General features: G+C 41.0%; 3 protein-coding genes across 4 annotated transcripts; 2 read left to right on the plus strand and 1 right to left on the minus strand.

The window, feature by feature from the left end:
- Positions 1 to 26,086: 26,086 nt before the first annotated feature.
- LOC124169198 lies at positions 26,087 to 30,961 on the plus strand. Its single transcript, XM_046547715.1, has 6 exons — positions 26,087 to 27,870; positions 28,026 to 28,224; positions 28,342 to 28,569; positions 28,786 to 28,976; positions 29,063 to 29,227; positions 29,581 to 30,961. Exons 1-5 carry the CDS (start codon positions 27,820 to 27,822, stop codon positions 29,135 to 29,137), a joined length of 744 nt encoding a protein of 247 aa, XP_046403671.1. The 5' UTR covers positions 26,087 to 27,819; the 3' UTR covers positions 29,138 to 29,227; positions 29,581 to 30,961.
- A 14,854-nt stretch (positions 30,962 to 45,815) lies between these two features.
- LOC124169319 (protein ALP1-like) lies at positions 45,816 to 48,989 on the plus strand. 2 transcript variants are annotated; one of them, XM_046547903.1, is made up of 4 exons: positions 45,816 to 46,042; positions 46,448 to 46,591; positions 47,994 to 48,261; positions 48,359 to 48,989. In XM_046547903.1, exons 3-4 carry the CDS (start codon positions 48,250 to 48,252, stop codon positions 48,911 to 48,913), a joined length of 567 nt encoding a protein of 188 aa, XP_046403859.1. In that variant the 5' UTR covers positions 45,816 to 46,042; positions 46,448 to 46,591; positions 47,994 to 48,249; the 3' UTR covers positions 48,914 to 48,989. The 2 variants fall into 2 exon arrangements, with proteins under 2 accessions (XP_046403859.1, XP_046403860.1); XM_046547904.1 differs by lacking the exon at positions 45,816 to 46,042 and having other exon boundaries at positions 46,393 to 46,591.
- Positions 48,990 to 51,724: 2,735 nt separating this feature from the next.
- Positions 51,725 to 53,155, minus strand: LOC124169747. Its single transcript, XM_046548447.1, has 4 exons — positions 52,877 to 53,155; positions 52,433 to 52,689; positions 52,217 to 52,325; positions 51,725 to 51,942 (listed from the first exon to the last, which is right to left on the minus strand). Exons 2-4 carry the CDS (start codon positions 52,589 to 52,591, stop codon positions 51,779 to 51,781), a joined length of 432 nt encoding a protein of 143 aa, XP_046404403.1. The 5' UTR covers positions 52,592 to 52,689; positions 52,877 to 53,155; the 3' UTR covers positions 51,725 to 51,778.
- Positions 53,156 to 72,089: the final 18,934 nt, after the last annotated feature.

The raw sequence follows: 72,089 nt of genomic DNA on the forward strand, positions 1-72,089 counted from the left end.
TTTTTTTTTCAAAAATGATTTTCTCCCAAGGGATCCTTCACTTTCAATAATCTGAAAAAATTCGTGAACATATATTTTTATGCCGTAGAACATTCTTTTTAATTTTTTTTTGTTTCAAAATTGAATTTAGGAAAAATATTTGATTTTTTAAAAGAATTTTTAGGATATGTAGGTATTTTTTGGTAAACTTCTACATAAGTATTTTTTGTATTTTTTTAAATTCTTTTGAATGGCTGGGTTAGATTTGCCAATTTCACTGTAACATCCACAAAATCCGAAAAACCCCAATTTTGGGTGTTTTTCCCATGTTTTGGTTTTAAGGTTTCCGCTGCGATTAGATGCACTATTACAATCCATTTTCGGGTGTACGTCTGCGTGCTTAATATTTAAACTCGATGTTTTGTTCCTCCTGCTGAGAACGTCGTCAGGAGACTGAAGATGTAAATATATACAAAGGTACGAAGGAAAAATCATCAGTCATCTTCATCTCATCTCATCTTCATCAGTCATTTACATCTTCAGTCTCCTGACAACGTGCTTTGCCGGAGGAACAAAACGTCGAGTTAAAATATTAAGCATGCAGACGTACACCCAACAATGGATTGTAATAGTTTTCTCATGTTTTTCACAGATAACTCAACTGCATGTTAATACATAATGATTTTTGGTGTACTTTTTGTTATTTCTAATAGTGGGATCAGGTTTGCTGTTTTAAGACTAGAGTATGATTTAAACAAGGCAAACCCTCTTTTTCATTTTTTATCACATAATATCAAATTCATGTAAATGAACGGTTTTTCATCTTTTTTTATTTTGACCAGTGTGTGTGTGTGTGGAACTATGAAAATGAAATAAAAAAAATAGAGAAAAAATGTGCAAGGAATAGATATTTATGTAAATGGAAATAAAAATTAACGCTGCTTCTCCAGTTCATTCACCATCCACTCTCCGCTTTTTAAATCAGTAGGGTAGGGTGTCAGGGTGTCGTAGTCCAGGTCTCATTTCCTCCTCATGTAAACCACTATGAAGAGTTAAGTCTCCTCCCGAGTAGCAACTTCGTGCTTATTCATTTGGTGGAGTCTATGTTAATAGGTAAGTCTTCGCCATGGAGCGCCTTCAGGGACCATCGATGTCAGAGTATAATCAAAGCACACCGCTTCATCGCTGGAGGAGTTAGTAGCTACTCCTCGGACTTGGCACTATCTTTTCTCAAATTCTGGATTACATTTGGAGTGGACGACGTATGCATAATTCTTAGGACCGCCAGACACATGTTCCGAAATATAGCACCCCTCTCCTAGGGGCGAGAGTTCATCAGTCATGTCATCGAGATAGTCTCCCACGGACGGCTCCCACTCTCCAGGGCGCTGTGTGATCAATGCTTAGTTTGTGTGGTGTTACAATGTCCGACGTTCTTATTTTCCTAAATATTGATATAACTCAAGTCTTGCATGGGCTATGGTGTAGCAGGTTAGAACTACGTTGCTACTCGGAGCTGGGGTGACGACTTCCGCGACCTCTTCTCAATGAGCGTTGTGGACTACATCACTAATTTCGATCAATCGAAGCGCCTCGGCGTTGGGACTGGATAACAGTGAGTGGAGATCGTCAAGTTTTCCAATTACTGTCGATCTCATCCGCCGAACACGGAGCAGCTGTACTCTACAGGTTGTGTGTTCTCTAGCGACAGTCTTCTGCGCGCGACTTGCCAGTGCATTTTTCTATCGTGCTTCGTCGCATAACACGTCAACTGACAAGGATCCCGACAGCAACAGTGCGCCATTGGGCGCCATGGAGTTCTACTCTCCCCATTCCCCGGGCCTGGAGGCTGTATGGGAATGCGACAACATCGACCGCCGGCAGAGCCGCCAGCCAACCGTCAGCCCCGTTCCTAAAGAACCGCCATCACCAGCCCCCAACCAGCGTCAGTCGGCCTTCCCCGTTCGTGACCTGGTTATTCATCGCACAGCCCCTTCCCCCACTCCTTCCTATAGTGAACGCAATGACTGTGAGCCCGGCTACGTCAACTTTTCCGTATCGAAGGACAAACTTAACCACTAAAACTTGGTGCACTTCTGGGCCTTCCGCAATTGCCGTCTTCAACCACGCCATTTAGTGACGGCGTCTTTAGTGCAGTGCGCAAACGGCCTCGTATGACGTTGCCGCCGCCCGAAGAAGTCTCCAAAAGATTCGCCGTTTTAGACAACTTAGTCTCTTAATGGTAATACAGTAAGCTTTGAAATTCAAGATTCCCCCATCCAGCTCCGGACAACCTGGCCAATGAAATCCGAGCGCAATTTCTGAGAACGCCCTCTCGCGGAGAACCCAGGCACAGTTTTACCTCCTTTACCGTCACGTCTACTCCTGCTGTTTCAGCTGAAACTCACTTCATCAGCTGATGGGGGAAAATATAAGAAACTAACTATTCTCTGCGGCCTTATCGCACAAATGAACCATTCCGGCCATCACCAGGATAGTGCATTAAATGCCGACGCTTTGGCCACACTTATTAATCTTTTGGACTGAATGTCAGATGCGTTCGAGGCGGGAGCCGGCATTCTCACACGGAATGCCAAGTTTTTCGCCCGGATACAGCAAAATGCGCTAACTGTCAAGGACCTCATCCGGTAAATTAAAAGAAATGCCCACATTATAAATCATTTGCTGGGAAACTGCGAGCTGGACGAGCCACCGCTAACACCGCTCCTGCAATCAACAACGAACAATTTCCTTCGCTGCCGCAACAACCAGCAAATTCCACTGTAGATTCCGCACATCAATAACCCATTCCTGCATATTGCGATCTTCAGTACATACTTTCAACCTTTTTCGCCCAAGCCCTCAAACAAATATTACCTCCTGGCTTTCCAGCCTTGTTTAACAGCTCCTTTCCCCTTCCACCTCTCCTAAATCAAATCATTTTCAATGCCGTAATCTATGGAGCCCTAAGCCTACTTACTGATGGCTAATCACCAAGCTGCGCAATTACGGTTTCTGTGGCGGAATATATGCGGGCTGACAAACAAACAAGAGGAACTTCGTCACCTCCTCAGCGAACAACATACCGACATCGCTCTAATTCAGGAAACCATGATGAAACCGCAGTGAAACATAATCATCCCGAGCTATCACTGCTTCCGGCAGAATCGTGAAGAAATTGGCGGCGGAGTATTGCTCCTCGTCAAGAATCCATTGCAGCCTCCAGGCTTCCGTCCAACCAGTCTTCTGCTGTTGAAGCCGTCGGAGTGTCAATTCGAACAAGAATCGGCAACTTCAACGAGTGTTCGGTCTACCGACCGTCTAATAGCAATGCAAAAATAGAAGAATTCCTCGCAATAGCATCACTGTTGCAAGGGATGACAGTTACAGGCGGAGATTTTAACGCCAAAAATGCCAACTGGGGATGTAATGTCACCAACCGACCTGGCACCATTCTCCATCGACTGCAGCAGAAGGACATCTTAAATATCCGTGCTCCATCATGTCCTACCCAGTTTTCAACCCGCGGTTCCAGCGACATTCTTGATGTCGCTATGACCTTTAAAGTTCCTCTGCAAAACCAGCCCATTACCGTGGACTCGTCCGCATCCGATCACGTACCAATCCTTTTTACTATCCCCTGCTCACCTGCCCATCGCATAAATCAATCCAAACAGAGAATCTACTACAATAAATTCACCAGAATTGTCAGCGATAACTCCCACTGGCTAAAAGGAATCCTCTGCACAACAGATCTGACGTTGACTATTTCACGAAACAACTATCTCGACTTATCACTGAATCTGTAACTCAGGCTTCGTATATTCCTCCTCCGGCATCGCATCCTGATACCATTCATGCGGAGATCTTTGTCTTCATCCGACATAGGACTGCGGCAAGAAAAGCATGGCAACTATCTCGCCTACGAGAAGACCGCACAAAATTAAATGCACTCGGGAATCGCGTACAGCGACTCCTCGAAAACCATTAAAAGCTATCCTGACACAAGAAAATCCAGAATCTGCAGGGACCGGACGGCACCATCTGCGCGGTTTCAAAGCTCTGCGATGTGAATTCCCTCAATGAAAACTTATAGCGGCCTAGGAACTGCAGACTAAGAAAAAGCCGAACTATTCGGCGAGATGCTTGCAAAGCGCTTCACAAACGACTTGCCATTAGAGCTAGAGGATTTCAGCATCAGCTCCTGGCTCTGTCTAAATTAGCTCCCAATTTCCGAACCCTTAGCAATCACCCCTCCTGAAATATAATCAACCATCCGAACCCTCAAATCCATTTCTGCGCCTGGCCGCGTTTCCGTTACCAACGGTTTCCTCAAGAATCTGCCCTTACCAACGATATACCTCCTTTCCAAATTTTACAGTTTCCTTCTTTCCACTTCATACTTCCCAACAACCTGGAAACAAGCCAAAGTAATCATGATCCCAAAACCGAAGAAACCTATGATTTCCTCTTCCTGCCGTCCAATCTATCTCCTCTACACTCTTGGCAAGGTATTCGAAGTGCTCATCAATCTTTGGCTGAAAGAATTCATCAGAAACGAAGAAATGTTACGACCGGAGCCAGCAGGCTTCCGGCCAAAGATATCACTACGCATCAAATCCTGCGTCTGATTGAATCAATCACGTCGGGTTTCGACCAGAAATGGTTCAGCCACTGCGTCTTCCCGGACCTGGAGGCGGCCTTTGACCGGGTGTGGATCCTGGGCCTAATCCACAAACTGTCAGCCGTAGAAACCCCTTTCTACCTTCTAAAAATAATTCAATAATTCGTTACCGACCGCTCCTTCGTCCAAGTTAATTTCGCAAAATCCTTCTTGCATTCCATTTTATCCGGCGTTCCTCAAGAAGCTATTCTTTCCCCTACCCCTATCAACATTTATGTCAACAATACCCCACCCCAACCCAACTCCTGCTCTCCGCTGATGATGCCCCGATTATGGCCCATGGCTCCTACCCGGAAACTACGACTGACCGACTTCAGGAACACCAGGACGAATATGAAGATTGATCCGACGACTGTAAGCTAACCATTAGTCCCGCTAAATGTGTTCACATAGCCTTTCCAATACTCCCGATAGCCGAAGAAGGGCCTCGCCTTTTCTTCAGAAATAAATCCATCTCATAGCAAGATTTAACTAAATATCTAGGAATCCACTTCGACGAACGATTAGCATGGTTTTTGCAAATCACATCCGCCATCGATAAAGCTAAGGGAGTCGCCGCTGCCCTCCAATCCCAGCTCAGACCTTCAGTACCACAACCATTGAAAACCAAAATTTTACTTGATAATATTACTATCAAACCGCTGCTGAGCTACGCCTCCCCAGACTGGATCCACGCAGCTCCCAGCCGCCTCAAAAAACTACAGACCGCCAAAAACGTAATTCTAAGAAGTCATCGGAGCCCCATGGTTCCCAAGTTACAAACAATTCTGAAGAGATAAAGCAAACTCCACTTCTCCAAGAACTTAAAACCAGCGTACATAAATTCGCCAAATCCTTCGGTAAAACTGAAAATAGTGTGGGGCTCTGATATTGTACCTTCCCTGGAACACAAACCCCCAAAACTACGAGCTGAGCTTGCATCAAAAGCAGTTAGGACACATCTTGGCTAGTGATCGCTTCCCAGCGTTATATTCACTAATGTTTCGGTCCAGGGTGACTCCTTCTTTCGTGAGGAATAGGTTAAGATTATTCCTCGCGCGATCTATTACTCATCCTTCTTTTCATCGCTGGTAATAAACGTAGGCCAGCCACTCGCTTCCTGTTAAACACGTATAAATTTTTCAATGTAATTGGAGAATACTCCACCCTCGCCCGTTTCTCTGGAATGTTGGGTGACAGCATATTGCCACACCTCGTATTTTCCAAACTTTACAGCCCATCATGACAGCCTTCTTAACTTGTGTGACTCAGGTGCCCTTTAAGCTTTTCACATCGTCTTGGCACCCACACTTTATAGCCATCTTTTTCATGCACATATCCTACGAAATGACCAAAAATTCCTTTGTCGTCGACCTTCGAGCGAGACTTCTTTGGTACAGTCACGTAACACCAAAATTGCGCAAAAAATCTAGATTGTCAAATACATGATCAGACCATAGTTGATACGGCGTTTTACCGGGAACGATTGATTTCCAGTAGGGTTGATTAAACGAGTGGCCGTATCACACGCGTGAGCCCAAAATATCTTAGGCAGCTTGGAAACAAAGCATCGAAGGAGCTAACTCAACTACGTGCCGATTGGATTGTTCCGTGACACAGTTTCGCTCGAGTTTATCCGGTCATGTTGGGCGGCGCTCAATGCCATGATCTCTGAGCACCGTCAATAGTTCTGTACAGTCGAACTCACCGCCATCGTTGGAGGGAAAGCCTTTACTTTATGGCCATCAGTGTCGTACTCAGAAATATTTTCAAGCTTGCAGCCACTTCGCACGGCGCTAAAGGAAGGATATACTAACGGATCGCGAGTAGTCATCTGGAAAAACTACATAAAAACGGGAACCGCGTAACGATTCAACGGACATAGGCCCGCTTGCGTCAGTATTAATAAGTTCACCCATAGCTTGGGGCCGATCTTAACGTAAACGAAACTGTTTTCGATGCTATTTTCCTTAAGCACAGACATCACAGAATGAGGCGGTCTGTACCAAAATTCCAAATACTTATATATACCAGGGCACTAATGCAGGAATAAAATTCAATCTATAAGGCATGAATCACTTTATTTTTAATCCAAAAAATACAAACCAACAGTCTCATCATTCGGAGTGCAGGATTGCCTTCCTTCATTTCCTAAAAAAACAATGGATAATGAAAATAAACATTGCTAGCACAAACTGATCAGACCTTAATTTATTTAAATACAAATAGGAGTCATGAGAGTCCCAACCACATCCTCTAATGCCATAGCCTACAGTTGTGGGTCAAATGAAGAGCAAGAAAATTCATGAATCTGATGAAAGAGAGATGGGACTGTTCCACGAATTCATTGTACAGTGCCATCTCTCTTTTTAATCAGGATGTCGTTCCGCTACACCTTGCCTGACTCAGTTACTTTAATTCATGAATCCATTTTCTCATCACTAGCAGTAGTGCATAATAACAAAATCATACGATACCGTCGTGTGCTACGGTGCTTTGCTTGCTGCAACCAGAGGCTGATGCTATCTTTTATAATATCATCAGTGCTGTCCTTGAAGCCTTTTTTTAATGCTACTATAAAAGAAAAATGAGAAATTACACACACTGATTCATATAAATATCTCATACATGCTGACTAAGATAACAATAAATAAACACTTACAGTGAACCATATTGCATAAAGGACTTGATTTAAATGTCCTTTTCTTGACGCGTTCATTCTCCTTTGATAACAACCTGCCACTGTAGGAAAACTGCGATGCCAAGTCATCATCCGTCACCCTTCTCATAACATTGTTCACTGCACTACGTGCATCCTTCCCTCCAACTGAAACAAGGACCTTTAGCTAAAAGAAAAAAAATAATACTTTCATTTAGCATAAAATCTAATAGACAATAATCATGTATTAAAATTGCACAATTGTATTACATTTAGTATACCATAATGACAAAATTGAAAATATCAATGCAATTTATCTCATTAATAATAAATGTGACATCATCACTTTTAAAAATTTTATTGGTGCTTACCGTATTTCCCGGCCTATATGACGCACCTGGATTTTTCAGGTTAGAATTTACGAAAAAAACTAAAATACTTGGATAATACAAAAAAGAATTTTAATGATAAAATTTTACCTAAAAACGGAACTTTAATATTAAAAAATTTTAAAATTATTAATGAGCAAATATATCAGAGTTTATTCATCATAGAACCCCAGAAATTCCTCATCACTGCTGCTAAAATCATTCGCGTACATATTTTCTCGGAAGTCGTCACTTTCCTCATACAAAATGTCATCTTCACTTCCATCCAGCGCATTGCTGATTCCACACTTTTTGAAAGACTTTATGATAGTCTCAGTTTTTACTTTCTGCCAGGACTTTTTCACCCACTCACAAACGGTAGAAATTGACGGCCGTTTCATTCTTCCGGTCGGTGTGAAATCGTGAGTTAGTGCCTCAATCCACTTTATCCATTCTTCACGCATAAATCCCTTGAATGGTTTATTGATTGAAACATCCAAAGGCTGCAGTTGAGAAGTCAATCCACCAGGAATCACAGCAAGATGCGTCTTCAGTTCTGTAGCAAGGACTTTTGCGGACTCCGTTATATGGTGAACTTAAACTGGTGGCCTTAAACTGATCGCACACTAACAAAGACGATTTCTTCAGAAGTCCACCTGGACGCCGGGACCACACCCTCTGCAACCACAGTTTCGTACCCTCTCCATCCATCCATCCCTTAGGATGAACATGAATATAAATTCCATGTGGAATTGTACACTTAGGCAGCGTTTTTCGTTTAAAGATCAACAAAGGAGGGAGTTTTGAACCATCAGCACAACACGCAAGGACAACAGTATAGCGTGTTTTTTCGTTGCCGGAAGTCTTTATCGTAACTGTCTTTGCACCTTTAACGTCCACAGTTCTATTTTATGGCACATCAAATGTCAAGGGAACTTCATCCATATTTCCTATCTGTCCTATTTCAAAACACTTCATTTTTCTCAGGTTAAGTACGTATTTATGGAACTCGATAATTTTTCTTTCGTATTCGGGTGGCAGTTTTTGTGCTATTGTAGTTTTAGTACGCATGCACAGACCATTTCTCTTCATAAATCTTTCACACCACGACGTTGTCCCAGAAAAATCGGCAATAGACATATCTATCGCCAACTTTCTCGCTTCCATTAAAATCATTTTTGTTGAAACAGTGATCCCGTTCTTCCTGTGATTTATTATCCAGGTCTTAACGTGCTCCTCAAGCTTTGGCCATTCCGGAGAACATGAACGTAAAGTTTTCTTACTCTTATTTGCATTCATTAAATCTACCTTCTGCTTCCGCCATTCTCGTATCATCTTCTCGGTTGGAGGTGGGCCGAAACGCCTTGCAGCTGCCCGGTTGCCGTGTTCCGAAGCAGATTTCACGACTTCAAGTTTAAACGCAATACTGTACGACAATCTTCTCTCTTTAGATCCCATTATGTTATTCCAATTTTGACTTTTTATACAGAAATTACCAAGTTTCTGTGCTAAGAAGCACATGTGCAGACTAAATAGAAAGATACGTATTACGCCTGAACTGACTGAACACCGAGCTCATACTTTGTTACCTAAGGTTGAGTGCCGGTGGTGCCGGTAGACTCGTGAGTTTATCGTGAGAGATACAATGTATTAGCATATAGATGACATCTCCTTTAGCTCAATGTATGTAAGTTTTGCAGCAGCACCCATTGCAAGATTAAACTAAACATGCTACATTGTATGCATTTCTGATTTATCCGGGAATTTTTTTAAAGGAGTTAGACATCGACGTATTAAATCTTTATTTCTAACAACCTGCTCAAAAGAGTGCTATTATCAAAATTTTTAATGAATTGAACTATTTTCAATGCCTGATACACTAAAAAATACTTAATGGTAATTATTTATCCTGTCAAAACGGTTGCTTATTATAGGACGAAGTTATACCCGTGATATCCGTATACCATCGGCGCATAAGACGCAGGCAAATTTTACAGCACATTTAGGAGAAAAAAAAGTGCGTCTTATCGGCCGGGAAATAACGGTATTTTTTATAATATGCTTCTGTTGTCTATTCACTCACAAATTTCCTGGAAAAGTTCTCATCAATAAGTTTTTCCTCCAGAGAATCATACCCCTCCATTGATTTCATTGGCAGCGTGCCAATGAGTGTTAGATCACAGGTATTCTGCTCCTGATGGCATGCCTGGTTTGCCAGAACCTGTGATATTTTTTTGCTAATTGAGGACAGCTCCTCCACCACACTGGCCAAGGTGGCCTGAAGTTGCCCAATAATCATCCTGTCACTGGCTACAGAAAGTTTTAACCGTTAGAAAAGTTGAGGAATCACCCATTTCATAATATGATAAAATGTTTTGTCACTGATAACATCAAAATGATCAAAATTAAACCTAACATGTTAACATACCCGAAAAAGATGAATGTGAGCTGGTAGATGTTGACTGTTCTTGCATTGCCTCCCAACCAGTAACCCTCAACTTTTTTCTCCCCTCAGAGTATGAAAAATCTGCTACTGAAATACTCTACTCTGAGGGTTCCGTCCTCTGAAGAGAGAAGGTCTCAATTGATGGATACGCCGGGATAAAATTTTCCTTCCTCACGTGTCTTTTCTGTTTCGGTGCTCCGTGGGCGTTTTCTTCGTCACTTTCTTCACCAGGTAGTGTAAGCACTCTCTCTCTTCGTTTTCTTCCCTGACTAACTTCCTCATCAATCGATAAGTTAGATGCGTCCTCTGCTAGACGTAGTTTACTCCTAGCCTCAGTATAGTTTCCTGCAAGAATGAATGTACAGGCCATTTTATCACGGTGACATAAGGAAACGGAAAATTAGATAATTCATAAATAAGAAAAGTATACCACTCTTACCAAATTCTCGGAGTATTCTTATTGGGTAGGAATTCCAATTGTACCCTGGTTCTGCCCTCATTTTTATCAACTTATCTCCCTTCTCGTCTGTCGATACATTTGGATAAAAGCAGTTCTGCCTATCTTTTTTTATCCAATTCAATGGGACTCTTACCAACGCATCGTCTTCTTCTGTAAATTTAACAATTGCAAATTCCATTTAAAGTTGATTTTCCTGGAAAAAGTAGAACAAAATGTATCCTTGTGTGAGGTAGCTTCATTTATTAACAGAGGTAGCAAGGATTATTACAGCACTCGAGTGATACTCCCTTAACAAAACTCGCACCGTCTCTCTACACACATTCCGCGCGACTGACTCTCTACACACATTCCGCGCGACTGACTCTTTACACACATTCCGCGCGACTGACTGCGCGTCCGTCTCTCTACACACATTCCGCGCGACTGCCTGCGCGTCACCCTCTTTACTGGCTCTACCGTCCGAGTTCCTCGGCGTCCCCCAGAGGGGCAGCACCTGCCGGACCATTTCGAACAGCCCGTTGATGACAGTCGGCCTTTCCTGATTTCAGGGCCGTCCTCGGCCCGCTCTTGCGGTTGGCTGACCTCTTCTTCTACAGCATCGGATTCCTCTTGAATCGGCTCGTTGGCTCCCTGGTCTCCGAGGCTGCATGGGGGTGGGTTGTCATCTTCTTCTACAGCATCGGATTCCTCTTGAATCGGCTCGTTGGCTCCCTGGTCTCCGAAGCTGCATGGGGGTGGGTTGTCATCTTCTTCTACAGCATCGGGGTCCTCTTGGATCTGCTCGTGGGCTCCCTGGTCTCCGGGGCTGCATGGGGGTGGGTTGTCATCTTCTTCTACAGCATCGGGGTCGTAGTCTGGTGGGGGTTGGCACCATGGTTTCATTCGATCTGCACAAAAGACCGAATGAAACCTCCTCTGGGTTCTGGCTGCTCCTGGGATGTCTGTCAGCAAATATCTATCCCTGGGGAATACCTTCTCTACCCTGTATGGTCCCTTAAATTTGGGTGCTAGCTTTCGAGACGTTCCCGTCGCCTGGGCTTCTCGCTCGACTAACACTAACTCTCCCCGCACGTATTTTCTTGGCTCCTTGTGAGCTTCGTCAAACCTTTTCTTCTGCCTCTCCTGACATGTTACCATCCTGCCTAAAGCTTCCTTCCTAACCTCCTCTATCACTTCTTTGCTCACTTCATGTTCATCTTCCTGCAATGTCACTACAACTCGGTTCCTTAACGCATTCCGCGGGCGGTACGCGAACAACAGTTCATGTGGACTGGCTCCCACCGTCTTGTTCTTCATTGAGTTCATGGCAAATTGAATGTCTTTCAAGCGCCCATCCCAATCACTTCCATCCTCCGTTGAATTCATCGTAGTGATAGCTCGAGTAATTATGGCGTTTGATCACTCTACTTGTCCATTTGCCCTAGGCGTTGCAGTGGCGTTCTTGATGTGTTTTATCTGATGCCCCTCGCAAAATTCCTCAAATTCTCTCGACGTATATGCCGTTCCTCTATACGAGATGATACGGTCCGGACAACCAAACAAGCTAACTATCTCACTCAAGGCCTCACAGACTGGTTTTGACCTCGTGTTTTTCACAGCTCGTAGTACTATGAACTTCGTAAAATTGTCTTGGTACGCGAGGACGTATTCACTGCCTCTTTTGCTACGAGGGAACGGTCCTAGGTGATCTATGTTAACGGTATGAAAAGGCGTACCCTCGCGCTTAGATGGGTACAGTATTCCTTCCCTTTTCCCGCCTGGTCTCTTGTGGTACGCGCATTCGATACAGGCTGCGATATATCTCTTTATCCTTTGTCTCATCCTCGGGAACCAGAAATATCTTCTCAGGTGTTCCAGAGTCTTTTCTTCTCCGTAATGTCCCATGTCATCATGGCTCCCCTTTATGATTCTCCAAATCGCATCTCTTGGGACCACCCAACGACTTCCCCCCTCCACTCTTCGACATATTCGATGGTCTCTTACTACATAATCAGTGTGCACTTGCTTATCCTCGTTTGTCTGTGCTGGCTTTTTCAATGTCGCATGTATTTCCTGGAGACTCGGATCTTGCAGCTGCATGGTCAACAGCCAATCCTCCTGCTGAATTCTGGTGGTGAATATTTTTGAGTCCACCATCTCAGGTTCTACCGCCTTTCCCACCGGGTTTCTGCTGAGGGCGTCTACGTGGCTCATGCTCCTGCCTGGTCGGTATTCGATTTCGAAGTCGTACTCCTGTAGTCTCAACCACCACCTGGCGATTCTTGGCAACAGCTCCCTCTTAGTCATCGCCGTCTTTAATGCATTACAGTCCGTTACTACCTTGAACATTCGATCCAACAAGTACATCCTGAATTTGTCAACTGACTCTACTACCGCTAAGGCTTCGAGTTCGTAGCTGTGATAGGATTTCTCTGCATCCGTTGTTTGTCGGCTGTAGTACGCCACAGGTCTCAATGGTCCCTTATTTTGCGATTGCATAAGAATGCCTGCTAATCCATGTTTGCTGGCGTCTGTGTGAACCTCATGCTTTGCACTCACATCAAAAAGCGTCAGCATAGGTCTTTCGACCAGTCTTGCCTTAAGTTCTTGGAATGCCACCTCTTGTTCCTCATTCTACTTGAACTCCACTCCATTCTTCGTCAATTTTGTCAACGGTTGGCTAATCGCAGCAAATCTTGGCACAAACCTTCTAAAGAACCCGGCCAATCCAATGAATTGCCTGATTTCGTGGACATTTTCCGGTCGCTTGAACTCTCTCACGGCTCGAATCTTTCGTTCGCCTGGTTTTATTCCATCTGTGTTTATCTCGAACCCCAAATAGTCTACGCGCTCCTTGAAGAATTCGCATTTCGCCAACTTCAATGTTAGTCCTGTCTCTTTGAGTGCTTCTAGAAATCTTTCAAGCTTCTCAAGTCCTTCCTTCACGGTTCTGCTCGGTATCAGAACATCATCCATATATATCAACACATCCCCTGGTTTTGTGTTCCTGATAACTTGTCTCATCGCCCGATTAAACACGGCTGGTGCGTTTACCAGACCAAAGGGCATACTGTTGAACTCGAACAACCCTCCCGGCGTCACAAACGCTGTAAGATGCCTTGACTGAGGCGCCACTGGTATCTGATGGTAACCCGACGCGAAGTCTAAAGTGGAAAAATAACGGTTTCCCGCGAGGCTATCCAACTGCTCATCAATCGCCGGCATGGGAAACTTCTCCTTCCGGGTCTTCTGGTTCAGCCCTCTGTAGTCGATGCATAATCTGTCCTCTCCATTTGCCTTTTTCACCAACAGAGCCGGGCTAGCATATTCTGATGTAGAAGCTTGGACTATTCCAATCCTCATCAGCTCCTCCACCGCTTTTTGCATGCTCTCTCTTTTTGCGTAAGGCAGACGATACGGACGTGACGTCACGGGTTTGTCGTCATTCAAGTCAATGCTGATGCTGATGAAGTTCGCCTTGCCTAACTCGCTTAAGTTTTTAGCAAAACATCCCCTGAATTTATTTACGAGGTCGCATAGTGCCCCTTCGTCTTGCGTCGTCAGGTTCTCGTTCATGTGTATCTCGTCTTTCTGGATCCGTGACTCCTCTTCCACCTTCCGCACTTGAGAATTCTTTCTTTCACTAAGGTCGGCGTTTTCTCTGGAAATGGTGAGTCTCCCAAACTCCTTTTCGACCCGAATTCCTGGTTGGTCTAAGGCACTCCGCCCTACAATGATAGCATCCTCCTGAGAATTTTCTGGGACAATTAAAACCTCTACTTCCACATTCACATCGTCTACTTTCAAGATCATTCGTTTCGTGCCAATAGCTTCACAACACCCTGATCCAAACCCAACTAAACGCTTCTGGCTCGCCTCATATTCGACTCCTAGTTCTTGTGCAACGTCTCTTCTCAGGGTGACAACATCGCTTCCTAAATCAACGAAGCCAACCACCCTGTCGTCGTTTATCTCTATCCACTTGTGGTACTCGTCCTTTATGATGCAATTGGGTCTAGTGATTTTCCTAACGTTCCACTTTTTCTCATTCTGGGTCGTTCTCGGTGTTGCCTGCAAACAATCTTTCTGCATATGTCCCGTCTGCTTGCACCGGTAACAAATTCTCTCACGGGCAGCTACTCGGCACTCCCTAGCGAGGTGCCCCTCTTTTCCACAATTGAAACAAACGCCCTGGGTAGGCGTCCTTTCGCCCCTCACTTCCTTGACTTCAGCCCTTTTGTCAATGGTCACAGGAGGTCGATTGTGAAAGTTTGCCCTATCTCCCAATTTGGCCCTATCAGTGACACTCTCGTATCGTCTTATCTTGCGTAATAGTCCTTCTACATCTTCAAAGTCACACATAGTCAGCAGCTTCACTAGTTCCTTATCCCACATGCCATTTAGAATGTACTTGATAAGGGAGGCTTCATTTACTTCACCACGCCTAGCGATAGTCTTCATCGCGTAAACATATGACTCATGCGTCTCGCCACGCTGCATTCTTCTCTTTGTAAGACTCAAGTGCACGTCGGCTTGGTCCTCCACTGATGGGAAACAATATAATAGTCCTTTTTTGAACGCCTCCCAAGAGTGTACTTCCTCGGCTACGCTATTCAGCCATAGTTTCGCCGCTCCGCGTAACTTACTAACGGATTGGGCTAACAACATCGACTCGTCCCATCCGTAGGCTGATGCAATGCTCTCTACTCGCCTGACCCACTGTACCGCCGTGAACCCCAGGGTTAGCGAAGGTTCAAACTCCGGCAATAATTGCTCTGCTATTTCTCGATAACCCGCCATACTTTTATCAAGAACTAACGATTTCCCATTTAAAAGCTCTCGTTCACGTTCTAGAAGTTTCCTTTCTCTCTCTAGCAATTCTCTCTCGTGTTGCAAGAGCGCTTGTTCCCTCTCCGCTGCGCTTCTAAGGGCGCTACTCTCTCCGACAGGATACCGCCAATTTCCCAACGACGGTTCTCTGCCCTTAGTAGGCCACACGACAGTAGCCTCGCGCGGTTGCTCACCGGGTCCTCTTGCCTGTATATCCTCCTTAGCCTTGTCTCTCGCGGCAAACGGCGTCGACGCAGGCAGAACCCACTTAGCGGTAGCCTCTCGGTGCATCTCACTATGCTCCCTGGCCACGCCGGCCTCGCTCTCCTGCTCTCGACATGTTCCCGCCAATTCAGTCGCGTCCCTTCCTTCCGCAGAATGGACCCCGTTGAAGCTACCTACGCGACACTCGCCATCCCACGACGCATTCGTCGGACTGGTCATTGCTACAACTAGAACCACACTCTCTCACCTTACTCAGTCCGCACTGGGGTTTTTGATGTTCTACCTATTGATGGCTGGATGTGCACGAACAACTCCACCGCAGCTCGCTGGTCAATCCCACTTCTGAACTGTGAGGTAGCTTCATTTATTAACAGAGGTAGCAAGGATTATTACAGCACTCGAGTGATACTCCCTTAACAAAACTCGCACCGTCTCTCTACACACATTCCGCGCGACTGACTCTCTACACACATTCCGCGCGACTGACTCTTTACACACATTCCGCGCGACTGCCTGCGCGTCACCCTCTTTACTGGCTCTACCGTCCGAGTTCCTCGGCGTCCCCCAGAGGGGCAGCACCTGCCGGACCATTTCGAACAGCCCGTTGATGACACTTGTTAATAATCACATTTCAAAATATCAAAATGCATTTACAAAACTAGACAACACGTAAAAATACCTTGAGAAGCACTAGAGGCAGGGCAACATGACCAGAGCCATTCTTTAATGGCAATAATACAAACTTCTCTAATATTTCAGTAACTGGTACCATTTGGACATCTGATAGGGCACAGACCTTATATATATCCAATGAGGAGCTTGGGCAAAAAGGACGAGTATAAAAATCAGTCAGAGTCTTAAATTGCTTGCATATAATTGCCATTGAACTCAAAATTGAGGAATAGACAATATTCAAAATGAGAACTATTCCCCCATTTTTTTTAACTGCAACAATTATTGGGGGACGAAGTTGTTAACTTGAATGTTCTGAACTGCATGCCTTTATACTGTCTTGATTTGTCACAACCTTGACTCAAAGGGCCTGAGGTATGGGGAAACATAAAAACTGGGAAGTTGTCTTCAATATTTGAGTCTGGACAGTTGTTAAACCACACATTCGACCTTTGCATTTCCAATATTCTCTTAATTACTTGCTGAAAAGGCCTGTCGCTCTTTCTCACCAGTCTCTTCTTAGTGTGAAGAAAATTTTCAAATTGAATAGCACTACAATTGTCCAAGGGGCCAAATGTAGACACATCACCACAGACAGATGTAATAACCCATGGAAGTTGTGCGTGATGAACTCCTGGCCATATATATTTTTAAAAGTCTTGACAAAATGTTCAAGTAGTTCTCTTGCATAGTTCTGATGCTGGAAACAATGCTTATGGCTCAACAGTATGGTGAGAGTTATATTCAGACTAATAAAATTATTACACAGATCCTCAAAATCGGGTAGTAATACATCCCGCAGAACAATTGGCCCTGTATACAGCAAAAATTGTCTAAACTCAGTTCCTTTCCACCTTTTCACTTCATTAAGTCCTCGTGGTCGTCTGGCAAACTCACTTGGAATGAAAGACTTCATTTCAAGGAAATATTTGAATTTGAAATATCATTAATGAGCCTCTGCTGCAATTTCAAAGGTACTGGGGCAAACATCCATATAAACACAATTGTTCTTGTTACCCCTACTCAATACTCGACAACAAGTGACACAACTGTGTTCCCACCCCCCTAATTACCCGCTTGATGAATTCAAGCGCCAATATACTCGTTCTGTTTTTATACAGAACTCATTCCTGAGTACATCTGGTGCATGAACTGTGCCCTGTATGTCCTTTAATTCCTAAAATGAAGGACTTGGCAGGAGCATCACAGCAAAACACTTTCAGAACTACTGATACCTTTTTGCCATTGAGAATAATTCCGTCTTGAAGTAGCAGTGAAACATCTTTGCTAAAATCTTGTAGATAATCATGGCAGTCAATAGGTTTTTTTTTTGCCATAATAAACTCCCCGCACGGGGGGTAGAGAGTAATCTCTTCCTTTGGGGAGACGCGCCCCCACGGACCCGAGCCCACCGGGGAGACAACCTCGTCAAAAACCCTTCGTACGCTAGGATAGCGTCCAGACAGCATGTGACTCTGCTGTGCTGAGTAGCCGAAACATCTGGCGTCCTGATCACCCGCGTGTTTTCCGTGCGTGGAGACCCGTACGTGGGGGAGAAGGGGATCCTGGTGGGTGAGTTCTTCGGCACCCAGCTGGGCGTCGGATACCCAGTATGGGCCGGAGTTCAATACCCCACTTCGGACCTGGATTCCCCGAAAACGGGAGGCCGAGAAGGGCCCAACTCGGTCAATCGGCTCCTGGCGACTGGGGAGCTTGGCGGCTCCTTCCGAGCGTACGCCAGGACGGGTTAGTGCTGGCGATATGGGGTCTCCGTAGGGCGGCCGAAGGTGCGTGGGTTCGGAGGGCCCCCGCGCTGAAGGTTCTAACCCGAAAGAGATCTTCTGTCAAAGGGTCCTATATATCCCTTGGGTAGCCCTGGCGACCACACCGGATCACGGTGTGGCTCCGTGGTGGGTGGGAAGCCCAGGGGATGAAAAAGTTACGATTTTTGGAAACCATTAATCTTCCTCCAACGAAAAGATCCCGTCCTAACCAGTCCGGGGGAGAAAAGCTTTTCTGCGCGTCTAAGCGCCACCTTATTATGAAGAGATACCGAAATATTCACTAAGGTGTCTCCGTTTGTCATTAAGCGCTTTTTCTCGTGCTATCTCAAGGGCGACTTGAAATCAGCCAAAAAATTAAGGAATGGTACATTGCTGATAGAAACAGCTGATGACCTACAGAGCGAGAAGCTCTTAGGCATCAAGACTTTCAATGAGTTTCCGGTGACAGTGGAGCCACACCGTACCCTAAACAGTTCAAAGGGGGTCGTATCTCATTTCGAATTCCTGCACTTGGACGCCGATACAATTTCTGAAGAGATGGCGTCGCAGGGCGTTACAGGATGCCGAAAAATCACAAGCCGTCGGAACGGTGAGATAAAAAGCACCACCTCGGTGATCCTCACGTTTGATATGGAAACCCTCCCCAGCAGGGTATTTATTGGGTACGAATCGGTTCCCGTGAGACCATTCATCCCCAGCCCCATGCGTTGTTTCCAGTGCCAGCGCTTCGGCCACATCGCTGCGCGATGTGAGGGCAAGGCCACCTACCCGCGCTGCGGCAAGGACAAACACGATGGGGACAAGTGCGCTGAAGAAGCCTGCTGCGTGAATTGCGAGGGTACCCATGCGGCTTACTCTCGCGATTGCCCGAAAATGATAGAGGAACGGAAGATTATGGAAATTAAAACTCTGGAAAACGTGTCTTACCTAGAGGCAAGGAAAAAGTTTAAAGCCTTAGTGCCCCCACTTTCTCGCGTTCCTTTGCCACAATCGCCTCCGCTCCAGTTAAAAAGTGCACCGTCTCCACACAGACAGAATCTGAAAAGCAGAAAGAAGTACTTAAAAAAGCAAATGCGAATAATAGTAGCTTTACTAAAAAACCACCTCTAATACTAACGTAATGTCTCCCAAAAAAGTCACCAAGAAAACCAATGAAAAACCTGTTCAGCGGGAGAAAACTCCCTCTCCTGGTCCCTCCGGCAAAGATTTGGAACCGATGCAGGAGGACATGGACGAATATCTCTGTATTTCGGACACAGAGATCGAAAAAGTCAGGAATAAGGGAAGGAAAAGTCGCTTAAAGCGATGATTCCACAGATTTCCGGGCTAATGCTGCTCCAAGTTTCAATATTTACATCATTTTTTTCTGTTTTTATATTTTACCCTTTTTAAACCTTTTTATGACTTTTATATTACAAATTGTAATGGATTTTACCGGCATAAGGAGGAGCTGGCTGTTTTAATAAATGATTTTAACCCTATATGTATATGTCTACAAGAAACTCATTTTAAATCAACAGACAAGGGAATTTTAAAGGGATATAGTATGACTAGGTTGGATGACTTGAGTGGGCGAAGAGCCCAAGGTGGTGTAGCAATAGCGGTCCGGGATACCCTACACACCTCCAGTGTGCGGCTAACCACCCCATTCCAGGCTGTGGCCGTCACCGTCCATGCACCCATGGAGGTGACGCTGTGCAACGTTTACCTCCCGGAAGATGCTCCGGTAAATGACAATAACCTTCAAGCCCTCATCCGTCAATTGCCGAGACCCTATGTTTTATTGGGTGACTGTAACGCTCATGATCCTCTGTGGGGAGGCCCTTCTGCCCAACGCAACAGAAGGGGACGAAGTTTAAGCAGCTTTTTCCGAGATTTTAACCTACTTTTATTGAACAATGGCGAGAGGGCCCGCTTTAACTCTTTTAACGGAGTATATTCCTCCATTGATTTGTGCCTATGCACGAGCAGCATTTTTACAAGACTGAAACTGTCTGTCCATACGGATCTCTGTGGTAGTGACCACTTCCCGATTTTAATCAAATCTGACCAGATTAACAATACGGATTTTATCCGCGAGGGCAACTGGATTATCCACAAAGCCGACTGGTCTGTTTTCAAAAACTCTTTTAATTTCACGTACGGTGCTCTTCGGGGCGGAACAAACAACGTTGAGGAGCTAACCGCTAGCATAGTGGACGCAGCGAAACTTAGTGTCCCCTTATCTAAGGGCGCAATCCGTCGACCAGCGCTACCATGGTGGAATGAGGAATGCGCCGAAGCTATTAAGAAACGGAAACGTGCCCTCCGTATTTTTAATAAGTTTCCAACTGCCTCTAATCTTACCTCATTTCGACGACTCAGAGCAAAAGCTCGACTAATTATAAAGGAGTCAAAGAAGGCCTCCTGGATAAATTATGTATCCTCCATCAACAACAGGACTCCACTAACTCAGGTCTGGAACAAGGTGAGGGCTATATCGGGAGCACGGCATGTTCACGGCGTTTCGTGCCTTGTATTTCAAGGTGTGAATATTCACACACCGGAGGAGATATGCGACGTTCTCGGGGAAGCGTTTGCCAAGACCAGCAGCGACGAGAACTACTCAGCAGCCTTCCTGTCTATTAGGGAACGCTCCCCACACTTGAACTTCACCGAATCGCACGCAGCAGCTGGATACAATGATCTTTTTTCCTTATGGGAAAAGTCTGCCATAAACGATTCTAAAGACACCGCGCCAGGAGTGGACGGTGTCCAAAACATATTTCTTCGGAATATTCCGGAGAACGCGTTGATGGATATTCTCCATACCCTCAATCAAATTTGGGTTGAAGGAAGCTTCCCTACAGCGTGGCGGGAATCCGTAGTTGTCCCTATCCCCAAACAAGGAAAGGATAAAACAGACCCAAATAATTATAGGTCAATATCCTTGACTAGTTGTCTATGCAAGACCATGGAAAGAATAGTGCACCGTCGGCTCGTTTGGTGGTTGTAGCGCCGGAACCTTCTTTCCAATATCCAGTGCGGTTTCAGGCGAGGTAGATCCACCACAGACCTCCTCGTGAGAACCGAAAATTTTATCCAGGAGGCTTTCCTTCTGGGCCAGAATGCCATAGCCGTGTTCATCCATCTGGACAAGTCGTATGACCGAGTCTGGCGCCAGAAGATTCTGAATACGTTACACGAGTGGGGCCTTAGAGGAAATCTTCCAATTTTTATCAAACATTTTTTAGCAGGCCGTGTTTTTAAAGTAAGACTAGGTAATCATTTATCCGGACCTTTTACACAACATAATGGGGTACCACAAGGCTCTGTACTCAGCGTCACACTCTTCGCCATTGCGATAAATGACGTTACAGAATGCGTCAGAACACCAGTGATGGGCTCCTTATTCGTGGACGACTTGGCCATTTTCTGTCGATCGTCCTCAATTGCCAGTGCCGCACGGGTCATCCAGCTGACCCTTACCAGACTTGGGAAATGGTCGAATCGAAGTGGATTTCGTTTTTCCGTTGAAAAAACGAAATGTGTCCACTTCCATCGTAAGCGGGCACATGTTCCTCCACCAGAACTTCGCCTGAGCGGCCGAATTCTACCTTATACGGATTCAGCCCGCTTTCTGGGTTTGATTTTTGACCGCCGCCTTAATTGGCGTGAGCACATTGAGTTTTTAAAAAACAAATGTTTGAAAGTTTTAAATATCCTGCGATATCTATGTAATTACTCGTGGGGTGCCGATCGCTCCACGATGCTTTTATTGTATAGAGAATTGGTGCGCTCGAAATTAGACTATGGATGTTTTGTCTACTCCTCTGCCCGTGAAAGCTATTTGAGACCTTTGAACACGGTTCTCAATGCGGGGCTTCGATTGGCAACTGGAGCTTTCAGGACTTCTCCGGTCTTGAGTTTTTACTCAGATTCTGTGGAGCCCCCGTTGACTGCGCGCCGAAACATCCTTATGTGCAACTATGTTGCTAAAATTCTAACAATGAGAGGGCACCCTAGTTTTAATATTATTTTTAACCCACGCTTTATTAATATTTTTTAAAGGCGGCCTAGGGCAACTAGACCCCTAAGTATTACTTTTAATAATTTTATCCTGGACAGTGAGTTTATACTCCCAGAAGTGTACCCCATTAGGAATTCGGAAAATGCACCTTGGCAGGTACCTTTTCCACAAGTCAGCTTTGTCCTCCACAAAAATCAAACATCTTTGACAACTGCCGCGGAATACCAGCATAGCTTCAAGCAAGTAATGCACCGCCACCCCGACTTCATTCCTGTTTACACGGACGGATCGAAGTCGGAGCGTGCGTGCGGGTGTGCAGTAATATCGTCTCACCATGGAACCCTCAAGGCCAAGGTCAGTCCGCTGTGTAGTGAAATGTAAGTAGATGAGTTCATTAATATTCGAAATTACGATTAGTACTGTTACTGTATGTTATCGTAAAAGTTCTCATGTAATTGCTGCTAATGAACTGGTCGTGCATATCATATAAATTTTGAGTAAATCCTGCCCATTATAAATGCCTGGATGCATGGTGCATGAAACCAAATTAGTGTTTACATGTTAAATAAAAAATCCGGAGCCTGTTCGAATTTCGGTTCTGGGGGTCTGGATACACGTCATATAAACACGTTCAAGGTAATATCTGTTTGCGGATTACTTTTTTGCGCCGGAAATAAAACTTACAAGAATATAAGAAACTAATTAGAATAGGTTCTGCTTTTTGAATGCATTTCTTGTGCGAATGCATGAACGAATAATGGAGCCTGATCCAATTTGGTTCATGCGTTCGAATGTGTTCCGTTCAACAAAAAAATATTCACGCAAACAGACATAAACTCGTACGAGTTAATGTGTTGTTTAAACAGGCTTTTACAACAGGTTCTATTTTCTCTTCACGCGTTCGTGCATCTAAATTTTGGGGTGGCCATAAGGTGAAAGAAGGCTATCCGGGCTTCCAGCCGGGTGGTCTCTCTCCATTCTGCCATCACTCAATTTCACACGAATCTAGTACCTAAACGTCGGCAAAATGCAGAGACCACCCGGCTGGAAGCCCGGATAGCCTTCTTTGACTATATTCGCCGGGAAAGCATAAGGTCTTACTTCACGGTTGCACGGTGAATTTTCCCGTTAATTCTCGCGTTGATGCACATATATGTGTTTCCTTTTACGTGTATATACAACGTGGAACCCCCATCTATCGTTCCCGCATTCATCGTTTTCCCGCATTCATCGTTCGCCGCTCTTGATCCCAAATTAAGCTCGATAAAGACAATGTAATTTTTCCCGCATCTATCGTTCCCCGAGGTATTCCCGCATTTATCGTTTGAAGATCGCGGTCCCGTCGTCGTTTTCCCGCAGCCATCGTTTGACAAAAATGAGACGAAGTGTTTACAACGTGTTATTTATGGCTAATAAAGGCAGGCATAGTTTGAATCTTCCCCAGGAGATTGAAATACGATAGGGAGAAGCTGAGTGCCGTGGGACAGTTACATTTCCCAAGCGCGTTACGCGTTACATAGCGCATTTCCTATAAGATCCGGTATCCATTTCCATTCCGCACTCGCCTCCCACCCTTCTGAAGCTTTCCTCTTCTCCGAAATAAAAAACGGTCCTAGCTCGCGCTGTGATCGTATTACGAAGACCTTAGCTCCGAAAGAAAATTTCAAGTTAATCGAGAACAAAAGAAACCTTTTTCACGCCTCCCCCTTTCTCGACCGCTGACTTTTTTTAGACGACTCGCTTCAAAGATTTGGAGGTGAATTGCTGCATGAATCACCAGTTTGGCCAAAAGGTGTCTAAAAATGAATTTCGGCAATTGGATTTATACTTTTAATAGATTGAGATATTTGTGATGTGCACGTAATTCAAAACAGAATGATACCAAACACGATGTATTTCTAACGTTATTTAAGCATTTTAAGCAAGGAAATAGTTGGAATAATACTATGCATATGGTGATTTCTGGCGAATATCGATATCCTCGCAGCTGATGGGGAGCTTCAAGGCAGTTGATGCGGATTTTTTTTCGAAAACTGGGCATCTATAGTTACAATTTACGAGTTATGCTACATTAAGTCTCACTTGTCTGAGTTGCTGCCGAAGCGATGTCTTCTCAGGACATTTTGTTTCTCCCTACTAGCAATCTGAATTCATCTGCTCATCTAGGGCTACCCTACTTATTGTTAGAAATGAGTGGGTAAGTTGCTTTCTCTATAGGATAAGAAATTTCATTGCGCAGTCAAATGGTTATGCTTCACCCTCTGCAGTAAGCTCTGCTTAAGCCGTACGTGATAGCATTTGTGCCGAACTTCACCTCGTACGAATGGTTCCGTTATACTTTCCAGGGTGGGTTGACTTAAAACCAGCGAGTGTTTTCCGTGTGGGTTCAATAGAGCCCGGTTTTATTTTTATTAGTTTTTTCTTATTCGTCTTCCGACCATGGCCCTTCCGAAGACACAAGTGAGAATATCAAAAGATGGACTGAAAATAATCCGGGCTAGAAATGCGTGAATATTGCAGAACGCCTCGGTATGTCCGCTAGCACGTGACGGCAGCGCCGGTGGGGGTAGAGCGAGATCCCTGGAGAAAACGAGAAATGGGATGAAGCCGAGGATCAGGTGGGCGTGCCGCTGACGATTAACGCCACATTGCCTCAATCATATTAAAAATTTAATTGCTAGAAAGGAACATTTCAAATAATAAACTATTTTTGGTCTTTTTGATCCATCTCATAACTAATCACTGCGCCAGCGAAAGCATGGTTGTTTGAGACTTAACACGCACATTTCTCTAGCAAAAGTCAAATCAACAATATGACCCAGGTGTTTCGATAAAGTAATAATATTCCCGTAATCAGCTAAAATCTTGTTTGAATCCATTAATGAATATCACAATTTACTAAAATCCAGCGTTTCCTGGGGACATAGGCAACCCGACAAACATTCCCGCATTCATTGTTCTTTTTTCATTCATCCCCCTGAAAAACGACAGATCGAGGTTCCACTGTAATGTGCTGCTGTGTAAACAGGTCTTTAGACATAAAATTGCACATCTTAAAATATCGTGTAACCAGGCCTCGAATTCATTCAATAAGCTTGTAACCGTTATTACTAAAATTGAAATAAGGCCATAGAAATATGATAACCACGTTTCTTTTTTCAATTCTAATCCATACATTGCTCTTTCACTCTCACGGTAACAATTTACGGCGTAATGTATGAATTATTTTGTGAATAATTATCGCAATGAAATGCCAACAGTAGATATGAGTAGTCACGTTTGGAATCATGGTAAAAGAGTTGCGTTACTCTCAGATGTGGGAACGAGGCAGAGGAGCCGTAGGTTATGCATTGAGATGGCTCGAAAGGTGTGCATGGCTCGTACCATCGTTAGTTCTTCCACAAACCTAGTTGCCACTGAAGATAATTTGCCACAATCTGTAATGGAGTGTGATCATTCATCCCAATTGCTCAATAATTCAAGTTGTATTGAGCCTCGAGGACAACTTCAAGGCGTCTCCAGCAAACATGAGGAATTGATGTTTAATTCTCTCCTCAATATGCCATCAATACCCACTCCAGATTGTGATGTCCCTTTGTCGTCTAGCGATGATGAATTAGAGGCCAGAACGACTGAACATATTTTGGATCAGTTAGCTGTTTGGGGTGCATCAGGAGTCAGTCATGAAAAAATTAACTCTCTGTTAGCAATTCTAAAATCCCATCCTTGCTTTAGTACCTTTCCAAAAGACGCACGGACTTTGTTGAAATCCCCCCGTGAAGTGCCTGTTATTGACATGGGAAGTGGAGAGTATGTGCACATGGGTTTAAACATGGCAATTGAGAGAGCACTGACAAATTATCCGGCATTAAGGGGACAAAAAAAACTCCAGTCGATTTGCAACATAGATGGAGTTCCCATGGCACGTGGCTCAAGTAGTCAGATCTGGCCTATTTTGGTTGGTTTTCATGGTTTCAAAGACATGTACCCAATGCCTATTGGTATCTATCATGGACCGGAGAAACCACATTCTGCCAATCACTACCTTGAGCAATTTCTGGTGGAGTACAAGGCACTGCATGACCGTGGAATTATATTTAGCGATAAATTGTACCATATTGAATTACACAGTTTTGTGTGTGATGCACCTGCACGTTCTTTTATTTTGAGAACCAAGGGCCATAATGCACATTATGGGTGTGGGAAATGTAAAATCAAAGGCTCATATGTACAGAATAGGGTTGTTTTTTGGGAACAGATGCTGAATTAAGGACCGATGCAGACTTCACCTGGCAATGTGATGAAAATCACCACATTGAAGTATCTCCACTAGTTCAAATTCCTGGGTTAAAACTAGTTACCCAGTTTCCCTTTGAGCCAATGCATCTTGCTTATTTGGAGGTCATGCGCAAGATGATAATTGCACTGATAAAAGGAAATAGATTTCAAGTAAGGATTAGTGTGAAAACACAAGAATCTCTCTCCGAAATTTTGCTAACCTCAAGGAACTACATTCCTCATAACTTTGAGAGAAAACCAAGGGCACTTAAGGATGTTATGTATTGGAAGGCTACTGAATTTAGACTATTTTTATTGTACATTGGACCTTTTGTTCTGAGAAACATGGGAAATTCTCAGGTATACCACCATTTTCTCGCATTCCACATTGCAATGCGGATTTTTAGCTGTGAAGAGTACCTTAAAGTTAATTCTCTCTTCAGTTATGCAAGGAAATTAATTTTGTACTTTGTGAAGAACTTCAGTGTATTGTATGGTAAAGAATCTGTATCATATAATGTTCATGGCCTCCTCCATCTGGCAGATGATGTCTCCTCTTTTGGAGTACTGGAAAATTTTAGTGCGTTCACCTTTGAGAATTGTTTGCAGCGCATTAAAAATCTCTCGAAATGCTCAAATAAACCCTTACAGCAAATTTTCAAAATATGCGAGGAAATCAATAGCTGTGGGTTGATGTGGCAGAGAACTGCTATCATTCAGAGTAAAGAAGTATGTGTGGAAGAAGGAATTCAAGACTCGGTGATAGGAAAGCCCTTCTACTAGTATGTGGCATCCAGACATGGAAAAATTTCATGCAGTCGGCCAGACAATTGTATGTTGCTGACTGATGGCGAGATTTTTACTATCACCATGACAGGCACTGTGGAATCAGAGGTTTATATTAGGGGCCAGTCATTCCTAAATGTGAAGCCTGCATATACAGTGCCTTCAAACAGTATGCAAGTTGGCTTATTTGTTGTGAGTAATTATTCACATTATAAAAGCATCAAGATTTGCGACGTGAAATGCAAGATGCTCAAAATACCAGAGCCTACAGTTGAAGGATCCTTTTTTGTGGCATCCTTGCTACATTAATAGCCTTTCATGAGAAATGCTGCCGTGGAAACAAATGTTAAGTTAACATGGTTGGTATACCTTACTCTTTGAAATTTGCTTGGAGAGAGTGTGGTGTGATTATAAGCACATAAATTAGTATCAGCATGAGAAGTATTTGAAGATGTTGAGGTATTGGAGGAAAAGTTATTGTATTTCTCTTGTTTATGTTTTACAGTGAGAGGACATGGGTAGTTGTTGAATTCACAAATGTCAACCAGGAAGGAGATGCTGATGTAGCAGCTGTGCCTTCCTCTTGGATAGTAAATGATGAAGGAAGGCAGCTTTGTTACTTCCCTCAAGAGGAGACCAGTCGATTCAAAAAATGTTCTATAATGAATTGTATTTCCCCTAATGTCTCTTGGCCAAGGCATGAATGTAGAATATTGCCAGGCACGAAAGCAGGTATGTTTTCATTTCATAACTTTCTTCCCTTAAAGTAAGGCAGGGAAAATGCTGCAAATAGTTTATTCTATAAAAAAATGATATGGGATACAAGTGTTGAGTATCTGAACCAAAAAGGTTAATTGCATAGACTAATTAATTATTATTTCTTCCAGATACATATGGTGAAGTCTGCCAGTTTGAAAATACTGCCATCGAAAGAAATGACTCTGACATCCACAAACCCCGTGGTCGTGGCCTCCGGAAAAAGGAAGCCTAGCAAGCGGGTAAGAGATCAAATTCCAGAGGAAACGTCAGATTCAGAAACGGAGGAGAGAGCGAATGGGAGAGGTATTTCACCTCCTCCAATATATGGTAAGACCTGAATGAGTTTTGTGATTAAATGATGACTTCAATTCAGGTTTATCCAAAGTTCTAAAATTGTTTTCTAGGCCTGTGAGTATTGAATACCTTAATTTTGTTTATTTGCAGTTAACATCACTCATTCACATGAGCCAGCTACGCAGCCTGAATCCATTGACGTGCAAGACTCGTATCCAATCATGGTTTTGCCAGGAATCAGTAATGAAAATAATGAAATTGAGATGGTGATTGACCACCGAGAGGACTTCACCATGGTGCAGCAGCCGTCAAGAAATGGAGCAGAACGCTGCACATGCAGCCATGGAAATGTGGACGATAAATTAAATGCCATTCTCAGTAAGAGCAATTAATATGACATTTTACTTGTGAGGTTGTTATGAGTAATGATGAGTAGAGAAACATCTTGTAGTTTTTCAATTGACTGTATGATTGTTTTTTCATGTTAATCAGCAATGTAGTGACACTTCACTGAAATGTTAGGATTTTGTAATATGTACTACCCAGAAAAATGCCTGAAACGTACCATGAAAAATAGCCTGTTACCTCTTTTAGGCAAACTGGTGAAAATGGAGCAGCAAATGAGAGAGCAGGCTAGCATGCTAGCGATGCTGACTAAGGAGGGTGGTAACTCAGTAACCCAGGCAAACCGCTCAATGGAGAAGACTTTCCCATTGAAAACTCTGAAGGAGTTCGAAGAACTGGAATGTTCCCTGGAAAGTGATCCAGAGCTTTTTGAACAAGTGGTAGGTTTTTCTTTTTTTTATTTTATGCTTGTTGAATGAACTAGTGTCCACCTTGAAAGTCAGCTTCTTGAAATCCAAAATTTCAGGTACAAACTCTATTCAAATACAAGGGGGCAACAGTGTGGGGAAGGCAGTGTACAACATGCTGTACTTCTGCATGACAGATGATGTGGGGTCCACCTTCCCTTTCAAGGGACTGAAGAAAGAGAAAAAGGGGTTTTGTTCGACCCAATTATGCTCAGCAGTGTTCAGTAAGTATCCAAGTATGGAATATATATATATTTTATTGTCATTTGGAATCACAATATCTCTATCATGATGATTTACTATTACAAATAAATCAGAACTCTAGATATTTAATACCAACATATGTGCACATAATAAAATGATTTTTGGCTCAAAATGTTTTCACTTATGATGCAAAACATCCCCTGCTATTGCTCCTTATCTAATTTTGACACCTGCAAATTTTACATTTTGCAAGTAAATGGTCATAAACAATTCATGAAAGAGGAGAATCATCGCCATTTACCGATTAAATAAGTACTATAGTTTATTTTCCATTGAGTGGATAATGTTGTTTTCTGTAAATTTTCACCTACAGAGGCTCTGCGGTGTCGTGCCATGTTTGCCAGTGTTGATAGGTGTGTCTTTCAAGACTTTGCTGGGGAGTGGCTGAGGCAGGCATCATGCCGCCTGAGGAAAGTCAAGGGAAATAAGGAACAGGGAAAGGCTTAATCCACCATCCGTCGTTGGAATGATGACAATTTTAAGCCCTTAAACCCACTTATGCCGATTGTGAATTTGAAGTAGGTACAGCACTTCCCGTGAATTTTGTCTACCGTGAAAAACCAGGAAAAAACGTAAATTTCATTATTGAGATAGTGGGAACCCTGTTAGTGAACCTCTAAACATCGTAAACCTTCATACTTCATACCACCCCTACAGTCCCGTCAGATTTACATGTAAATTTAAAGGCAACCCTCTTTTTAGTGAACCTCTTTATCTTGTAAAACCTCTACTTATACCATGGACCATCATGACGTGGATCAAGTTTAAGATTGAGTTAATTCAGTCATGTCTCAAATAAATTGTATTAGGAACAATGTGATTCATATAAACCCTTAATGATAAGGTATTGTTGTGAGATATTACTGTATATATAATGCATAGGCTCTCACAAATCACAGAGTTTTGAATAAAAGTTTGAAGAAGAATAAAGTGCAACTTGTGCACGTTACGTCCGACACCAAAGAAATTATTTTTTTCCACTGATAATTAAACATATTTTTGCAATGGATTATATGTCAAAATGGTCCTAGAAAAGTGGTCTTTCAAGTGATATAACTCATAACTAATTTTAACACTTTAAAGTAAATGATATTTTACAAAACAATGAGAATATTTGTACAAATTCTACGTCCGACACCATGGAACTGCCCTACTGCATTGTTATTAACAATATTAACAAAAATAAAGCCCTCTTGCATGATCAAATCATTCCTACAGTTAGTTATCAATCGAAGGATATTATCATGTTTAATAATAACATAAACTATCCCTAACTTAACTATACCAAATAAACTGGTAAATACCGAAGCTTGATAAAAAATTACAAACCAAAAGTTCCACATCATTAAACATACAATAAGACTTTACGTATACTAAACAGGTAATAAGGTAAGGCAACGCATTCGTTCTAAACTTTTCATTTATTGTCACAGACAAAGGTTCCTCGATATAAAATAAGCTGTCAGGAATAACATCCATACGTCTACGACCGACCCCACATTGTCTGAGGCACTCACTCCCTCCCTCCCTCACTTCCATGTTTTCTGTAGACCCCACATTGCCTGAGGCATTTATGAAATCGTTTGTCCCCTCATCCACACCGGTATTTCTGTCAATTTCATCGTTGGGCTCTCCCCCCGTCACTACGGCTTCTTCCGTGTCCGTCTCAGAGGAAGAAGAAGACCCTTCCTCATCATTTTGTTCGCCTTTGGAACTTTTTTTCTGTGTTCTATTTCTCCTTTTCGACTTCTTTTTTATCCCCCCTTCTGATGTACTCACATGACTCACGTAGTTATTTTGCAAGACTTTGTCCCCACTTTCATCTGGTTTTGGTGTCTCCTCCGCCAATTTGACTCCGTCTTCCGCCGGGATATCCATCCCCTCCTCATCTTCTTCCACCCTCCCAGAATTTTTTAGAGCACTAGCGTATGATGGCCCCGACCTAGTTTCTGGGCACTGCAGCCTTAAGTGCTCCTCGCTTCCACACCTTGAGCACGTCAGCTTTTGCCCATCATAGTGGATAACTGCGCGTTCACCGCCAACACTTATTACACTACATATATTTTCCGTAAGTGACATCTTGACGGTTCTAGTGCCCGTCATCGTGCCCTGGTGTATACCATCACCGCTCCACTTATTCTCTGAATATCCACAGACTTTGCCGTACTTGCTCAGCGCTGCTTCGACTTCCTCACGTGTTGCCTCGAAAGGTAACTGACACACTTTAACAAAAGTATATCTTTCGGATATTGATTCACACCACCATGAGAACTTTTTGTTGCCTTTGGCCGGGAACTGAAAATTTGCTTCTACTTTCACCATAATTCTTTCAAAGTTAGATTCCTGCTTGACTTTCACAAGGAATGACTTCCTTTCTGGATCCAGCTGGATGCCATAAATTTCCTCAGTTTTCAGCCCGAGGTCTCCATCAACTAGTTGGTGGACCTCCAGGACCGAAGGCGTTTCACTAACACTCTCGATGTTTACACGCAGAGTATTCTTCCTTTCCACCGGCATTTTGCGTCGACTCGCACTGCGTTCACTGACACGAAAACGCTAACAGACCGCTCACCCCTGGTACAGGGGTGCGCACACAAAAAGTACACTTTTTGCCTTCACTGGAAAAGTAAGTCACTTCACCGGGAACGCAGCACTACGCTCCCGGCGATCAAGCGCTCGATCGCCGCGGCAAGAAAACCCGCAGTCGCTGACTCACAACAGAGCTCCGATAAGATGTCCGCTCGCTAGTCGGCTTTCCGGGCCACTGCGCAGACCACTACGCTATCATGGTTCTTTAATTCTCATGGCAGTTATACCGAGGCTCATGGTACTAGTCTATTCTCGCAGTGGCCCGGAAAGCCAAATGTCCGTGGTTCGATTCCCGGTCCAGGGGAATTATTTCTCATGGCAATTCTTGTATATTTAGCAGCGTGTTTCACATTTATGTACGTTGGGATTTTGAGACCATTTTTTTTAGCACTACGATAATAATGAGTAATTATTCTCAACGAGAATACCTTATTATGAAACTTGATTTTCAATTTTAATAATATTTTTTTAAATATTATATATTATTGTTTATTGTTTATAAATACATTATAATGCATTAAAAATACATAGCTCAAATATTACAATACATATAATACATTAAAAACATTCCCTTTACAAATTCTTAACACGCTTTTCACTTTATAACCAACACATATTTTGAATTATTGGGCAATAAAAGATAAAAGAGAAAAACACTGATATTACAATATTTTAGAATAAAAAATATTTTTACAACTAGGAGACCATCTGAGCCAAAACAGGCTCATCAGCAGGTTCTCCATAATTCATTTGCAAGTAATTAAAACATCAAAAGAAACAGTAAAAAACTTATATTGCCTTAAAATTAAAAATTAAATTCCTCAAGTAGATAATTTAAAAGTTTACTTTTGACAGCCGAATATGTGGTTAAACCATGCATTTCTTTTGGTAATTTGTTAAACAATTTAGGAACGGTAACCACCATTTTTTTTCACCATATTGATTGAAGCATTTGGGGATTTTATGTTGGTATCGATTCCTCTTTTCCATTTTATGAAAATTGTCTTTCAATGTTTTATATATTGGAAAAATAATTATCTATTACTAAAATATAGGTTAGAAGTTTTTAAAGTGGCAATATTCTTAGCGTTTTATAGAAATTATTTGTATCCTGAGAGTCTGAGTTCGCTGACAATTTATTATCATTTTTTTTGTTGTAAGCAATCGCTTTGATGATCCGGTTTTGTGTACTGTATAGTTTTATTTTATGTATCCTACTGGTTTTACCCCAAATAGTAACACCATATCTTAATATTGATTCAGCTGTTGCGAAATACAACATCTTTTTAACTTTAATATGCAATAAATCTCTAATATGATACATTTGATAACTAACCTTTTGTAATTTACTACATATCTTCGCACAGTGTTCCCTAAATTTGAATGTCTGATCTATTATGATACCGAGATACGTATATTGTGTTACTTGTTCTATATTGTTGCATTTACACATAGACTTGTTTATTTCAGTATGCAGGCATTTATAATCATGTATTGTTATGTGAATCTGTTGAACGTTAGCTGCGTTATTGGCTATGGACATAACTTTGGTCTTCTTCATGTTGATTGAGAGGTCATGGTCATGTGACCATTTTGTTAAATTATTGACATCATGTTGCATGTAGCAATGGCAGTATTTAAATCTCTATGAGCAGATATCATTACAACATCATCAGCATAAAGTAAAATATTACAATTTAAAATACATTTAAATATACTATTAATATACACAGCAAACAAGATTGGTCCTAGAATAGAACCTTGAGGTACACCATATTCTACATTTCCTTGGTTTCAAATACAGTTTTTAAATTTCACTCTGATACTCCTCTGCAGGAGATAGCTTCTAAACCATTTCAGTACATACCCTCTAATTCCAATATCCTGCAGTATATGCAGCAGTGTGGGCAAATTGACAGAGTCAAAAGCTTTTTTATTATCCACATATGTGACTACTACTTTATTATTCTTATCAAGGTTGGTATTTATTATGTCGGCAAAATTTTCAAGGGCATCTTTAGCTCCTCTACCTTCCACAAATCCATATTGGTAGTCTGAGATTATTTTATGTTTTTTCAAGAAATTTGTTATATACTGTGCCACGTATTTCTCCATAATCTTATTGATAGTTGGTAGCAGGGAGATAGGTCTGTAATTTGCAAAATCTTCGTAGGATCCACCTTTATATATAGGCCTAACCAATGCAATTTTTAGCCCCTCAGGCACTATTCCTTGGGTAATGCTTCTTTTTACAAGAGTAGTTATAACAGGAAGAAGTATAGGCGATATTTCTTGCTCATTAAAACGTTAACTAAGTGGCTAAATATTGTATCATCATTACATCTGCTAATATTCCTACCTGTCACTCTATTAATTTCATTCCAAAGTGTCCTATTATCTTGTATATTTGATACCTGGGTATTAAAGTGATCATTTGCTTTCCTGATATGTTTCACAGTTTTATTTCTTATGGTTTTATAATTCTCTTTGATAAAATTATTTCTTGGGCTATTTTTCCATTTTTTAAAGGCCTTATCTCTTTCTAATATTAATTTGTAGATAGTTTCATTCATCCATTTATTTTCTTTCCTTCGCCCTATAGAGTTGAAGGTTACCTTTGATTTTTCATAAATGTCATTGAATATCAGACTAAGTTCTGCAAACATAATATTAGGGTTGTTCTCCTCCACGACAGTGCTCCATTTATAATCATTTATCTGTAGGTCTACCTTAATATTGTCAATATATTCTATTTCCCTATGTCTATAATTTTTACAATCAGCTGACTGACCCGGACATGTTTTTTTTCTGTTGGTCTATGAAGGACACACCGTTTAGTAATGATCTGAAAGTCGATATCTTATCATAAAACTGTTAACTAAGTTAGAATGTCCATTAAAATGTATATGATGTATACATGATTGAACCAGATGACCGTCTTTGATCTCTTCCTTCGTATGTGCATTAATTAATGACAGGTACCCATGTGATAAAAGAAGTTCTTTATATTTTACAGTATTTGCTCAGTGCTTATTTTTAAGATTTATGTTTATGTCACCTATGATGATGGACTTCTTGTTTTTGGACATCTTGACAATGTTTTCTAGCTCCTGTAGGAAATGCAAAACATTTTGATCAGGAAGCTTATATATAGCCATTATTTTTATAGTTTTACCTTTTATATTTAGGGTCCCTATAATTGATTCCGAATTTATCATCTTAAAGTTTTCATCAGTGAACTTAAAATCTTGTTTTATGTACAGTAGAATACCTCCACCTCTTCTACCTCAAGGGAAGCCTTAGTGAGGAGTAGACATTAAAACCATTTATTTTGTGTAAGAAAGTTTCATCAGTTGTGATGTTCACTTCTGTTAAAATGACCCCAGCAACTTCTTTTTTTACATAGGTTTTCAAGTAAAACGAGGAAAGAATTCCAATTTTTTTAATCGACCTTATGTTCAAATGAAATATGGTGAATTCCTCATCAGTAGATTTCTTACATGGGATATTCAATACATTTTCATGCACTTCAAATTCAATACAAGGACTCTTAATGTAGGAATAATCCATTACGGCTTTTGAATTTGTAATTACCCTAGGTTTTGCAGTCCTGGAAGTCCACCAGTTCTCAAACAAAAACTTAAACTCTAGTAAATATTGTTAATGTCTTTTTCTGATTTAATTCTTATTGCAGAAGCATTAGGATCCTTTTTAACAAGTATTTTCCCATGGTTTATCCATGCGTATTGAAAACCCTTTCCTTTACATCTCCCCTTAGTTTTTCCAAACAGATTACTGTAATAGCTAGTCAGTGATTCATTAATATAAAAGGTTTTTCCTTTATTAAAATTAGATGCAATATTTTTAAGGTGTTTCCTTTTTTTTAACCATTGGGATCTCAAAAGAGTTTATTTAAATTTTAAAACAATTTTTTCACTTCCGCCGTCCTTTTTAGGAACAATAAAACAATCATCAATGTCATTATCAGTAAATTCCTCAATACCAATGTTCTTGGCTATATCACAAATTATATTTGAACAACTACGATTTTCCGGTAAGGAAACTCCAACAATATCCAGAGATTAACTCAATTTTGATTGCTCAAGATCAATAATTTTATCCTTCAAATTCTCAAGTTCTTTTATTAAGTTCAATTGTTCATGTAGATCATCATACTTTGAGCACAGAAAGGATAAACTATTCTTGATTTCACTTACATCTTCTTCCATTCTCAGCATCCTATTTGTGCTCTCACCTTTTCTCACGGGTTCGTCGCCGGAAGCTGCATCGTTGTCCGAAGCAGAAGGTTCAATTCCAGGTGAAGAGGCCGGTCCATTTGTCCTTATGTCAGAAGGTGCCGTGGTAGTTCTTCGGAAGGTTACACATTTCCTGGAATCTTTGGTTTTCTTTGACATAGACCGATATGTAGACTCCGTAATGCCAGAGCATTCGTAGTGAATGTTGCCATCACACCATCGACATCTCACAAATTCTGCATCTCCTGGAAGTTCTTCATGACATCTAGAGCACTTCATTACCACTTATATAAAGGATAATAAGCATTAATGGTGCATCACAATACACAATAGAGAATGTGCACATTTTTGGGAAGTGATCTTAAAAAAGAATTTACACCTCAATTAGGCTAATTTCCGAGTCTGAGAATAGAGGTACTTTTTAAGCGAGATATTAATTATTAAAATTTGCAAAATTAATGATGCGCTGAAACACCAGTTGGCCATATTCTCAAGGCTGTGACGTCATTTTGTTCGACGTGTTCTCAGGCATTCCTTGTTCTTTAGGGTGAGCCCCTCTACAGCGTATACTGAGTTTGGAAAGAAGCCATGGAATGCCTTATGAACTAGATTTAAAGTGTGTACATGCCATCACCTACATCTTTTAATTCATTTGTTTCTCGGTTACGGTACATGTGTTCTCGGTGGACTATCAACTTTTCTACCTCGAACTACCTAATCGTATTTCTCACTCCTCGGTTCTCGCATTTGCGTTCGTTTGCAGATTTATAGTGACATTAAAATTATGAGACACTTAAACAGTGATGATCCTTGAAAATAGTACGACTTAATTCGTGAAAACTAAGTCACTAATTAGTAACTAACTTAGTAACTGTACCCGTACTACTAACTAAAACACGGAAACTTAATTTTCGATAAAAAGTAATATTTTGTATATTCAAAATGTTTGTAATTTAATTCCAAACACAGTGATGCTAATATTTTCCAAATCGGATGTGAAATAAGCTCATTATTACGTATCACAAGTCGGGACTACTTTTTGGAAATGCACCGCGCGCAGGAATTCATCGCTTAATGGATATTATAGTCATAACCGGTCATAACAAGACACTTGTTCCATGTAAAACGGAATGAGCAAAGAAATTCTCCGGCAGCTGGTTTTATTCTCTGTAGTTGCTCCGCATGTACGCTCTCGGCCAGGCAGTAGGTGTCCGACTCGAGAGCGGACGATGTAGAAGAATGTAAAAAAAAAAATACGCAATGCCTCAGTGGCGCTTATCCCTAAAGGCATGTAGCGCCAACAACGTAGAACTACATAATACACTCAATGCGGACAAATTCAAATACTCAAACATTCCGCCCGCCTTTGTTCTTCGAACAAAAAAACAATCTCTTTTAAGCAAACAAAAAAAACTAGTAAATTACAATACAATTCAAGTGAATTACAGAAATATGAATGAAACAATACAATAGAAACAACAATATCATCGTGTATTTAGCAAAATCAATTTGACGATGGGCCTCTTGAAGGTGCTGGTCGCTGTGCGGACAGTTGCCACTCGCGCCAATCCATCTGACCCAGGATGAAGGTCAGTAATCACCGCCAGAGGCCACTTGGCTGGAGAGGTCACCTCATTTTTGATGAGTACTACATCTCCCACGGTCAAGGCGGGATATTCATGGGTCCATTTGCTTCGGCATTGTATGCTTTTTAAATATTCTGCCGACCACCGGTCCCAGAAATGTTGACTCATTTTGGACAGCAACAACCAGCGCTTCAGAGGCAATTTCTCATCCGTTACCTTAGGTTCTGGAATCGGTAAAGAAGCAGAGCCAATTAAAAAATGTGCTGGAGTGAGTGGTTGCAAATCGGTAACATCATCCGTTATAGGGACTAACGGTCGAGAATTGAGACATGCTTCAATTTGACATAAAACAGTTGAAAATTCTTCATATGTTAACTTATGCAATCCAATAACTCGTTTTAAATGATACTTTGTGGATTTAACTGCGGCTTCCCATATTCCCCCGAAATGTGGAGCCGCGGGCGGATTAAATTTCCAACTAGTTCCATCTTTCGCTAATGTTTCAATTATTTTGTTACATTGTTTAGAGGCCTTTTGGAAGAGACTTCGGAGTTCAGCATCAGCACCAATAAAATTAGTCCCTTGGTCACTAAGCAAAGTAGCGCAGTGACCCCTTCGAGCAACAAACCTTTTAAAGGCAGCAATGAAGGCTGCAGAGTCATAGCTTGACACAACCTCCAGATGCACGGCTTTGGTGCTCAAACAAATGAAAAGAGCCACATATCCTTTATAGTGTTTGTGACCCCGCCCAGGAGAACACTTGATGAGAAATGGACCACAGTAATCGACCCCTGAATTTAAAAATGGTCTGTTTAGTCTTACCCTGAGAGGAGGTAAGTCGCCCATTCTCTGATACGTAGGAGAAGCAGAATACCGACGGCATGTCGTGCAATTGTGGGTAACACTTTTCACAGCTTGCCTTCCTTTTATTATCCAGTATTTTCTCCTAATATGTGAGAGAGTTAGTTGAGTTCCTCCATGAAGAGTAATTTTGTGGAAATTTTCTATTATAAGAGTAGTTAGGCGAGAAGAATGCGGTAAAATTAGAGGATGCTTCTCGTCTTCACTCACGATAGAATGTTTTAAACGCCCACCAACACGAAGACAATTACTTGTAAGAATGGGGTTAAGTTTATGTAGAGAACTTTGATGAGAAATTTGAAGTCCTGATTTGATTAAAGAGATCTCTTTGAAAAAGGAAGTTCTTTGGACTTCATGGACCCATAGCAAACATGCGAAATCAGTTTCCTCGACGCTAGGATGCGAGGAATAAGATAATGGAAAGTTTTTTAAAGATTCAAGAATTTTTCCCGACACCACCCAAGTTGCAAATTTAATTGTTAAGAATCTCAAGCAGAGTGCCGTAATTCCTAGAAGCCACAAATATTGCATTAATATTTTAGCAGTAATAATAACCGGTGATAACCTAGTGGATCAAACAATTTAGAAATATTGGAAAGAACATTGCGTTTGGTTATCGGTTTAGTCAAAACTGGATCGATACTTATCCGGAAGAAAATGTTATCTTCTTGGGGGACCCAGGATAGGCCCAGGACAGCCATCCTAGATTCCGGCTGTGGAAGATCACCAGGATCAGCAGCAACTACCTCCAGTGGCAACCATTCCAGCAGCTCTTGGTCGTTTGCAGCCCATTTGCGCAGAGGAAAGCCGCCCACCATCAGCATGTTGATGAGCTCCTCCTGCTTGCGGCGCGCTTTCTCCAGGGTGTGCTCTCCTGTCAGCACGTCGTCCATGTAGATCTCATCAAGTAGCACAGGGGCAGCAAGCGGGTAATGGGCACCTTCACTCCGGCCTAGTTCTCTAACACATCGATTTGCTAGATAAGGTGAACATGCCAAGCCATAAGTCACAGTTTTTAATTTGTATGAAAGCACAGGTTCATTTGCGTCAAATCTCCACAGTATTTTCTGTAAATGTTGGTCACGCTCATCAACTAAGACTTGGCAAAACATCTTCTCAATGTCCGCGGTAAAAGCAAAGCGATAAGTTCGCCAACGTAATACCACATCAGCTAAATCAGGTAATAAGTTAGGACCAATATGAAACTTATCGTTGAGAGATATCCCATTATCAGTTTTTTGCGAACCATTAAACACAAGTCTTAACTTAGCTGTCGCACTGGACTCTTTCCAAACAGCATGGTGAGGAAGATAAAAACCATGAAGCTCTGTTTCAGGAATTGCGACTTTCATGTGTTTCAGGTTAATGTACTCACGCATGAAGGCCTTATATTTCTCTTGCAAGTGGTCATCTTTGACGAATCTCCTCTCCATCCGATCGAGCATCCACTTGGCAGTAGAGTAAGAATTACCAATTTGTAGGTTTTCGGCCGTCTCATCATCCTTCAATGGCAGTCGAACGATGAAGTGACCTGAAAAAATCTCTATTGTAATTAGAAATGAAAAAGTCTTCACACTCTTGCTCCTCCGGAGTGAGTATTTTTCGTTAAGGTTGAAAATCCTCTTGTTCCCAGAATTTCCTTAGAAGGCCAGTAAGGTCCTCAGTCTCCAGGCAATGAAGAACCGTTGAAGGCTCTGACGGTTCAACCTGCTGGATTTGGACGTCTCCCGACATCATCCATCCCAAAGCGGTGCACGTAGCTATGGGCTCACCTGAACCTCCTTTCTTCACCTGGTCCTTCACAATCTTGGCATGGATGGCAGCGCTCAGTAGGAGTTCAATCCCCCTTTCTTCATATTGCTGTTGATCGGCAAGCGTCAACCCTTGAATATGTTTCCAGTTAGAGAAAACAATCTTATTCTCTGGAATATATGAGGATACTTTGGAGACAACAAAAGCGTCTACGTCACAAGCAAATGAGGAATGGAAATGCGGCTTGATTTTAAATGTCACCGATTTTTTGCAACTCGCTTGTTTATTTCCCGCTAGTCCCAGTATCTCCACATTAGTGTTCCTTCCCTTCCGCCGTAGCCGTTGGCACAATGACTCAGAGATGAAAGATAACTGAGCACACTGATCCACAAGTCCTCGAGCAAGTACTGAGTGACCATGTGGTCCAATTACTTTAACGAGCACCGAAGCAAGCAGCACAGAACACGTTTTGGGGGCGGGGGTTATGTGCATTAATGTGGATTTATCTGAATCGTCTTCAGGTGAAACACTATTATGTGCGTGAGAAGATTCTGGTGACGGGATAGATTGCTTTGCGGGCTCTTCTGTCTCGTGAACCATCGAATGATGCTTTCCCTGGCAGAATCTGCACCTTTTGTTGGACTTACAACACTTTATTGAATGACGCGAGAGACAATTCAAACAAAGGCGCTTTGATTTCACTATCTCTTGTCGTTGCTGTGGTGTCTTTTCTCTAAATTGGTCGCAAAACATTATGAAATGTGATCGATTACACAAAGCACATTTGTCTTCGGTCTTTTTGGAATCTTAGCCCACGTGAAATACTCTCGAATATTTAGAGTCAGAATAATTTTTGTTTTTTGCACTGTTCGGACTGTATTTAGTAGATTTACAAGTCCCATGAATCCCGCTCAAATGCTTCGGAGCTGATTATCGCACTTTCTAAAAATTTGACAAGAGTATCTAAAGTTGCAGGCTCTCTTGGCGTGGTTGAATCCCCCAGATGGCTCTCCCACTCCTCAGGTACGTTTTCATAGACGCGTCAGAGGCGCACGCGCGCGACGATACGCGTCACGTATTCGCGTGAACCGTTCACATGCAAGCGAAAGCGAACCTGCGCGTAGGATGTGCATGCGCGACTTCTACGGCAAAGAAGAAATTATAAAAAAAAAGAAACGACACGACCGTGTGTGAATGTTGCAAACTAACTTTCAGATATATGAGTTGGAGTGTATTTCTGCGAACATATTTGAAGGGAAGAAATGGATGCAGTACTGCCATTGAATCCTGTACAAATGGAATGGAGGTTTAATGCCTTATTGGGCCTTTTTTTACTAAGAAGACGGCGATATGCAAGAAAAAGGTGGTGGTTCGCCCAATATTTGAGGAACGCAGAAGGCAGGGAGACTACCATCATCTCCTCCAAGAGATGAGGCTTAACGACCGCGAGTCATTTTTTAACTACTTAAGAATGTCCCCAGAAATGGTTTAGTTAGAACTATCGAATTCTGATGAAATTTATCAAAATTTTCGGTCGTCATATGGCTCATTGAAAAATTTAGTAACAATTACCAAACCAATTTGATAAATTATATCAAACTGGTAATTGATACCGAAATGGCCACAGCAGTTCGATAAAAACTATCAAAATCAAAAGATAATAAAACATACGTAGCGTGCACATGTGAAATATTTTCAATCCATAAAACTCTCTTATGATTTAAAATCATAAAATTAATAGTTAAACGTAAGTTTATGCCAAAAATATACATAAAAAAGTAAAAAAAAATACTCCTGCTAGCAGCATCGAACATGGGCCCTCCGCATGGTAGCGTTGGGCGCTAACCACTGGGCTACACCGGTTGCCATAACAAATGCCAACACAAACACAGTAATATTTTATTAATGTTCATAATTAACCTTTGCGTTGAAATGTGAATAAGATGTGATTAAACTTTCCCTTTGTAAGCTTAAGAGTAATACTTGATGCACACAATTGCACTAAGTAGTTACTCCATATCCATATCTAGTGCATATGCGCAAGAAAACTTTGTTTGTACGCTTTTTACATCGATCTAGAGGTGATTTTAACGTGCTGGGTGATATCCTTAGCATGGATTGCGTCTAGTATGACGACTTTAATCACGTCATTCAACATGATCGCGAATGATTATGCCTCAAGAATACCTCCAATTAAGGTTTTTATGTGTCGAAATACACAAACATCTCCCAACAGCTTTAATATCCATGATAATACGCTGTTCAATCATTGTCTTTGATGCACCGGCTTACGGATAACATTGCAATGTAAAGCAGAAATAAACAGAAAAATGAACGTAAATAAAACTAAAACTTTATCGCCATCACAAATAATAAAAACAAAATCATTTCTACCAAATTACCCGGATTTCCGAAATGATAACTTCATCAACAAAATCTCGCTGGTCGGCCATGTTTGAGATTCTACGCGTCCCACGCGTCGAAAGTTGAACATATTTCATCTCGGGAGACGCGAAGCTAGGCGAACGTACGCGATATCACACGAAGAAATCCGGGCTTCTGATTGGCTGAAAATTTCGCTTTCGCGTCGGTTCGCCTGAAACGCGTTCATGAAAACGTACCTTAAGAGTTGGTGGATACAACTTGCTAACGGTAAGGTAGACTAACAGGTCGTCCCTTTGCTCAGCTGCTAGTCGTAAATTATTCAATGGTCGCACACAGTTTAGAGTTGATGTCAAAATTCGTCTCAACTCTGCGGAATTTTCACTTTTAGCAGCCGTCACAGAAAACAAACTGTCGATGTGCGCATTGACTTGACGACGCTTGTTCTCGTACGCGTTCATAAGGGTTTCCCAGGCTAAGTGAAAATTGTTCCCAGTTACTGGAATTGAAGAAATATAATTTGCAGCATCCCCGATTACACAGCTTCGTAGATAGTGCATTTTAGCTACATCAGCGATGGCCTTTTCTCCCACTACCAAGGAATCAAAAATTTCCTTAAACGGCAGCCAATCGCAGAACACACCAGAAAACTTTGGCAAGTTCAATCGAGGTAAGTTAGTTAGCTGAGCATTAGAATTACTTTCCCGGGGATCACATTTGAAGCACTCTCTCTTGTATTCGAAAATTCGTCCCTCGTCAAGCAGTTTAAGTACTCCTTAAATTCTCCCCTCTGAGAGACATAACTTTCTTCAGCCACTTCAAAGAATTCGTCTTTAAAATAAATATCCTCGAAGTCAACTTCTTTTGACCTAATCATTGAACTGTGGTCACGCGTTAGTTGACTCCACCAGCCGTCTAATTGTTCTAAGCGTACTTCACACGCACCCCGAGTCATTTTGGCTCTTCCATCCTTCTTAAAGTTCGTGAAAGAATTCGTAATTTTACGAAGAAGTTTTTCCTGCTGGAATTTAAAGGACTCCATCGTGTCTTTAGCGGCCCTTGATTTCGTAAGCAGTTTTGCGCACACGATAAAGAATGACGAATTAAGTCATTATAAGCAAATATAGAAAGCATGAAGCGATATTAGAGCAAGCAAAGAGAACATAAGCACGTTCTTAAGAGAATTCGCCATGCGAAGCAACACATTCAATCTTACGCCGAGTAGCATGAGGGGCGACAGTTAAGTGGGGTATAAGCAGGAGCGTTTGACTGTCGCGTTTCGAAGCACACGTGGTCCGTGTTCTAGTGAAGTAGCCCGTGATTTGGTCAGAAAGTGATTGAAATCACAAGCTTTATAGCACATGCGTTCCTCAGTAGAGAAATTAGCACGAAAAGTCAGCAATCAGACACCAAGCAAGAATTCACAGAAAAAAGAAAAAGTAACTTATCGTTCATTCAGCAAAAGGTCGACGAATTTCAGTCCAGTTCGTCTGTCAGCAATTCCAGCTTATCCGGCCCGAAGGACCAAAAATGTTCCATGTAAAACGGAATGAGCAAAGAAATTCTCCGGCAGCTGGTTTTATTCTCTGTAGTTGCTCCGCATGTACGCTCTCGGCCAGGCAGTAGGTGTCTGACTCGAGAGCGGACGATGTAGAAGAATGTACAAAAAAAATACGCAATGCCTCAGTGGCGCTGATCCCTAAAGGCATGTAGCGCCAACAACTTAGAACTACATAATACACTCAATGCGGACATATTCAAATACTCAAACAACACTTGTACCTTGAAAACCAATAAACTTATGCTGTGAAGAAATATAAAATGAACCAATTATTAAATTGTGCTAACAAATGCTTCGAGAAGCATATTGAAACCGAATGAATGAAAAGTAATCGTCTGATCTAACTATCAAAAAATTTGATTTCCAGCCCGAGAGATTTCCGTCATTCATCCGGACCAAGTTTTCAATAACCAATTTTTAGATATACCTCACAAATGCTATTCATAAACCTCAACCAAGCAAATGTACATCTGACTGACATATCTATGTTAGCGAACTGAAAATAACTTGTAGAAACATTGAGATAATCAGAACTCTGCTTTTGAATACATTAATTCTACGAAAGAACAAATACGTCGACTAAAAGTGCGTTTTTTTTAATTAATATCAGATTACTGCTTAAACTGGACCAAAATGTAACTTCAGTTATTTGTGCTTACGTTTAAAACCTTAAATAGCCCAGAAGAAGAAGAACCCAGCTCAGTAACGGCAATTTAATAATTAACTATGGATATTCATCCAGTCACAATATGAAAAATTATTTTTCGCGAGTCAGTAGGTTAAATAATAATAGAATAGAAAATAGTTAAATAGATAAATTAAATCATGATCGGTATTTGAAATGACAATAATACAAATATCGATAGTCTACCTACCGGCACTTTTACTTCCGTAAACCACCATCCAACTCCACCAACTTTTTCCAGTGCACACGTAGTTTATTGAATCATAAACACTATCACAACACGATAAACACCTTGCACGCTGATGAGATAGACCAGAATGACGTCACATACCGAGGAGCCAATAGATGAGCGTTTTCGTCTGCCTAATATCGTTGCGAAAACAATGCATATTAAATAGTAATTATTAAACAAACTAAGCAACAATTAATGCTGTTAATCGAAAGTAATGATATTTACGATACACTTTATCGAATAAACTGCATTTCAATCGTATTCCTCCCGAGTGCACATACTCTATTCTCGCTCTAGAGCACTCATTTAGCATTTATAAAAGAGCATTTATAAAATTTATTTTTAATTTTAAACAATTAATGACAACACTTGACAACGTACACTAAACTTTCTAGCCGTTGAGTCATCTATCTTGTTTTACGAATGCAAAACAAATCACATGTGTCGTGCGGTGGCAGAATATTGTACTAAGGGCGTAGTCCAGTACACGCTCCCAATGCTCCCAAGTGCTCCCGCTTCAGACGCTACAGATTCGTGGTCCACTTCCGCTCCCTGCGCTACCGTACTGGATCACGCCCGGAGCGTGCTGTTAGTCGTTTGCTTTCTGACCGCGCCATCATTAACCTGTCCTGTTTACCACGAGGAAACTTAAGATGAACCACGAGGAGTTGATGGCTTTCATTGTTGCAGGAGGAGAAATACTGCAGCCTCCCGAATACTTTGAGGGTTATAGTGAAGACGATTAAGACGTAGGGGAGCATGTGGTCAGGGAAGAGGAAAGAAGGGAGCGAAATATCATTCCGAGAATCGAGGGATACGCTGAAGATGTGGTTCCGCGATTCTCGGACAATGAATTTCAGAATCACTTCAGGTTAGTAGAATTTTATATCCTCATAAAATCCAGGTTAGTAAAATCAAATTGTTGGTCTTCCTGGAATTGCATGGATTATTATCAGTTCTTAATTTCGTTTGAAAAATCATGTGCAATGAATGTGTGAGAATGCGTTCCCGTCCTTAATGTTTAGGAATTAAGCACTCGGTATCAGGGATCCCAGTTAACGTGTTAGTCCATACGTTGGCCTTGCTAGTCAGAGGTCCGTGGTTCGATTTCCGGTCCAGGAAACCTTTGGCAGTTTTCAACGAACTTACATGCATGCTTTTCTTAAAATGAAGTGCCGTGTATAAGCTTAGACAATGTGGGCGGATTTCGTGGAATTGGAGTACAGGAAGAAAAGTTGGATTTTTCTTATTTTTGTGCATACACCTTTATTTGCAGGGTCCTTCCCGCCACTTTCCGATTCATCTTGGCGGAGATAGGGGAGACGCTCCAGAAGAGCACCCATAGCGGGAACCCCATGTTAGCAGCGGATAAGCAGTTGCTAATGGCTCTGTGGCGCCTAGCGACGCCCGATTGCTACAGGTAAGGCATAGTTACTTTGTGTCCAGTATTCATGTTCCACTCCTCATGTAAAGGACCAGTGGAATTAATATTTTTTCTATGGAATGCACACTGTGTTATGGTATATTTAGTGTTGTAAATGAGCATGATTATTCTGACATGCTAACATGAATCTATGGTTGTGCAGAAGTCATAGTTTTCAATTCTATTCTTGGCAATCAAGTTATGTTTTCTATTTTCTGTGGGTAATAGGTGAACTCATAAGTTTATTCAGTGTGTCATTCCTATCCTTCCTTTGATGCCTGTTCACAGTCTTCTGTTATGCCAGATATGCTTAAGCTTCATAAGTTTTTTAGCACTTTAAGACTTTAGCACAGTAAACTTACAATATTCAATTTAAATATAGCAATATTTCATGGCATTTCTTTTTGAATGTACTTGCATTTTTAGATTTTTTTTAATGGCATGACAATCGATTCCATATTTTGCAAGAGGTGGCATCAAAGGAAGTAGCGTAAATCGATGTTCGATAGTGTGGTATGTAAAGTTCCTCCATGTGGCATGTTGGACGTTCATTTGTTCTAGCTTTATATTATACATTTTGGTGTAATTATGTGTAATTTTATTCCCCTTATTAATGGCTTCACATAAGTGGGGTAACAGTCAATGTAGATCTGAAGATCATCGGCGTACATGTGGTATTTGCATCTTAAGATAACTTAACATAAAGGGTCCAATGATTGACCCCTGTGGCACTCCTTTGGGTACAGGACAATAGTTTGAAAGCTCGCCCTTTGGTCCTCTAACCTCTTCTTTCCTGCTAGAGAGAAACGACTTGAACCAGGGCAAGGCTGAATTTGAAAGTCCAACATCATTCAAGCGATTTATTAGAATTTCGTGATTCACCGAGTAAAAAGTTTCTGTAAAGTCTAATAGAATCAGCTTCATATGTAGAGGCAGAGCATTATCCAGGATTGTGCTTTGAAGTAAATCTTGAATATCCTACAGTTAAATTTTAGTATGTATTGATTTCAATGTGTCAGACTTTGAACACGATGTCAGAAAGTTGTCTATTTGCCTATGTTTATTGCTTTTGAATGTAGTTGGCACTAATGAAGCTCTTCATTTGTCTGAATGTTTTGCTAAACCATTTGAAAATATTAATTATGCTCTTGTTGCCAACTTTCTAAAAGGATTCATCACCAAAGGTTTTTGAAATGCCTCACAGTGGATAGAATGAAACTTAAGAAAAAAGACACATTGGCATTATATGCATGTGTATAAGTATTCAATAACCATGTTTAATGGACTTGCATTCATTAGCAATTTAGGCATTGGTTTCATTTCTACCTGTATGTGGATTGCTTTGGGAATAGTTTGTTGTTCTATTTTGTTATTCAGAAATGCATTTCCTCATTTTTAGGTCAATAACTCAACGCTTCGGGGTGGGCCACGCGACAGGTGTCCGGGCTGTGTAGAGGGTGACACGTGCTATTGCACAGTTGTGCCCCCTCTTCCTTGTTTGGCCTCAGGGGGAGAAAGCCGATGAGGTCGTAAGAGGCTTTTTGCATACAAGTGCATTCCCTGGCACCATCGGAGGCATAGATGGCACACACATCAGAATAAGGGCTCCTCACGAAAATCCTGAGGCATACGTTAACAGGAAGGGGTATCACAGTATGCATCTGCAGGTTGGTCAAAAGCCATAATTCAATTCATCTGACCATAGGTCATAATTTGTGTTTGAATGTGTTGTGCTGATACTTATTTCCATTTGATTCTTTGCAGGCTGTTTGTGACCACAAAGGAATTTTTACCCATTGTTTTGTGGGTCATGTGGGGTCAGTGCATGATGCCCGCGTGTTCAGACTCTCCAGGCTATATGACTACCTTGGAGATGCTCTGAAGTTCCCCAATGATTCTCATATCATTGGGGATTCCGCCTACGCCTTGCATACAAACCTCCTGACCCCCTTCGCTGACAATGGCCATTTAACTCGTCGGCAGAAGAACTTTAATTTCTGCCATTCGTCAGCTAGAATGGTGATTGAGAGGACCTTCGGCCTATTGAAAGGGAGATGGAGGAGTTTTCTGAATGAATTGGTCATGTGGAATGTCTCCCTCATCCCGTACCATGTGATGGCAGCCTGCGTCCTCCACAATATTTGCCAATTGAGGCGGGACGCTATTCCAAATGTTGTGGTTGCCGAAAGGGTGGTGGAAGACCAGCCATTTGGAAGAGTCGTGGAAGAGGACAGGGTCGTGGCAGTCGAGAAGAGGAATATCATTTCGGCGGCCCTCGTGCTGAGGAATGTCTGGAATCAAATTAATAAAAATAAATAAATTGAACTTCGATGTACGCGGAGTTCAATTTAGGCCCTCTTAAGGGCCATCAAGTCATTCTGATGACTATTTTCCATGCTTAAAAGAAAAATCTAAACTCCTCCACCTCACCAAATAAAGTTTCAAACCTTACCCGTCGAAAGAAATGAGTAGATGGACAATATTCCTTCTACAAATCTGCTCTGCATTGTTGCACTGATTGCAAGGGAATACTTCCCAAGATAAATAAATATTTTTTGCATTTGTGCAGTGGAGTTCATTTAATTGATAAAAAACATTCATCTTGCCAATATTGTTATTTATGTGCACTACTGTCAATCTTTTGTTTACATTTAAAGTAAGCTATTGAATATTAAGTGATAATTTTCAGTGTTTTGTTATCTGCATTTAATGAATTTCTCGATGTATTCCCGTTCAATTTTCCACAAGTCCGCCAGCTTGGTCATCTGCAATGTCCTCATCAGAGACAACTGGAGATTCAGCCCTGACTTCACGGTAATTTCAATAAAGAAGTTTATCACGGACAGGATATCCATACCCGATCGTGATTTAGAAATTGAGAAACTTGATGTAAAGAATGGCGAATACGCATCTTTCCGAGTGTACTACTACAAGGACAGACTTAAACAAACTGGGCCCGAGGGAAATGGGGTACGGCTTTATAATAAACTCCCTGCTGATGTAAAAAATATTAAAAAATTTAATGCTTTTAAAATACAATTAAAAAGGTTCCTTCTTTCAGGTTCATATTACTCTTTGGAGGAATATTTACATGAGTTAAGGGCTTGATGGAATGTTATACAATGTGATTTTTTTTCCTTTCTTTGTTATGAGTGATTATTATATGTGATATATATGTACACTGATTTTATGCTTGTGAAGTAACTTATGTTTTTGATGGACGTGCCTTACACTTCGTCAAAGTCTTCGTTTTCTGGGAGCTCTTTGGCTTCACGCAGTATAATATCTCTGAGCTATCGATACAAATTGATCGATTAAATGATTAATAATAATCTTTTGGCGAGAATATGAAGGAATCAACATTGAAATCGCAATAAATTCTGACAAGTTTATCATTTGCACCTTAGAAGAATTTCATAGTGATCTGCCCAATTCTTTTTGAAGTTTTACCTGTAATTTTTAAATTGCCTTGTTTTGTATCCACCTGTGCACTTGAAATACATTTGAATTTTAAAAATTCTGTATTTTTTATTATTCCAATATAATATTTACTTTTCACATTTCGTTTCAGCATATTACTGTGACATCTATTTTGTAGGCTTTTAGAAAAAAATTCTTTTTATTTCTTTAGATATGTATCTGGCGAATCTGCCATCACTCATTAAGCTTTCACGTTATACGGTTTGTTTCGACTAAACTGGACTGATATTTCACAATTTTGTGAATGAGATAATAGTACCCATATCCCTATTGAAGTTGATTGTGAAAGTATTGGTTTTAAGAGAATCAGGTTACTATATATGTGTATAAAGAATGGCAGATACATTGCCGAGGCTAGGACTGGGAAGAATTGTTGCTGCAGATAGGGTGGCACGAGACATTGTTGGGCTCTTCAGGCATCGTAAAAACTTCTATATACATTCTTAGCATGATTGGCGGAGAGGATACTAAGTAGTACATTTCAATTGAAATCCTTCTACTGCAAGGTAGTGATGTCATTTGATGACACGGTATAGCTCATGAATGTAATTAAGTAGCTGTTGGAACTTAGTATAAGTAGTGATTAACAGGTATCTTCTGGGTAACTCAATGGAAATATTACCATAAGCTTACCTCTCATACCCCAACTGAAGGAACTGAGACCTGGTATTGTCGAAAATTTAGTGTTATGCACACATCATTCAGATAAGTTTACTGTTGGTAGTGGCATAATCAAGGTTACTTGTTCACAAGAATGTTACTATCAACTAAAAAAAGGATTAGTACAGCACCTTGTTCTTTACGTTAGTGAGGCCAATACTGATAGAACAGGGCCATAGATGTCTCGCTAGGGTCAGACACCTTATTCACTCCTGCATTGGACACTACAACACAGCTAAGAATTAAGGCTGGGGGGATTATAGGCGCAACTAATACTTTGGGGTGTGGGGGTATTGCTTAGCCACCGGAGTAAGTGGGAGTTAAGGGGGCCCTTGTCCAGAAAATTTAAAGATTAATGGTTCAAAATGACTAGTTTTATCACTTTAGGAGAGATATTTGATTAATCCTAACACTATTCTTTAAGTAATATTAATCCATTAAGTAGAATGGATGACACTTAAAAATTTTTCAGAGCTCCGGGGGGGGGGGGGGGGTTATCCCCCAAACCCCACCTCCCCCACTGCAACTACAAACCGAGGCCTGTCTCGAAGATATAATTACACGCACGCACTGGTTTTCAAATCCTCGACCATAGAGAAGACTGACTATAAATAATAGCAGGTTCGTGATGCGTATAAGAGAAGATAACCCTTGACAATGTAATTAATTATGTTGGTAGAGAAATTTCAATTGAACCAGAATTAGGCTTAAGATTACCTTTGCAATGATTCATCAACTGCACACATGAATATGCAATGATGCAGCACTGGACTTGAACCCATCTTGTTACCAGCAAGCCTAAAGCATAATTGCAATACATACCTGCTCTTAACCTAATATCTAAAATGAAACTAAATATCACAGTGAAGCTTAGAGATGTATCACACATCATTGCACATAGGATTTCATGTTCATGGAGAAAGGTTGGAAAGATTAAAGAATACATTGCTCTTAAATGAATAATTTATTATTCTGACAGAATCACAGACAATCACTTATAACAACACAGACAAGACAATGAACCACAGACAATACATAAAACATTTACTTTTCTGCCAATCTCTTCAGGAGTGCCAGGTACTGGTCTTGGCGGGCAATCACCTCCTCATGTTGCCGCCTCCTCTCTTCGTGCTGGACCCGCCTCTCCTCCCTGTTCTCCTTCAGGGACTCCAACAGCGCGGCCACCCCGTCATCCCTTGACCTCTTGCCTGGAAGCCGTAAAATCATAACATTAGCTTTATACTTTAATATCAATGAATCTTCTCAAACAGAATGTTGCAAATATAAGTATCACTATAGGGAAGGACTATCAGCATGAAAAACAAAGAATGACAACATTTGTGAACGATAACACTAGGGATCTAACATTAAAAATATAAGATAACTAATTACTTTAGTAAGCTTTAGTCACTTGGTTCACACAGCTACCTATTCACAAGCCTTCCAAATACAAATATTAACATGAAAGTTTCTGTGACTTACGGGAGTTCTGAGTGGGGGACGGAAGCCCGGATGGCTCCGGCATGGCATCAGACTCCAAAGTCATTACCGGAGCCACCCAAGGCTTCTCTGCAAATATTCCATCCATCAACTGAAATAAAGGAAAATTTAGATAATCATATAATAATACACATATTAAAGACAAAAATGTGAATGCAAGGTGGCCATGAATAGACAAAGAAATTCTCCAAGACTTACATCAAAATATGTCCACGTCCGTCTCCCACTGCCACTGCGGCCGTTTGAGTCTTTGATGCTTTTATAGGTTTTTTTCATTCCGTTTACCTTGCTTTTGCATTGAGCCCCAGAAACGTTGATGGCCCGGGCCTGCATCACTGATGCTATCTTCTCCCACATCTTCTTGGCGGAGACCTTCTTGTTCTGGCATATCTTTTCCTCTTCGCGGAAGGTCTCCACCAAGAGAAGGATAGCATTGTGGCCCCAGCGGAAGCCATCTGTAAAGAAATAAAGTCATTACGGACTTCATCCACACAAATCCCCACAAGCCAACATAGGGAGTTAGGGAAAGTATCACTTGTGCCCCCCTCCCCCCTGAGAGGGGGTCGCCACCCAAGGCCATCCCATTCCCCCCCTGAGCATATTCCTAGCTAGTTACACCACGTATACAATGTATGTACGTACCATCGTCCTGGGGCTCAGGAGCAGCTTCACTGCAGCCTTCTCCGTCATGAAGATCCTGTGCCACGGCCCCCCCGGAATGCTCTAAAATGAGAAATGCCAGGATTAGTTAAACAACATTAAAATACTAAAAAATCAATGAATACGTTATTACTTCTAATTCCTTATCGCTATCAGGAACTGAATCGCGCGAAGCGAAGATCCGAAAAAATTTCAATGGGCATTGTGATAACTATATACCTAGCAACAACACAGTAAATGTAATGAATATCAGTCGCTGAGGCATGTATGAGGCATGCAATGTATTCAGAGGCTCAAATTTTATGCGAGCCCCAAATTATTATGGTAGACCGAACCTCAATCACAAAAATATATAAATTAATTGCCACACTGATGTTTAATATAACCTCTTCCCCTCGTACAATTATGAATATGAATATATTGCTATAGTACAACAATGTAGTGGTAATTAAAAGCAATACTGGTGTAATGATATGGATAGCACGTGGGAATAAATTGTTCACGCGACAATCGTGGATGATTACTATGTGTTAAGATACAATTGATTGATATACGAGACAAGTTACAAACACAATGCAACAAACTGAATGGTTAGATCGGAAAGTCCTCTCAACGCATGCGATTAAATTAGAAGTCGTAATTTACCTCCAATTTACACAATCTCAAACTTAAATAAGTAGTACATCCAAATGACAAATGGAAATGACTGGTGAAATAAAATACTGAATAACAAACGGAATCCTTCGATCGGAAAGTTTACTGAACACGTGTCTTTAAATTAGATGTCGTACACTATCTCCATTTCACACAATCTCAAGGTTAAGTAAGTAATACCAGAGAGGAGAAGAGAGGGCCAGCCCTTATGGGGAAAAGGATATACATTTGTTGTTGTGAATTGCTGTCGAGAGAGGGCAGTGGCGTACTCTCGCACGGGGAAGCTGACCTTGGGTCCTCTCCGTCCCTTCTTTCCCCTCAAAAACTGTTTGACGGGGGGACACTCGTGACATTCGACACCTCGGTCCGACGGGAGACGAAATCAGATCGGGCTGTGTGAGGGAGAGAGCTGTTGGGACAAAAGAAGCATGGATAGGAGGGATTTTTTTATCGCCTGGCGAGCTGCGTCTTCCACAAATCCTTCCCTCATCTCTCTGCTTGGCTCTTCCCGTTACTACTGAAAACACTTACAACATGCAGCTGTGAATAACTGTTGAAACAGTCTCATACAGTTCAAAGAATGCGGTCCGAAGGCAAGAGAGAAAAAAATTTCAGGGCACCGGGACCCCCGATTTGATGGTTATAAGTGAAAAATGAAGCATCCTTCATTATTGAAAACTCAAAATTATGTAATCTAACCTTGAATTAATCATCGCTTCCGCAAAACATCCATTTGTCCGAAAGTACAGATTCTTAAATTCTGAATGCTTCTCCATTCCGGGTCATATTCCTTTAGGGTATTTTGTTCTATATTGATAAACTAAACGAATAAGCTATCAGTGAGAAAACTTCAGGGAAGTATCCAGGGATTTTTATGACATTTTAAGAGGAGATATGCACGAATATCGAATGGACGTTCAGAGGATTTCAATATAAGACAAGGTCTCAGGCGTTATTTTATGGAATTGCTTCATGTTCAATGAAATAAAACATAGTTATTTTATTTCATATAACTGCGGATTTTATATTCAGCAATGTGAGACTCAATGAGTCCTTTGACGAAGTTCTGCAACCTTCCGCAATACGGTACTGGCACCAAGGCAAATTTGAAAGATAATAACGTTTATAGTATTTTGTCGGAAGAAATAAGCCACTTTGTGAAACTTATTGGGCTCCATTAAATGAGGCAATTAAATATTATCCGCTGATAAGTTGACGAGTTAAGACCAATCCGGAGTCAACCCCACCAGGCGGGAAACTACCAGCCAATCCCGAGGAACCTGACCGGAGGAGGGCAGCATATAAGCAGGCCCATTCCCGCATCACAGCATCCAGTAGCCCTGATGATGAGCGCCGAGTCGGAGCTCGAAACGTCGGCCATTATGAAGCCTTTAACCCGGTGGGAAACCCGAGAGAAGTTTACTCACATCATTCGCCGGGAAAGCATCAAATCTTTCTTCACTCGCTTCCAGTGCTTCGGAGCACTGGGAGCTTGTACTGGACTACGCCCTAAAAGGTACAAAGGAAAGCAGCGGTAGGTTCCAACGAAAATAATTCAGTCTGGAAGGATTATCATGATGAAAATGTCGCGATGCACGTATGCGTAACTTGGATCGGAAGAGAATATGGAATACATCCACCACGTAAAGTCTCCAAGTTTCGATTTAGATTCTATTTTTTCCGAATTTATTTCTAATTAATATTTTCGTGATTCCAGGGAGCCAGATTCAATCAACGGGAAATCAATCGCGGATGTGGAGTATTGGGCTTATCATTGGCTGCCAATGCTAGGACTTTGTTGGAATCACCTCGGAGTTCAGTCAGAGTTGGGAAAGACACCAGCTAAACCCACAAAAGTGGAAGCAATGGATGAACCACCGAATTAGCACCTGTGATTTCCAGCGATAATTTGTGCAATGTAATGAACATTTTGATGAATTAAATTAAAACTTTGTTTTCCCACGAAATTTCTTCGTAACTCTCAATACACACTTCGCAAGTACTTTCAGTGTTTTATACTAACGACTAAAAAAATTAGAACGCTGAACTTTAAGCATTTGCATGAAATTCTGCTAAAACAAAATAGGGTCGTGTAATGTTCATAGTTTCACTCATTGGTCGCGTTCAGCAGACTCAACAGTTGCGGAACCGGTGAGACCTTTTCTGCTGAACGCCCTCTGGTAGCTCACCGGTGTCACTGATCAGACGCCATTTTTTCCACCGGAGAAAATCAACGATCACCGGTGGAACATGTTGAGAAGCAATATGGCTGCGCCCAGTGCCAGTACGTGTTCTGCTGCCGTTGTCGCTAAAATATATTCATACGAAGGTATGACTTACGAAATTATGGATACCGAAGAAGTACAAATAAAACTGGCTTCAGGTTTGTCATTTGCTAATTAAAGGAATTTGTTACTTAAGTAGTTCATTTGAATTATACGTATACATTGTAGCCGAGTCATGAATTCTAAGATTCTCAAGAGTTGAAATTCATTCTATGCTGAGAATCTTCTCTCCTGTTTCCCTTGGTTTTCTCAATTAGTGAATTTTTTCTCGCCTTTATTTATAAAAAAACAGGCGTGAACGGATGCGAATTAACATATTGCTTGTGATCGTGAGAAAAGTTCATATGAAGTCACTTCATTGTGAGATTGGAACGCCTGTATTAATAATTAAGAACACTTTGACGTAAATAAAGCATGTGCGATTACTAACAGCTATTTCCGTTTACTGGCTTATGACATCTTATTTTGTTGGTAATTTCATCATCGTTTATCATGAGACATTCGTGAAGTAACTATTTGTTGTTAAGTCAAATATTTGTGAGGTATCGGATAACTTGTATGAATTATTTAAATTGCAAATGTCATTTTTACAGATTCAGAATTTTTTATTAATTACATGAAAAAAAACATCCCAGAATTTCCGGTAGTGAATTCTGCTAGTAAGTATTTCATTAATTAATTCATTTCTTGGCATTATTGTGGAAATAAATAGCCACAAAGGCCCTGATTCAAATTTGGGTTGTAAAATACATTCATGGAATCTTATTCTACCTTCCCCGGTTAATATTCATTGTAGATCATAATGATCATTATAGTTACATTAGCTTCAGTTAAATTATTAGCTAAATTTTGCAGGTTTATGTGAACCCCATGTTGAGATCAATTGTGAGAGAAATGAAACCCTACCTGAAACCTTTGCATGGAACCCTTCCCTAAACAAACTCCTGCTCCATGAGTACCTGGCAAGAAAAGATAAATTCAGAAATCCAAAAATTAAGAAGAGGTTGTTGTGGAGAGATATTGTTTCTGTTTTCAAAGAAAAGGGGTACAATGTTTCAGAAGATGTTTTAGTTTCAAAAATGAGGAACATGAAGAAAACGTATAAAACCATTAAAAATAGTAAGGCATCAACTGGAAGGGAGAGGATAAGTTGGAGTCACTACGAAGCGATGGAAGAAATATTCAATGATGATAAAACTGTAAACCCTGGATATACTGTATCGTCTTTTCTGCCTGCTATTCCCGGCACAAGTTCCATAGAACCCCCTCCTCCTACCTCATCAAACTCTTCCCCTGTGCAGCCTTCTCCTTCCACTTCTACTACCCATGTATCTGCAGATGCATTAGCCAATCAGATGGAAGACCTACCTGAGCTTTGCGAAAAAGCTATGAGAGGCAGAAAGTTATACGGTCTGAGGAAGCAACAGTTGCAAGTGGAAAAAGACCAAATAGAAGCAATCAATAAGTTGACCAGGGCTATAGAGGAGTCCAATGAAATACAGAGGGAGAGAAGTAGAATTCTCCAATCACTTGTTGATAAATGATTGGCCGTATTTAAATTGCAAATAATTTGTAAATCATTATTTTCAGTTATAAATGTTATTGAATTTATTTTAATTGGTATAGAGAGAAAAAAAATGCTACTCAGCAGTTTCATTACAAATATTTGAACTGAAATCATAATAAATTGCCGGTCTCGGTGGCGGCGGGGTAACGTTCTCGCCTGCCAAACAAGAGGTCGCGGGTTCGAGTCCCGCCTGGGTAGGTTTCCCCAGTCCAGGGCATGGTCGTTTGTGTACGTTTACTTGTTACATTTGTTGAACACCCCGGTGTAAAATGGCCAATAAGAGCTGTATCCGGTGGTTTGAGAATAAAATAAAATAGATAAAATAAAATAAATAAAATAAAATATTGTCAAAGAATGGCCATAATATTATTTCTTTTGGCAACTGCCTCTGGTAGATTTCCTTCATTCTCATTTCTTACGTCATGATTTCCAATTACATCTTCATCTATGTTTTCAGTATATACATCAATTTCACCTCTTAGTATAAGAAAGTTGTGTAGAACACAAGATGCTGCTATTATGTCACTACCAAAATCTATATCCTGTACATCTAAATATTTTAGGCGCCGAAATTTATTTTTTAGGAATCCAAAGGCCCTCTCTATAGCTGCTCTAATTACACTTAATTTTGTGTTGTAATTTGTTTGGCGTGGGCTCAGGTGTCCTGTATCCCGAAATGGTGTCATCACGTTGAGGAGCAAAGGGTAAGCCGAGTCTCCAATTAAATGCAAGTCTTGAGGCAATAGTGGATTTGCATCACTGGTAAGATGGTCATATAAAGGACTCAGCCTGAAGACATTAGAATCATGCATTCGCCCTGGCAGTCCAATAAAAACATCCAAAAATAATGTTCGACGGTCACAAACACCTGGAAAATTCAGTAGGAATGTTTCAAACTCCTAATCAAAAATCCTCTGCAAGTAATAAGGTGTCATATCAAGTGCTCGAATAGAATACTCTGGAAATATTTTTTGAGCTATAATATGGTACCTTGCAAAATCACTGAATGTGTTCCTTTACGATTGTATTATCGTTTGCATGTTGTGGTGGTTGCCTACATTGTATATGACAACCATCTACAGCTGCCACTACTCCTGGGAAGCCATTAGATTTTACTCTAAATGCCTGAAATGAACATAACTGTCAGATTGAAGTTCGAACTTGAGAATTTCCTGTACTCCACTCACTCTATCAAGGAAATATTCTTCCTTTTTTTAATTACAAATTTATCATGAGGTAAGGTAGCTCTGGATTGATTTAACGACTTACATTGGCATTATCAAGAGGAGAGAGAGTTCTTACTGGAGAGTCCTACGTTCTGGCCACTCTATGTAATTTGGAATTAAATGTTTTGGGATCCTTACAATCTCCCTAAGGACATAATGGCATGAGCTCTTGGCAACACCAAATCTGTCACCTACTGCCAAAAAACTCTCCTGCTTCGCCAAGATCCACACCGTCACCATAACTTTCTTTGGCAATTCAATTAGCCTATTTCTGTTTCCGTTCATGGCATTGCCGATTACATTCACCAATTCCTAAAATATAATACTTCAAATCATTCTCTTAATGCTGATATGAAACACGACTGTTGTATGACGCAGGCTGCTTATTGAGATTTAATAACCCGAAAAATCATCCATGACAAATTAAAGAGCATTATAATTTTTAGAAACATTTACTAATTTACCTGAAAACTTGCCCTAGACATACGGAAATGCTCTTGAAACAGATCGCCCTGAAAACGAGGGACTATTCTTTCATAGTAATTTTCATTCCGCGGCCTATTTCTTCTGAGGCGTACGGCTAAGGGATTTCTCCTTAAGAATCCCGCCTCACGATGAATTAAGCCGAACAAATTGTTCATAATATCATCGTCTCTTGCTATTATAATCGCCAGCGCTTCTACTGGAATCGCATTACCGCCCATTTTGAATTGTTTCTGCTATTTAGTCACGTGACCGATCACTGCTCAGCAACCGTTCAGCAGATCGCAACGACCGGTCGCTCACCGGTGAGGGATCTCTTGATCCCGGTGAGTATCTGCTGAACGCGACCATTGTTTATTCGACTGAAACAATGAATCATTGTTTAACGTCGCCCCACGACAATGCACTAAGCCAATATGGCGACATTCGTCGTTGTGTTTTATCTTTTATTAGAGGAACAGGATCAATATTTCCGTGCATAAAACGTATGAAAATAATTTCTACAAACAGCATACGTAAATTCGACAGTCATTTACTTTTCTGCATCCCGGAAATTAAAACCTACTTTTTGGCCATTAAAGAATGGGTATAATGTAACTTTTAAAACTTTTTCGTAATGCGAATGTGAGGTTCCGCTTTTATAAAACAAGGAACAGCACCAATTAAATATTTTGCCAGAGACGAGTAGGAAAAGAATACCGTTTTTACAGCTCTCCTAGTTTCTCGTGTGTTCTTCTACACTCTTTTGACCGTTAAATCTAAAAATTCACGTTTAAATAATGTTCATTCGTCAACAAAAATAAATCACAAATATGATTCATTTTCGGTGAATCGTATTCGAATGTGTAAATATCGAAGTTTGTAGTCCCAAATTTTGCAGGCAATGAGTAAAACGATACCTCACCTGACCCTACGAAAATTCGGCAGAATTTAAAACAAATTCTTAAAGCTCAGCGTTCTACTGTTTTTTAGGACATAGTAGAGTTAAAGAAATACTTACTAATTTACGTAATAGATTGCACATTTAAATTCCTTTTAGTAATGTTTCATAGCTAAGCCGTGGAAGCCGTATATTCAAACAAGAGGGATCCTTCAGCATAATGCATAGAAAACGCATATTGAGAGTTTAGGCCATATAGTAGTCGCTGAATGTTTGCACTTAGTGACAACACGCGTCTCGCGACTCCGCTCCCGCCCAAGCCATTCTGTCTCAACGGTAGTTGCTCCTCACATGCACCATCTTTAGAACGGAATTCCAATGACTACCGAAAAAACCTCACCGTTCACCATTGCAAACATCAACCTGTGGGAAACATTAATATTAATCCCGTCTGAAGCCCATTTTGTTAGCACGATGTTTCCGATTTGCTTATCAATCCGCGCCTGATATAAATTGTTTCATTCTACATTTGCAAGCTAATGGGCCAGCCATAGGCCATTAGCCAAATGGGCAGCAATGTCAGGAAGGGCAAGCCATGGGCCGAAGGTGAAGAGTCTTTAATTTTCCAAAACTATTGGTACCCTATATCTTGTATGATATGTGGCACGATATGATGGAAGAAAAACTTGTAAATGTTGTTGCAACAACGAAACGCGTCGAGTGAAAATAAATTCAGTGGAAACATTGCAATGTCTCTTTAAAACGAATGTTTGTATCCTTTTTGTCAGCGGTTTAATCCAATTTATCTGCGGAGTAGTGTAAGCAGGTAAAACTTTTAGCCGTCTAATAAGCCTATTTTTGCTTACCTTCAAAGCTGAAAATTGTCAAATTCTCATTGCCTCGGTCACTTATTGTTTCTTATTACATCGAAAATAAGTTGTTATGTTTACAAAATATTTAGCTTTCCAAAAGTATCAAACACATGACCGTTGCGTTATTTATTAATGTTTGTTTAGCTGCCTAACACCCGACCGTCTTTTTCCCGCCCCTCGAGCTATCGCGTTGCGTGAAAAGCGCGTGCTACCGCGGGTTAATACCTTAAAAATAAATTTACTGCATGAAATGAGAGGTGGGGAGCTGGTTGATTTATGCTTTTAATGGAGTGGTTTAATATCAATTGTAGTCATCGGATTGTAATGAACCTTCGAAAAAGTGGTTTTACTACTCTCATATTTTTAAATAACAACTAAAAACAAAGTGCATCGTCCAGATTCATAATAATAAATGATAATTTTCTTTTAATCTAATAAATTTAGTTGAAGGCGAACTTTTAAACATCGATATCAGAGTTGTAGTACAATATTAGGTTTGACCCCATTTGGTGTACACCGCTAGTGCATGGGGACTCCAATGAAAAAGGAATGGTTTTGGGTATAAATGGAATACGGAGGCGAGCAGCAAGATGTGTTGAAATAGTAGTGTGTATGTAATTTTGATTTAAGAACGGCAAGGTCTGACCGATTGAGAGGTTAAAATTAGATTAATTACTTTGTGGAAATTTCAAGTAATTTTTTTGCCAGGTGTCAAGATATTTTAAGAGGGCCTAATTAATATGGTGGAAACGATCTCAAGGATAAGATTAGGGAAATAGACTGCAGAACCGATAGAGTTAAGACGTCGCTTATTCCGCAAAAATTCAGAGACCATTCACTATCCCTGCGATAATTTAGCTCTCGGGTAGCTTAACTCGGAATAGGTGAGATAGGCTCTGTATGTTTAGTAAATAACTTATTACTGTTGTCAACAAAAGTCAACGGACGCGGTGAGAACCTGAATATAATGCAAAGGTTTATTATATTTCTAAATACTAACTACCTGTATGAGTTTTTTGGCATGTTATAATTCATGCATGAATCACTTGCTGCGCTAGTTTCCGTTTTCATATCTCTACATAGTGGTTTTATTCGCATGTTCGTGTCCTTAGCATTCTCTGGTCTGACCGCATCTTCCTTTCCTGTGCGCGTGGCCCGTGTCAGACGAGCGAGCGTGTTCTTGATTGCGGCTATCTTGTTAGGATGTGAGTGCTGTAGGTATGCCTACTTTGTATGTTGGATCACCCCCGGGCCACACACCCTTGTGGTGGCTTGCACAGTGCCTCGTAGATGTGGAGGGGGCTATAGTGGGTTGGCCGAATAGGGATACGACGTCGTCAAACTGTCCGTCAACTTCGTGAAGCCATGGGAAAAGCGGATGCACATTGCACACTCAGGGTTCCGAGAATTTGAGGTCGACAGTGGAGATGCGGAGAAAAATTATTTTGGTCCAGCTTTTTCTCTGGTTTTTCTCTTTTTCTTCTGGGCCTAATCTGGTTGTACTTAAGCAAACCTTGTTTTTCCCCATTATAAAACCTTAAAATGCATATTTTGTTTTTTCTAAGTCAATGCTCGCAGTTGGCCTACATTTTGGTTTTTCTTTGCTACATCTATCCTGTTTTCGGCTACAATTCCATTAGAGATCGGCAAAACCACCGAATAAAAGTAAAGAATGAAATCAACTGATTTTGGCGTGGACCGATGAGATATTCATGGTTAAGGGAAAACCAAGTAGCACTCTTCCACAAACTTTTATTTGCTGTCGACTAATTTCGACGGCTGTAGCGTCATCATCAAGGCAAACAGAAGGAGCACTCACAATGTCCATCTTTATATAATATATCCTCATCTGGTCTTCCTTCACCCCCGACGAAGGCAACTAGCACCTCTAATATAGAATTATAAACATTTTTACTTTTTCAATAAAATCTCAATCTAAATAGCATATTTTAAACTGGTCACCAAAAGAAGGTATTCTGCAACACTGCAACTCCAAGATTACACGGCTGTCGGGCGGTGCGGCGATGTCAACTCACTATAGTGTATTCACTTTATGCCTGCGGCTGAGCTTTCGTGAGAGCCCGAACACTCTCGGATGGCTTCGCCGATAGGGGAGGGGTAGTACCAAGCAAGGCCGTAGCCAGAAAATATTTTCGGGGGGGGGGGGGGTTTAATCGAATGGTACACAAACGTAAAATTATTATTATTATTATTATCAGATAAATAAAATAGCGTATGCCGTTATATACACACACTTATTATAAACCATTAAAGGAAAATATAAACATATTATTATAAAATTAAATTTAGCCTTCCAGCTTTCTTTGCAGCGAACAAATTAATTAACCCCTCGGTGTCGATGTCAATTCTGCGGTGGATTGACATCAAAGCCAAACCGTTTAGTCTTTCTTGGCCTGAAGAGTTTCTTGAATAAGTTTTGCGGCGTTTTAGAGAAGAGAAAGTCCTCTCAGGAGTACATGTGGAAACAGGCAGTGTTGCAAAGATCTTTAGAAGTTTGTGAATAATCGGGAATAACCCCTCATTGCATCCTCCAAGAACTTCAATAACCCATGTAGGGGCTGGGCGCTCTATTTCAGACTCTTTCTGCCATTTCATCCGCCACATGTCTGATTCAGCGTTTACGAAGACCCATTCCAAGTATTTTTTATAGAGGTCAAATTTGCGGCGGTTATTCTGTTCTTTGCAACACACAGGTAGTTGAAATATTAAGATATGGTAATGTGTCTTTGTGATATTGAAATATGGACGTAAGCTGTTCAATGAAATCATCCCCCCCTCACTGCGCCACTGCTTTTCACGTATATTTCCTCGTTAAAGGTAAATCTGGTTGCAGTGGCGTAGCCAGGAATTTCGTTTTGGCGGGTCCAAAACCAGGGAGGGGGGGGGGGAATTAAAAAAAAGGGTACTAACACCATGCTAACAAGTTGTAAGTAGAGGGTTTTAAACAAATTTTAATACATTTCACAATCGAAAAAATTTCATTTCACGAAGATATATTTTGCAAATTCATTTTTCAATATGGGTGAAGCTCATTGGCGTCTTGCCCATAAGGAATCTCGGACGCCGCCCCTCCCAAATATTAAAAAAAAGGAAAAAAATAAGTATCAATTATTTTATCATTGTACATCTAATTAATCTAAGTTTTATTTTCAATCGCATGCATCGAGAGTGTAGGAAAAACACGACAAGAAATAGCGCGAGAAGTTCGTATTTGTAGCCGTGGGGCGCTGGCCAGAACGTCCCAATTCATCACAATGCAGATATATGGAGAGTGGTAGTGGTGGGGGCTGCTGATGCTATGACGCGTCTAAGCCTGTGCCTTATGGGAGTCTTGGGACGCCGTCCGGACATGCGCAGAGCGACGAGTGTGTTGGCATCGCTGCGCCGGCCGGCTCGAAAAAAATTCTTGCCCGGCGCTGATTTCAACGAACGTGTAATTAATCACTTTGCTGGACAAAGGGAAAGAAGGATGGACTTCTGCTACAAGCAATATAACTAAAGTCAGGTAAGTAGCGTATTTCAGATTTTGTTAAAAATGTGCGAGAAATGTTTAATTATTGATTTTAAATCATACTGTGTTAGAGAAACAACGACAGCACAGCAATCGAAGATTACATCTGCAATAACAAAGCGCGCGCATTCTAGAAGTGTTTCTTGCCTAGTGGAGGTCATTGACACTCCCCTCCCTCCTCAGGTTTTACAAGTGTCATTGCTACCTAAATCATTGCACATATGGTATAGATTTGACAAATAACGCATTATGAGTGCGAAAACGAAAAAGAAGTCTATTGCGGGCTTATCCGCGCGAAAAATGTAGGCGCTAAAACGCAAAGTTACGTATTTTCGTTTGTGTTGGTAAAATATCGCAGCAAATATATTTTTATTCTTCAAGATCATTGATCAGTACAATCGAGAGTCCGGAATAAGCTGATCCGTATGACCGAGAGTCTACTGCATTCAGTATTTATTAATCAAGCTTTATCAGGAAAACTAGGTATTTTTGTTGAAAAAACGGAACAAATGGTACCACAAAATTTAATACCTATATTGCCTTTAAAAAAACTCACTAAATTACACAAAATATTAAAAATGTATGACCCCTCGGTGGAGTGCGCCCCCCCAGCATTTGACTCACGAGCCGCCACTGTACGTATATCTTTAATTTCAAGTCCTTCTTAATATGTTCCACGTCCTCTATTCGTGGTCTTCCTTTTCCGTTCCTGCCATCCAGTTTTACCTCGACTCCATCAGGCATTGATGTCTCATGACAACGGCGTAACTAGGGGGGGGGGGGGAGTGAGGGGATAGATCCTCCTCCAAAGCCTCAGAGAAATATAAAAAATATTTAAAACTCATGGACATCCAATTACTCTCGTCGGGATTGAAGGACGAAGGATTAATAAAGGCAAGTCACAGACGAAAATATATTTTATTTGAGTAATTAATTTACATGGGTTGGGTTGAATTTCATTTGGGTTGAACAATTGTTGCGTTCCACCGTTTCTTCAGCGCATTCCATGCCTAGCCCAGGAGGCCGCGCTTTCGGCTCGTTATCCTGTTTAACGTGGGGATTCCCTTTCCGGTCCCCTTCGGTTCCGGTCAGGCCTATACCACGCACCCCCGAGGTCAGAGTAGGGCCGTGACCCTCCTATGGCCCCGTTCATTCTCACTCACTCCACAGCTTGCTGACTGAGGTACCCATGGCCTCTTTTAATACTAGTATTAAAGAAAGTCATGAAGGAACCACTCGTGGAAGATGTCATCCATTGAGAAGTCACCTTCAGCCATCAGGCTGCGCTCGAAAGACCCATGGCCCCTCTCAACCAGCGACTGAAAGTGGTGATAGAACCCCGAGCCCTCACCGCTGCCATCGTGGGGGACAGGTAGAAGCTCCTCCTCTCCTTCGTCCCCCAGATAGCCTCCCTCCACAACTCCCTCTATCACTGCTTCAGCCAGGACCGTCACCTCCTCCTCCGTCTCCTGGCGTCGGCAGCAGCAAAGAACGCAGCCCATTATGTCTCTTAGTTATGGCTTAAAGAAAACAAGTCCACAACTAAGCAGCTATTAAGGCCAAATGAGGAACCCGAGAAGTGGTCTCCATGGAACTCCCAGTGTTGCTCAGCGCCAGAGCGTTGAACATCTCATCAATGGTAACGAATGAAGGGGATTTGAAATCAATTGTTGCCTCCGACGTGATTGAGATTTTAGGGTAATCATAAGGTTAAAAAAGTTTAAAAGAGACATGGTATAAAACAATAATTAATCCTTTGAATAAAAAATTACTTCGATTTCAAGTTGAAATCCCTCGTTTTTATTGATTTGTTAAATTTATTCTCATGTGAGAAATCAGAGCTGGTTCAATTTAACTTCGAATAAAGTTATACAAATTATAATTTGCCTCGCAAAACAAAAAGTTGTAATACCTACTACGACATTGAAGTGCAGTAGTCCATACGTCCTTCCCCAACCTGATTATTTCATATTGGAAAAAGTGGAGCTGCTTCCACATGGTTATTGGATTTCCCCCAGTGACCCACCGACATCACTGTAGGCTTGGGACACTGCTCAATGTAGGCCCTATACCCACTATCCTAAATTTATCCCATTCACTTTTTGAATACAGAGAAAACTGGAAAAAAATTTGGAAGCATAAACTGGAGGTGCGACCTGGGGAAGTTCCGCTGTGCTATAAGTTCTATAGTCATTATATTTGAATTTAGAGCATTAAATATATAGGTAATTAAAGACAGTTCAAGGACCGGATATTAATTAAAGGTTAATTTTTGAGAATAATAGAAAATAATAATGGTCACTCGGAGGGTAGTATCGGTAGAAGGTAGGTTTCGACAATTTCTGCTGAACTTATTTAGAGAGGAGAAAATATGTGCTCTAGTCAAGGGGGAGGAGCTTTATGTGTTTTTGGAAATCTCATTTTTGCAAAATTGGTCATCGTCTTGTTCTTGAACTCAGGTTTTCAGATCGTGGTCAAATCCTATGCATTGCGCATTTATTGAACAACCTGCCTACCACTCTCGCTACTTGCCACCAATTCGATGTTTGCCCCACCAAATCGCGTAGTCTAATCATTATTAACATTAGCACTGCAAAATTAACTCAAATATTTATATGCATTTGTGTTTTCTAGGGCCGCTCCCAGACTTCTTGTGGCCGGGGGTAGAGTTTGGCTGTGAGGCCCCCTCCCCCGAAGAGAAATAGCGTTTGAAATTTCACTAATCTAAGGCCCCTGGCCCGGGGCAGTCTGCCTTGGTCTGCCCCTTCTACCACCCAGTGTGCTGCCCTGGTGATTTCTATGCTTAGGATCTCAACATCCCTAATCCTGAAAATATAGAAACACCTATGGAAATTTATAAGAGATCACTTCTCTAAATATATTAAGCTGAGCATCAGGATAAGAGGTGTTTTTTTCAGTTTTATTTTGCCTTTAAGAATGGTCCTGGTCAGTGGCGTAACTATGGGGAGGATTGATGGGGGATAGTTATCGTGAATGACCGTAAATGGTAACTTTAAGAAGTAATACATATCGTTATATAATTTTAGGAAGGTATTTTTAAAGAGCATTTTTATTCGTGTGGATATTTGTACTCCTTTTTATTTATTTCACGCTAAATTTATTACATATTTCTACGCTTTTTCCATGTCCTAATTGTCACATAATTCAATTAATGATTTGCTTTATTTAAATATTTTTTGTTTAATCGCTGAAATGGAAACTTGCGTGAGCGAGGAAAATTAGAGCAGTAGAATGTCGTTCCCAAGTTAATTACCCGTTCTATGTAAACCATTCGGGGCCGTCCCTTGCCCTTCTTCACGCCCACCTGTCCCTCTGCGCGATCGTCCTCATCAGCATATCCTGCAGGGGCGGCCCGGGGCGATTGGGGACGGGGGCTCATGATGTGGCCCTCTTTTCAGGGGTATTAGGGATTTTTTCCCCGAAAACATTTATGATACCACATACCTGAAATTAGATTTTGGTGCTATTGTGAATAAATGTTAATTCAAAAAGATCACAATTTCGTAAGGATAATACTATGAAATGTGAGAATTTCAGAGCTTATAAAAGTAAAAAATTACTATGGATTTATCATCTATTAAGTGAATTTGTTCCTTGACACAGAACCGAAATCTAAAAATCCTTAAAAATAAGCTTTTTGAATGACCCTTTCAAAGAAGCACCATATTCTATTTTACTATTCGACGGCTTTATTTTATTAATAATTTTTATGTAATTTTATTACTCTGAGAATATTGTAAATAAAGCAACCAATGAAAACGTAGAATTTTGTAATTGTAAAAAATATTTTGGCCCAAGTAATGTAATTTTTTTATTACGACTTTCATATACGCTTCGCGATTTACGCGAGCGTTGTGGGGGTTCCCTAAGATCGTGGCCCTCGGCGATCGCCGACCGGCCGACCTGCGGCCAGACCGCCCTTGCTATCATGATGCGGCGAACTAAGTTGTCCCATGTTCTTTCGGTTTTTAGAAGACTTTTTCTTCTATGTCGAACCGGACAAATTTTGAGATGCGTTTGATTTTTAGAACTTTGCCATCGATATATTCTCTCTATTATGGGCCGTACCATGCTTTCCTTTCCTTTTCTTCAACTATTGTTTATATCACGCCATCATTGCTCAAATACGTTTTCCCCTAAGTGTCGTCTATTGAGTAAGTGAACCTTTTTCTTACATGTCTGCTTGTATTATCAGGTGGTAAATTCATCATTTTTAAATGTTCTTTTCACCGGTAATTTTTTACTGACCTACTTTCTTTTTTTTCGTCCCTCGCTGTTCATTGCAAACTTAACACATTGAGGCGGTTTAACCTTATGGGGTAATACAGTTCCAAATACTCACTAAATGGGTCACCATGTTTCTTATTCGTGCATACATCGAACGTCGAAAATGGCCAATGGCCAATTCTTCAAATATTTTCTGTATTACAAAATCTATGCCTTTGAACAACGCGCAAAAAGTACTGAAGTGTTTAGCAACCCATCACCTCTAGATTTTTCTTACCCGAGATTCACTTGATTATATCCTCTGAAAGCGGGGAGGCATAAGTAGTAGGCTTAAATCTAAAAAAGCTGGACAAAACCTCAAAAATGTTTTTTTTTAGAACGGAAGTTGAGAAATGGCACGGTTGTTGGCAATACATTATTACATGTTTTGACTAAAACCATTTTTCATAAGTCATTTTTTCAAACAATAGGCGTAGCCTCGAATTTGATCCAATTTCGTAATTAGAAACCTAGATTAATAGCTGAGTACTTAAACAATTATACGACATCCATTGAGTAATAAATTTAAACAGTAGCACAGAGAATGCATATAATTTAATTCTATTCATAAGTTAACGCACGTTAAGGTGTTGGCTTCTCATCCTAGGGGTCCGAATTCAAATACCGGTGAAGGCGGAGATTTTTCCAATATTTCCCGGTGCCTGCTAGAGTACTTAGATGAAGGCACTTGGAGCACAGCACTGCTTTCGTCGGGCGGTGTTACAAGTAATAAAACAATTACCATGGATACTACCGTGATAATGTAATCTTACCTTTCCCTCTCAACTCTTGCTGCTCATGGGGGCTTATGTTTTTGGTTTCCTTTTTTATTGCATTGACTTCATTACATTATTACATTTAATCTGCTTGAATCAAGGAAGTGCATCTGGTGGCTGGTTTCAAAATTTTTTTGTTGTAAATTATAACATAAACATGAATTATTACTTAATAATGTGTAACAGCAAACAATATATCAATTCTGTGTTAAGGAAATGGATATGCCCCAAAATGGAGCATTGAACACCGTCTCTCATTTAGAAAATTATAATACCCACAGCAAGGTCCTCATCTTAGGATATATTCCTCCTCAAGCCTTTTCAATGAATCGATATCATTAATACTCCTCTTCCGTGATGGCTTGTGATCTGACATTCGTCCGAGACGTCAGCGAAAACCACAAATAAACCGCCTCATCAGGGACGGTTATTGGTGGATGCGAAGTGCCCGCTGAGTTGCCATGCGACGCTGTCTCCGAGTCTCCTCGCCATTGCTGTCGTAGCCCATGTCATGGTGATGCTGTTTTGTGAGGTGATATACTTTAATAAATTGAAATTAGTATGCTACATAATGACATTTTTACCCTTCAAAAACTCGTCCTTTTAAAATAGCCAAGCCTATAAGACTCAGGTCACTGAGGTAATTTACAATATACATTTACTTTCATTGGTGGAGAAAAGGTCCCACTTGTTCTCTTAAGATATTTTCATCGCCACGACAATTGTTTTGTAGTCACACGAACATTTTCATGAAATAATTCATAATTTATTTGGCGATATATGCTCTCAAAGAAACGGTTTAGTGGTTTGAGAAGCGCAGATGGACAAAATGCTTCTGAAGGAGGGTAGAAGGAGATAAATGCATGGTGCGTAAAGGGCGCCTTATTGATAGTTGGAATTTTAAGTATTTCATTGATTTTGCCCAGGTGAGGAAGAAATTTCATTTCAGAAACACGCGAAAAAATGATCTCTACATTCTCTTTGGATTTTCACCGCGTCAGATCGAAGGTGAACTTTGGACCTGAAGACGCTGACTACAATGTCAGCGATACTGTTGTCGCCAAAAGCAAACGTAGGTGGTGAAAACCCAAAGAGAATGCAGAGATTATCTGGTCAACGCTGCAAAAATCTTCGAAATATGCGAAAGAAACTTAACTTCGATGATAATGTGAATGCTGCATTAATTTTGTTTCGAGCGAGACACCTTGCTTGAGATTCTAAAATTTGATTTACGTTGAAGAAGGAAAAATGAAATATTACTTCAAACATGTGAAAGGAAGTTTCTCTAAATTTAAAGGTTACATATCGAGAAGAGCTTAGAAAGTATGGGCGTCAGAGAAGACTATTTGAAATTAGACTTTGTTAGAATATTTTTTCCTCATCCGTCAGCCTTCCGATCACCAGCTGATTCCACGAGCACGAGACCGACTTAGCGCTGTCCCCCAGACCGTTGCGAGCCGCGCTCTTCAAGACTTTGGCCACCGATGTCCTCTCGGCTGGTAGACTCGGAATCCGTAGCAGGTCCGCTTTGGTGGCCACGTAGTCGGATGGAGGACCTGGGAAACATAAAAGGAAGATCAGTGGCGCTGCGTCCGTCAGACATTCTGGTTCTTTTGGATGGCAATTTTCACGAATATTACAGAAGAGGAATAAATATGTTGTCACCCACAGCGCATTTAAATGGGTTTATGATAGTCACGGCGCTTACGGACAAACTGATCCGAGTTATATGGAGAAATAAGGAATTATTGGGGATATTAACGGAAATTTATATACTTGATTATCACTGAAATTCGAAAATTCTCAATGCTATTCCTCGCAATCGAAAACAGAATACTGCAAAATATATGTTAAAAAAGTGGATTGTCTTGCACTCATAACCGCGCCGCGGACATTATTGAAAACCGAATGAAATGCGACAGAGGAGGCTTAGGAAATCAGCCTTCTTTAATGTGGAATCAGGCCTCCTCTTTGCTGTCTCCTTGGCATTCCCAATCGCCGGCGTGGTGCCCTCTGCATTAGCCTGCTCTTAACGAAAGGCGCCAAGGGGACCACGGCTTCACGTCCCATCCGACGGACCGAGTGTTGCGCTTGAAAATGTCCTCCATACAACTTTGGATCAGGGATCGGGAAAGCTCTGAAAATCTATCACAAAAACGGGATTTGAACGACACGATTGATGCAATGAAGCTTATCATTGAAGTGTTCGTATAAAGGAAGGACGGCACAGGTATACCAAAAATGATTTGTTCATACTCCTAAATGAAGAGTTGAAAAAAAATTAAAAGCTTACCAAAAGTGGCTAAATTTAACAGCAAGTGCCCATATTGGGGGCATGAAAACAGAGTGAGTAATATTTTTGTTGTCCATATTTCATAAGTTTTCAGAAAGACAAATCAAATCATATTTCAATGGCTCAAGTATTGACATACCTTGTTCTTTGCAGATAATTTTTAATCTAGAAATCTAATAAACTATTTTATTTGATATTTTTTTTAATTGACTGTGCCTATATATTAGGCGGATTCAATATGACAACCAGAAACAAAGAAAAAAACGGATGCCACAAAAGTCACCAAGCAAACCAAAAAAAATTCAGGCGATACTTCAAAATAGGAAAAAATCAACGATGT

The sequence above is a fragment of the Ischnura elegans genome, chromosome 12 (genome assembly GCF_921293095.1).
Source record: "Ischnura elegans chromosome 12, ioIscEleg1.1, whole genome shotgun sequence".
Taxonomy (NCBI): Eukaryota; Metazoa; Arthropoda; class Insecta; order Odonata; family Coenagrionidae; genus Ischnura; species Ischnura elegans.

Coding starts and splice junctions, on each gene's coding strand:
- LOC124169198 (XM_046547715.1), top strand. CDS start 27,820: ATGTCTCTTGGCCAAGGCATGAATGTAGAATATTGCCAGGCACGAAAG. Junction 27,871..28,025: donor ATTGCCAGGCACGAAAGCAG/GTATGTTTTCAT, acceptor TATTTCTTCCAG/ATACATATGGTGAAGTCTGC. Junction 28,570..28,785: donor TAAATTAAATGCCATTCTCA/GTAAGAGCAATT, acceptor TACCTCTTTTAG/GCAAACTGGTGAAAATGGAG.
- LOC124169747 (XM_046548447.1), bottom strand. CDS start 52,591: ATGTGGGAGAAGATAGCATCAGTGATGCAGGCCCGGGCCATCAACGTT. Junction 52,326..52,432: donor GGACGTGGACATATTTTGAT/GTAAGTCTTGGA, acceptor CCTTTATTTCAG/TTGATGGATGGAATATTTGC. Junction 51,943..52,216: donor GTCCCCCACTCAGAACTCCC/GTAAGTCACAGA, acceptor TACGGCTTCCAG/GCAAGAGGTCAAGGGATGAC.